Genomic DNA, 69458 nt, shown 5'->3' with positions numbered 1-69458 from the left:
ACACAGGAGGTTCTTATCTTCAGGGAGCTAGCAGTCTAGGGAAGCTCTCACAAACTCATGACCCAGGAGGCAAGAGAAATGAATGGAAGGGCTGGGTGGGCACCAGGGACACAGGGCAGCACATGCCCTACCACTGGGGGCAGTCACTCCTCAGCTCCCACCAGCGGCTGGTTGGCAAGTTTTCAAGAGAAGTTAGAAGTCTGGATATTTATGTAAAATCCCCTGATTTTAAATGTTAGCGACTAATTTTGTTTGTTTTTTTCAAAAAACATAGTGTGAGCCAAACCTCAAACAACTAACTGTGTGCTGGATTCAGCCTGCAGGCTGTGCAGGTTTTTGTTTCTGGCCTAGAGGTGGGAGTAGAGAGGGGACAGAGAGGGGGTTCAATTCATGTTGGTCGAATGAGTAAGAGACCGAATGCATCTTAACCACGTTAATTTTCCTTCCTTATGTAAAGAAAGATTACCAGGGTCATATAAACCAATGAATTTAATAATGTCCACTTGCTGAGCATCTGGTATAATTCCCCACTAGGGTCCATGCCTTGAAACATTTTCTCTACCAAACCAAGCATGCAAAGAAATAACTTCTAAGTGTCTTATCAGTCAAAGAAGACAAAAGAGACCACTCAGAGCTCCTGCTCAGCCTGAGGTGAACAGGGCTACCTGTTAAACTGTTATTCCAGCCAAAGTAAAGATGATGGAGTTTTATGGTTCCTTCCAGGCTTCCCAGGACGTGGGTGTTCCTGCGTGAGATCTATCCAGACCTGTCCCTTGGGTAGAACAACGGGAGGCTGGCCTGGTCACCAGGCGGGTGATAGATTGGGAGCTGCGTCTTCCTACTCATTTTTGAATGTTGTTAAAATTCAGTTTTGGTGTTTCAGTCCCTACGCAGGGTATCTGACGGCAACTAGCAAGTGACACACACTATACCATTTAGCTCAGCAATTCTACTTTTAGGGAACTATCCCAAAGATACACTGGTGGGCTTCCCTGGTCACGCAGCAGTTGAGAGTCCACCTGCTGATGCAGGGGACACAGGTTCTGTCCCGGTCCGGGAAGATCCCACATGCCGCGGAGCGGCTGGGCCCGTGAGCCACGGCCGCGGAGCCTACGTGTCTGGAGCCTGTGCTCCACAATGGGAGAGGCCACAGCAGTGAGAGGCCCGCGAACCGCAAAAAAAAAAAAAAAAAAAAAAAAAGATACACTGGCAAAAATACAAAAAGACATATGTACAAGCCATTCACTGCAACACTGTTTGTAAAATGAAAAGATTAGAAACTTACCTGTAGTGACCATCCACGAGGGAGTGTTCAATAAGGCACAGGGCATCCGAACAACTAGAGAGAGGCGTGAAATGCGTGAGGTCTTCAGGGTGTACTGTTTAGTTTTTAAAAAAGAGGGACCACAAAAGTGCTTGTAGTTCGTTACTTTTACATACACATATATGTCTGTTTTCAATAAAACTAAAAACACCTGTAATTTATGGGGGAGGGGCAGGGACGGAAGTGAGATTTTTCTTGTTTTATAATTTGACTTTGCAACCATGTAAATGTGTTCCAGAATTTAAAAATACATAAATAAACACATCTGTCGAAATTGAGAACTAAGACAAATGAGCCTAATTCTATCAAGTTGGTGACCCAGCCGCACACAACAAAACATTACTTAAGTGGCTTTAAAATGCAGAACTTTGACCTACATTCGGAGTGGGATATCTTCTAAGAACAAAGACAAACACACAAACACATCCTCCCTCCAAAACCAAACCCAAAACAAAAAACCAAAGAAATCTGAAACTATATCCGGCACCTTATTGTTGGTGATGTTGCTACTGTTATTTTGAGAGTATCTCATGTATGTTACAGGTTAACGCAAGTAAGTAACTAATGCTCATGTGGTCATGAAGCACGACTTCCAGTGGAAGAGAGAAAAGATGTTTACGTATGAAACAAAAAGCTTCAGTAAAACCCTGCGGTCTGAAAACTTGAATTGGAAGTATATGTTTGTACCAATTAATTATTTTCCTTTCTTTTTTTAAAGAAAATCTCGACTTTCTGGGTCTGACCACTGAAAAGCCTAGAAGCAATGGCAACTTGATAACAGGGACTTAGTGACTATCCTGAGGCCTAGCCTGTGGCCTCTGAACACCCTTTCCCACCAGAAGATACAGAGATTCTTGAAGAGATGGTTGATTTCAGGGCTGGGCCAAGAAATGCACAAGGTAAGCCTGGGAATCTTGAAGGACCAGAAAGTTGAGGGCCTTCAAAGACCACCAGGGGCCGGGCAAAAGTTTAGGAATCCATATGAAGAGGCCAAAAGTGGGATAATTTTAACATCACATCAAATTGATTGAAACAAATTAAATATATAAAAAGCCATGACTAGTGGCGCAGTGGATAAGACTCCGTGCTCCCAATGCAGGGGGCCTGGGTTTGATCCCTGGTCAGGGAACTGGAGCCCACATGCATGTCACAACTAAGGAGCCCACATGCCACAACTGAGGATCCTGCCTCACACAACTAAGACCCTGTGCCACCAAATAAATAATAATAAAGATTTAAAAAAAAATAGCCATGAGTTCCAAGTGGTAATATACAACACCTAATTTGTCACTGTGACAGATTGCCAATGCACCAACTCACTATTCTGAACACTGCAAGGGGGAAATAATCATCAATATGTATGCTATTTTTGTATGTAACTACAAATAGTCGATGAAGGACTATTCATTTTAATCGAAGAATTCCAGTAATTAAATTCAGAAGAAATGGTAGAACCGGGAAACCACTGTTTTGCAACATCCCAATGAAAAAATGGATCTAGGCAAAGATCATCAATGGATGCTAAAACCATAAGGTGAAAGGTCGAAGGGGAAGTTTATAACGGATGGATGAGTTTGGCAACATCAGGACCCACTGATCAATCTCAACGTCTATCAAAGTGGGGCAACTAGAAATTATGAGCCTCTTGATGTGATGCCATAAGAAATATATGGAATTACATAAGAAATATTCGAATAAAAAGTTTTGAACTCAAGTCTAGATTTAACTACCAGTTTTCAGGGAAATACATAGATAAAGGAACAGAGAAGCAATGCTCTAAACCCAATACTTGGGAATTCTATAGGACAAACAACCCCACTTCCTCCTGCTTTTTAAACAAATAAATGGCATAAAAATGGGGGGGAGAGACTGTTATTTATTAAAAGACTTAAAAGACAACAACCAAATGCAACATGTGTGTACATTCTCTAGATCCTGATTTGATAAATAAACTGTTAAAAGGCATTTTTTTGAGAGGATCGGGGAAATTTTAATATGGACTGATTATTAGACGTTACTTTTGTTTGGAACAAAATAGCATTGTGGTTATATATATTTTGTGACACGGTAATCTCTTCCTTAAAATACTTCAGCAAAAATGAATAAATAGTAAAAAAAAAAATGTTAAAGTGAAGGTTTAGATTAAAAAAAAAAGATTTGTGTAGTTGCTATGGATTGAATTGTGTCCACCCCCAAATTCATAAGTTGAATCCCTAACTCCCAATGTGATGGAATTAGAAGGTAGGGCCTTTGGGAGGTACTTAGGTTGAGATGGGGTCTTGAGGGTTCGGCCCTCGTGATGGGATTAGCGCTTTTATAAGAAGAACGTAAGGTAGATAGCTAGTGGGAAGCAGCCGCATAGCACAGGGAGATCATCTGGGTGCTTTGTGACCACCTAGAGGGGTGGGATAGGGAGGGTGGGAGGGAGGGAGATGCAACAGGGAAGAGATATGGGAACATATGTATATGTATAACTGATTCACTTTGTTATAAAGCAGAAACTAACACACCATTGTAAAGCAATTATACTCCAATAAAGATGTAAAAAAAAAAAAAAAAAAAAAGCTTCCTCTCTCTCTTTCTCTCTCTCATTCTTCCTCCCCCTCCCCTACCACATGTGAGGACACAGCAAGAAGAGAGCTGTCTGCTAGCCAAGAAGAGGGTCCTCACCAGGAACCCAACTGGCTGGCACCTTGATCTGGACTTCTAGCCTCCAGTCCATGACAGCCTGGGCCAACTAAGACAGTAATGTAATTCTTGATATCGAGGGATGAAACACAGGGCTCATGATGCTATTCTTTTTTATTTTTATGTTTGAAATCTTTTTGTAATAAGTTTAAAAAACTTCCATTTGGAAGTTTCTGTCTTTAGTGATACCCTGAGGGGCCCAAGAAAAGCAGACTTGGACAGGCCCCCAGTGGCTGAGCGGTGGAAGTCCCACCTGCTCATTACTCCAGCTCTTCTCGTGTGATCTGACCATCGCCAGCCCCCTGCCCCACACTCTGGGCTGCTTGGTCATCCAGCTGGACACTTTGATGAGCCAGGTCAGGACCTGGAGGTAGAAGGAATGAAGACATTTTTAGAAGAAATGGACTGGTCATCTCCCTCCCCGGGGCGGGGGCTGCCATCTGCAGGTGAAGGATAGGGCTTAGGTAAGGAGGGAGGCAAGGAGCGAGGCTGTGGGGTTATTTGGAAGGGAAGGAAGGAGGGATTCACAACCAAGTAACCAAGAGGAAGACAGCTTGCTTAGGACCCAGGAAGGAAGAAGCACTGAGAAAAGAATGGTACCTAGCAGAGGTCCAGATCCACCTGGGTCTTCCGGTAAAACTTGTTGGAGGTCACGATCTTCCTGCTGGAATTCCTGCTGTGGACATGGAGGTGATAGAGCCATACTCCCTGCTGGTGAGCCCCGGGAAGAGGGACAGCCACACCCAGGGGCCCTTTGATTACACTCTAGCTGTTGGCTGGACAGCAAAACGGAAGCTCATGCAAAGCGTTTAAAATGATGTCTAATTTATCTAACCTTCCTGGCGTGTCTTGTACCCAGAGTTCCTTTAGGAGAGGTGATTCACCAGCCTAACTTGGGTTTCTACTGAAGTCTACAACCTTCTCATCCCACAGAACCTGAGTGGCAGATGTTCCAGTGGGCCTGGCCCCTAAGGTCCTCCGGCTCACAGCAGCTGTGTGCCAACTGGTCTGCCACTCCCCGTTCTGAGTCCAGCATTGCCGGACATCGTCAGGCAATCACGGAACCCTGACTACCAGCTGTGGCCTCAGCATCCTCGGAAATGGGCACCTCTCAGTCACTCGTCCACTACTTGGCATTGACCTTCAGTCTGGGACAGCTGCTCTAGAGCAAGTCCAGTCTCCCCAATCCCAGAGAGGAGGAAACTGAAGCCAGGGGTGTATGACTTACCCAAAGGCTGCAGGCAAGTTAGTGAATCGCTGGGACCCAGGGCCTCTGGTTCTCAGGCTGGGAGAGCTCCGAGCAGGGAAAGATCAGAGACAGCTCAGCTGCAACCCACTGCTGGGAAGCTCTCAGAAGTCTGCAGGTGCCAGAGAGGAAGCCCTTTCCCCTGCTTCCTCAAGTCTGGCTCCGCTTCTATCACCAGACCTGCCATTGTAGCAGGAGGAAAGCAATGCTGGGAGCTGGCTCTGCTGGGTGCCAGGCAGAGTGGGGGCGCTCCCAGCTGGAGTGGCACCGGCAGGCAGTCGTACAAATAACGCCCAACTCACGCCCCGCTCAGCGGCCCTCGGGCTCCCGCTTCTCGTTCACACAACACAGACCCTCGTGAGATTGGATAACATTGAACTGCGTTCACAGCGAGGAGCATTTTCTGCTCAGCCCTTTGGCAACTTAGATGCAGTGTCTTACTCTTTCTTCAGGGAACACCTGGCTGAGCGAGGCTGGGCGTGCTCAGGCAAGCTTGGATTCAAGGGATTTGTTCCCTCTTTGATGCTCAGAAAGACCTTGGAGCTTCGAAGGCCTTGACAGGGGATGAAACCACTCCTGTTCTATGCGGACTTTGCTATATGGATCTGGTTGGAGAAAAAGGACAGATGCACGGGGCAAGGCTAGGCATCCCTGGGTACCAACTGACTGTGAGTTGAGTTCCAGCCACAAGGCTTCAGGGTCAGGTGCTGATTCTGGTCCCCGTGGCCACCTCTCGAGAAGGAATGGAGGAAACAGATTTTTCCCAGAGAGCAGTGTGGTCTGGGGACACCGTGATCACACAGGGGAAGGTTAGACAAGAGCGTTTACTTGCCTCTTGGCTCTCTCAGTGCCCTGGGGATTCCACCAAGGAGGACGAGCAAACAGAGGGGGTCAGAGTCACTGCTGGTACCCCTGGCATCTGATGCCCCTGGTGATAACCATCTCGTCTACACAGCCCCCAGCCCCAGAGCTGACTCAGCCCCACGACAGCTCTGGGGTTTCCCTTCTGGAGAGGAGGGAGAAGGCTTGCTGCTGGTAACTCACAAGTGAAGTGTGTGATGAGGTCATGGTTGGTGACCTGTGGCCTAGGTCCAACCGTGAAGGAAGATTGAAGGTGGAAAAGTAACCATTAATTGAGCTTGGTTACCTTGGGCCTTTGCAGTGACTATTTCCCCCATCTGGAATGTTCTTCTCCCAGCTCTTTTCATGGCTGGCTCCTTCTCAACATCTAGTGTCATTTCATATGTCCCCCCACCACCCCCTCCCGCAGAGAGGCCTTCCCTGGCCACTCCATTCTCCCAGGCACAGAGCCTGATCCGTTCGAGGAGCCCATAGACACTGACTGCATTTCCCGTGTGCTTTACGTGGGCACCTGAGAGCTTGATAGTGTCCCCAATTTACAGATGAGGAAACTGAGGTTGGGAGCGGTTAAGCATCTCCCTGGGGCACACAGGGCCTGTGAGGGGTAGAGTCAAGATTTGAATCCAGGTCTGTCTGACTGCAAATTCCAGCCGCTCTTTAGTCCTGGGCTTGGGGGACCAGGAAGCGATGCAGAGGAGACGAGAGTGTTGGGGATGGAGGGGGTAACTGGGAAAGGATCTCATCTATTGGGAAATATTCATTCTTTCAGTGAACCCTTCTTCACAGTGCTCTGAGCCAAATCCAGAAAATCCTCGCTGCGTAGGTGCAGCCTGGAGGGCAGGGACAGCGTGTGGACTGTGCCGAGAACACAGATGCTGGGCCCAGGGGGAAGGTAGCCTGAAGCCTAGTTCGTGATCTTTTGCCACGAGCCAGTCCCCTTGGGAGCCCCTCCATCTGGAGGGCCAGCTTTTTCTGAATGGGCTCGCAGGGGCCTTGTGGTTTAGGAAACAAAACTTCAGAAAAGAAATGTGACCAGGCTGTAACGGAGACATGCTCCTGGCGTCCTGGGAAGCGGATGCCTAATGTTGCCTTGGGTGGAAAGTTAGGAAGGCTTCCTGGTGGAGGTGGCAACTGAGCTGTGTCTCGATGGATAAAAGGACTTTGCTGAGTGGGTGTGGGGAGGAGGGAATGCCCATCAAAGAGGGCGGCACTGGCATTGTACTGGACTCCAGGGATTGTCAGTCACCTGGCAAGCTTAGCCCTATGGGATACATTATATTAGTCTGGGCAATATGGGCAGTAACAAGCAATGCCCAATTTAAAAATAATAACTTTTTTTCTCTTACTCTCTCTGTCTGTCCATCATAAGTTGTCTGGGGCTCTGATTGGAGACATCTTCTCTCGGGGATGCAGACCGATGGAGACGTCACCGTCTGCCAGGTCACTGTTTGCTGTGGCAGGAGGAAGGGCGTGTGCCAATTCATGTGCTGACTATCACGAATGAAAAGTGTTGCCTGCCATATCAGCAAACAAAGGATGCTGCAGCCATCCAGCCATCACATTCCAGCTGCCCCCAGTGGTGAGTCTTGAGGGAACTCAGGATGGAAATAGGTTGCCACCATAGAGCCCTCAGCTACTGCAGCCAGCCCCCAGTGGTGCACCTAGAGGGGACTCAGGAGGTGAAAAAACAGCATACTTGCCCTAGATAGCTAAGACGCAGATCAAAGGAATGAATTCAATGAGTCCAGACTCTTGCATCTTCCCGGACATCAAAAAGCACAAAATTCCTTAACTTGAGATGTTTGGCTTCCTTTCATTAACAGTAATCCTTTGATGTTCCAACTACCTGGCTTTTGTTGCAAAAACTCCTGTATGTCCTGGCTCCTCCCGTACCTCTCCAGAGTGGTCCCCCTGAGCCATCTGAGAGGCTGCCTCCTGGGTGTGAAGTCCTCAGAAAGTCTGCCAAATAAAACAGAATTCTCAACTTTTAGGCTGTGCTTTTTTTTTTCAGTTGACATAAGCAAAGCATTTGCCAGGAGTGACCTGTGTCACTGCTACCTACATTTCACCGGTGTGAACAAGCCACATGGCCACACTGAATTTTGAGGGAGTATGGAAGTGTAATCCAGCATGAGTTTAGGACAAAGACTTGGAAATCTGGACACCGGCACTAATAATGCACTAATAATGCCCAGAAAAGGAGAACAAAGAGCAGGTCCCAGGGTCGGGTGGGGGCTTGGATACCATTGTCGAGAGCATGGGATTTATCCTGTGGACGACGGGGACCTTTGAGTAGGTGGGTGAAATGTTAGACTGCGGAGAATGGAGGAGAAAAAAGGAAAGAGAGGCTAAAACATCAGAAGGATACAAGAGATGAAAGACGTTAAGAGGAAGAAAGTACATTTAAAAAAAACCCCAGAAGCTGTAGAAATGGGGTAGGAGGAGCATTTGGACACTGAGTGAAGGTCATGGCTGCTAGCTTCCAACCCTCCATTTTGGTGGGAAGAAGGGGCGTAGACAGATACTTTGGAGGGTTGTTTGTGCTGGAGAGTCAAGACTTTGGTGGGGGCAGAAGGAACCACCTCAAGACACTTTAGTGTTTCATGAAAACAAAGGACTAGACTCACTCTATGGTGAACTTTCAGAGTAGAACAAGGACAGAGGTTAAATGGGAAGAAGGCAGATTTAACTTCAATTTGATAACAACTTCTGTCTTTAAGTTACCATTGTTATTCCAACGGTTTGCCAAGCACCTTGCAGAGATAGGTGTGTGTGTGTGTGTGTGTGTGTGTGTGTGTGTGTGTGTGTGATGTTTGGAAATGTTAATTTCCTTCCTGTTCTCACAGGGCAGGAAAGAAGGAATGGAAAGGTAATACTCTAGGCCAGGAGGAGGGTGCTGGTTAAAAGCTTTGTGGTGTTCTAGAACTACACTGAAGGAAGTTCCCACCCCTGCTGGTGTTTGGAAGGCGAAGTTAAATGAAGTTAAAAGGGGAGATAGGCAGAAAGAGTAAGTAGCAGGGTGGAAGGGAGGAGGAAGCTCTCTCTGGGGAAAGAGGGGTGGTCCACCCTGAGGCTCGTTCTCCTCCTGTCACGTCTGCAGGATGGGGCAGAACTTCTGACCAGAGGTCGGTGGGTACTGTAGTCTGATCACTGAGCATGTGGCCTTCAGAGGAGCTGGTGTGATCCCCTAGGACTGGTCCTTGCTCCGGCCCAGGCCTTGGGAGGGGCACCTCTGTGACCTGCCCAGAGACAGAGGGCACTGGTGTGTCATCTTGCGGCTGGGGGATCTGATGGTGACACCACAGTGCCTGCACAAACACGCACCCCCTTCATTTTTTCTTCTGACACCACAATAGTCTGGAAATCTCAAAGGATTCTATGGAGGAGTGAAAAGAGTGGGATATAAGTTCTCTCTGGCCTGGAGGGGAGAGAAAATTGAACTTGAGTTAAAGATAAAGGTATATGACATGGCTTACAAAATGAAAATGAGCAGAACATAGCACTTAAGAATGCAGTGCTGGAGCCCGATGGCCTGGGTTTAAGCCCCAGCTTGGCCATCTACTAGCTGTGTGACCTTGACAAGTTACTTACTCTGTCTGTGCCTTACTTTCCCCATATTTAAATAGGGGATAATAACAGAACCAAATGAGTTAATATGTGTAGGGTGCTTCGGTTCATGGTAAGTGCTATATGAGTTTTATATAAAGTTGTCGACTGAAGAAAAGCACGATGTGAGAGCTGTGAGTTAAGTTTTATTGGGGGCGAAGTGAGGGCTACAGCCTGGGAGACAGCCTCTCAGAGAGCTCTGAGGAATTTTGCCGAAGAGGCGTGTGGGGGGAGGAGGTCAACATATACGTGATTTTGGTGAAGGGGGTACGTGCAGTCAAGCACCCATTTTGGCAGAGACTTGCTGCTTGTCACGAGGAGCAGGTGTCTCCGTGAATGATTTTAGTGCTTTTCTAGACATGAGAAGATGCAAGAAATAGGGCTCATAAAATCTTTCCCGAAAAATATTTATCTGAAGGCTTGTTCTGTCAATTTTCCCAGAGCACAGAGTGCCTCATTCCTGAGCTCCACCCTGAACTCCTTTCAGGGTGTGTTGAAGGTCAGCGACTTCAGTGGCTAGTGACGCCATCCTTGTAGTGCCAGATGGCGAGTGACAGTCTTTAGTTGGCAAAGGTAAGCATGTATTTTGGACTCAAATTCATACCTGTTACACCTGCTTTATGTGGGGAGCTTGTCCGGGAGTTAGCAGCTGCCTCAGTGTCATGTAATGATTTCATGTAATGATTTGGAACATCTGGTTCCATCTCTGGCTTTGCAGATGAGGAATCAAGGCCTAGAGAGCAGAAGGAACTTGGCCAAAGTCACTCTGGGCCAAGGAATGTAGTGACAAAACAGGGACTGGAACTCAGGCAAGTTGGAGTCGTGAGTCAGCCTCTTGCCGGCTGTGGGATCGCTGTGCGGGGCTGTCCAGCTATGGGATGAATGGGCTGCTCTGTGGGCCTCCAGGCCTGAGTGGGAGCCGGCGGAGGCTGTCTGACCTCCATCTGGTCTGGAGGCTGCTTGGAGGAAAGGCCGTTTTTTCCTTCTGACGTCTAGCTGGCCTGAGGGGTTGGGGAGCTTTGTCTGTCCTCCTGGAGGCTTATCACAGCTGATGCCAAGGTCAGTGGGGATGAAAGTGGGGGGCAGCTGTGGTGTGGCACGAAAGGGGACCCAAACTAGAGATGGAGCCTGGCCTGTCTTGACTCAGCGCTTTATCAACGATCACACCAGTTCCTGCATCTCGCTCTTAAAAACCTTGTGCGCGTGTGTGTGTTGGGATGGGGTGGGGCGGGCAGGGATTTAAATGCCATGGTGAGATGCTCTCCACTGGGGTGAAATGCACCACTGCTCCAGCTGGTGGCTCACCCTGGTTCATCAGAAATGGTTTCCTCGAAACAGAAACAGGTTCACAGTCTTCGAAAACAAATTTATGGTTACCAAAGAGGAAAGGTGGTGGCGGGGGGGGGGGGGATAAATTGAGAGTTTGGGATTAACATATACACACGACTATATATAAAATAGATAATCAACAATGACCTACTGTATAGCACAGGGAACTCTACTCAATATTCTGTAATAACCTATACAGGAAAAGAATCTAAAAAAGAATGGGTACATGTATTTGTATAACTGAATCACTTTGCTGTACATCTGAAACTAACACAATATTGTAACTCAACTATACTCCAATATAAAATAAAAATTCAATTTAAGAAAAAGAAAAGGCTTCCCTGGTGGCGCAGTGGTTAAGAATCCGCCTGCCAATGCAGGGGACACGGGTTCAAGCCCTGGTCCGGGAAGATCCCCCATGCCGCGGAGCAACTAACCCCGTGTGCCACAACTACTGAGCCTGCGCTCTAGAGCCCGCGAGCCACAACTACTGAGCCCGTGTGCCACAACTACTGAAGCCCACACGCCCTAGAGCCCGTGCTGTACAGCAAGAGAAGCCACCGCAATGAGAAGCCCACGCACTGCAACGAAGAGTAGCCCCCGCTCACTGCAACTAGAGAAAGCCCGCACGCAGCAACGAAGACCCAACGCAGCCAAAAATAAATAAAATTAATTAATTAATTAAAGAAATAAAAAAGTAAAGATTTCCTCTAGCGACCAGAAGGGGCTCTTTCCCCTCGAGGGATTCCTGATGTGATGCTGGAGAGGGCAGAGCGGGTGCAGAACACCTTGACATTATCTGAGATTGCGTTTTCCCCAGCTTTGGTGTGCTTTTGCTTCTAGTGGCCCCTTTGACTTGTCTTTGGAGGATCTAATACAAGGGCCGCTAGACACTGCGTGGCCATTAGTTGAAGGCTGAGAGGTAGGGGCCTGTGGGAGTGGGAGAGCCTTGGGTTAGGGCATTTTGAAGGCACAACTTACATTCTAGAGTTTGCTGGGGGAGCAGGCTGGAGCTTCCCTCTCCAAGACTTGCATGAAATCATATCCAGGCTTGGTTTCATCCCTTTTCCTATTCTTGCCTCCTCTGCGCCCTCACTGGTTTCTCTGGGAGCAACTTTGAAATAAATCACTTGTACGTGAAACCTCGCATCATGCGCTACTTCTGGGGAGGCTGACCTAAGATGGTCCCTTCTTCAGGCAACCCACTGAGACCCCAACTGATATAGGTTCCCCGCCCAACTGTTCCTAGAGCATCTTGAAGCTGTCCCTACCATGTGGCTTTGCCCTTGCTTGATTTTGAAACCCACACTGGACCACGTGTTTCAGAGGGCAGGAATCTCACTTGACTCACTTGTAAGTCCATGTAAGTAGATCTTGTCTCTATCCACCAGACTCCAATTGTCAAAACAAGGCTAACACACAGGGTAGTTATTAGGTTATGGGTGTTAGGTTACAGGTTCAACTGCTGTAATCAAAGTCTAAATAACACTGTCTTAAATATAATTTCATTTCTCCTTCATGTAATAATAGTACAGGTAGCTCCACAGTGATGGGGACCTGGTTCTTTCCTGTTGCTTTGCCATCTTCAACATGTGATGTTCACCTCTGGTCTAATATGGCTGCTCCAACTCCTGTCATTACATCTGCATTCCAGCTAGCAGGACAGAGAAGGGGAAGCAGGATGTGCCCCTTTCCTTAAACGGCATAACCAGAGGTTATAAAATTACTTCCGCTCATTTGTCTTTGGCTACAATGAAGTCACAGTGGCACTTTTAGGTGAAAGAGAGGCTAGTAAATGGACTTTTTAGCTGGGTGGCCCTAGACTAGGGGTTTAATTACCAAATGAAGAAGGAGACAATTAGGAGTGCCTGTTATACCCTCCCGTTTCAGTGAAGATAAGCTGAGTTACACTATGAAGACATAAAACCCCCAAATCTCAATGGCTCAACATAACTAAGGTTTGTTTCTCACTCACATCTCGGGTGGGTGGGCAGAGAATCCTGCTCATCGCAGTCTCTTGGGGAGGAAAGCAGATGGAGACTCCCTCTGGATGCAGGGGAAGGGAGTGTGTGGCAAATTGGACTCTGGTTCTTAAAGGCTTCCACTTGGAAGTGACATATCACCTCTACTCACATTCCATTGGCCAAAGTAAATTCCATGGTCATGGTAAAGCTGGGGGTGGTGGGTACATAGAAGGGCAGGGGCAGTGTGATCAGAATATTTATGATAAGTAACAATGGCCACCACCCTTCATTCTTGTGCCTATATTTTGTTCTTCTTTGCTTCTCCCCACCCTGCTCCTCAGCCTCTTTTGGTCTGTAGATACGGATTTGGATGAGATTATATGAGAGGACATATACTAGGCTGTTAATTAGTGGGAAAACCAAGCCAAGAAAGAAAGAAAGAAAAAGGTCCAAAAACTATAAGAAAGCATGTTTGTAATCACAATTCTGCATTTATACAAGATTAGATGTATGTGTGGTTTATGCATAAATTTAATAAAATAATAAAGGAAAGAAAAATTTAAAATATAAATTCATTTATCAAACCCAACAAAATAATAATAATAAAACTGTACCAGAGTAACCACATAGTAGTATCAGGTTTAAGTTTGGATGCACGTTACAAAAAACCTAAAAGAACCATAACTTTAACAAGATAAAACTTGATTTTTTTTTCTCCCACTTAAACAAATCTGGAGGTGGGCCATCCAGAACTTGACTGGTTTCCACCTCCAAGGTCACTTCATGGTCCAACACAACTGCAGGGGTTCCAGCCATCGCATCTGAAATCCAGACAGCTGTTTAAGAAGAAGGCGGGGAAGTCAAAGAGACTCATCTCCCAGCTGAATCAGCTCCTTTAAAGCAGCCTTCCAAGAAATCCCTCTTATACATCTGCTAATATCACAAAGTCACTAGTCATGACTAACAGCAAAGGAGATTGGGAAGTGCAGTCTTTAAGCTACTGGACACATTGCTATATAACAAAATACATTCGACTCTTGAGGAAAACCAAAAAATGGCTAATTCTGTAAGCAGCTACCAGCCTCTGCCTCAGAGACACAAAACCTTTCTGGATTGATCAGGCCAAACTACTGGGCATAGTGTGGGAGCCAGGAGGAAGGAGTAGGAGTGAGAAGCCAGCCAGATGGATCTGACTTGTGGTCAAAAAAAAAAAAAAAAAAAGAAAGTCTTCACTGGAGATCTCCTGAAGACTGAATTGGGGGTTATACATACCACATGGCCAAACTTCTTTCGAAAACTGCTTTTCCAACTCAGTTCCCAAATCTCTCTCAATATCTTAGCTTCTTAAATATCTTGTTTTTGTTACCTCACATTCTGACCTACCTGTCTGCCATCTTTACTTTTGTTCACATCACTTCTCCATCCAGTCCACCAGCATAACAAAATCCAGTACTGTGGAGCTAAACAAACACTTTTTAGAAGTGGGTAGAAACACAATGACCATTTCTACTTTAACATTTTTTGTTCCTGATCAAGGTCATCTGAAGGACTGAGATGCCTTGGAATAGTGAGATCCCTTGTTTCCTCTAAAATCCCAACCAAGAATGTAACTTCCTTGATGCTGGAGGTGGTGTGTTTACTTTTGTATCCACAGGTCTTAGCAGTACAGGTATTCAGTGAATGTATGTGGAATGAATGAACAAGAGAAGAGAGTAAGGAGCTGCCTTCTCTTTCTCTCTCTCTCGTTTATTGCATGTATGAGGGCCACTCTGAATTATGAATGACATTGGGTATAATCGAGGCATGGTATATGGGGACATAGGTGCAAGTGATAGGGGACCAGGATCAAAGGGGGTGGGGCTAGAGCCATGGGAAGCTGAAAAGAGCCAGAAGTGGAAAATAGGAAGAAACAAGGTAGGAAAAGCAACTTTTTCTAATGCCACCTGCCTCAGATGACTTGAATCTCCTGGCACATTCCCCCCATCCCCCTCCTTTGCCCTAATTCTCTATCTTTAGTTATTCAGAAGGGCCAGCAACACCCTCCCCCTGCCCCACCCTAAGATGACTTGGCAGTGACCCAGTTGATTCAGAGAGCAGTTTGTCATTTCCTCTCAACACCCTCAGTGGAATCACTGTGTCTATCACATTCACAAGTTATTATTGTCATTGTTTTAGGAGTTTCTAGGATCTGCATAAAGAGGTGTATAAAATAGTCTTTGCCTGTCCTTATAGAAGTTGCTATCTAGAGGGAGTGAATGTTCAATTACAGAAAAATGTAGTAAATACTAAGAGAGGAAAAAAATGTTGGGTGTTTGAAGAACATACAAGGGCGGACACTTACCCAGTCTCGGGGGTACAAGAGAGGCTTTCCAAAAGTGGAGTCTAAGACCTAAAGGATGTGAGTGATAGGAAACCTAAAACAACAGTGGCTTACAAAGGTGGTTTATTTCCCTTTCCTATACAAATCCAGAGGTGGGCATCCAGCAGTGTCATGGGGCATGGGTTTCCATGGTGTCAGGACTCAAGCTCCTTCTATTTTGTTGTGTGGTCAGGTATGGCCTCTCGTCTCATGGTTGCCTCATGGTTCAAGATGACTACTCTAGCTCCAGCCATTGCACCCACATTCCATGGTCCAACATAGTACCAGTAAGTGAAAGGACTGCTGAATATAAACTCAAGCTAATCCATCAGCAGGGTCTTCTAATTTTTTACCCACAAAGTAATACAAATACAGGATTAAAAATTATATAGCACAAAAGGGTTTATAACAAAAGGTTAAGGTCATCTGCCCTGGCCCTCCCCATCCTCTAGAAACAGTTTCAGCCCAGCTTTCTGGCAGCTGCTCTCAATGGGAGCTACTCTGACATTATGTTCAAAGTGAAATGTTTGTAAAACCAGCCATGGCATCCCTCAAAAGAGTTATTGGTGTCTCAGAAGGGTTAGTACCTTGAGACTGCTTTCCCCACTGATCCCTTCCGTGGTCTAACAGGTGACCTCTCGTTGGAGAAGGGTGATCACCTGACCCAATGGCCGTTAATTCTTAGCAGGCCTGGCAGCCTATGAAGAGGCAAGAAAGAGTAAACTCTGCCCAATAGGGGCAACGGTGATTATCTTAGCCAATCAGATCCACTCTCTCTAGAATTTGAAATAGAAATTTGAGACTACTGAAAGAGTGTTAACACAAAGAATAAAGAACAGAGTCAAGTAAGAAGAATGAGACCTAGAATATTGCTGTTCCTGGCACTATCACCACCCGTGGATTTTATTGTTATGTGACCCAGTAATTTTCATTTTGCAGAAGCTGTTTGAGTTGGGTTTCTGTTACTAGAGACGATGGTCTTAATTCAACATCCAAATAAGGTTTTGAATTTGGGTGGCACGGTTTCCTTGGTCTAAGAAGCTCTCGTTCTGGGGTCCCATTTTTACAAAGCTGCAATTTATGGACGCTGCTGAGAGGCAAACAGGGAATGGGCTTCATCTCTAGGCCTGGTTGTCCAGTACAAACTGCCTAGAGAAGAGAGCGCTGGCATCAGGGCCTTGCTTCAAGGCGCCACCCTCATGATTCTGCGCAAGTGAGGATGTTTAAGGCCATCTGTTATTTTTAAGGCACTACCCGTACAGAATGGACTAAATGTAACCTAGGGCCTCGGGAAACGGCTTACTTTTCGGGAAGCTACTCAAGTGTTGTTTTGAGGAGCCCACCAGTCAGTTCCAGACTGACAGCCACTGCTGTTTGCCAGGGGACACTTAGGACTGTGATCACTCCAGTCCCGGCGTGGGGGTTCCGCAGTCTGAGCTCAGACCATGTAGGGAGTCCCTCGGTGCTGAGATTCCATTTGTTTCCTTTCGGCTCTCCTTTGGGTCACTTTGAGCAGACCCCCACAAGGCCGAGCTCTGTTAAGAAAGGTGACCCTCTCCCGCCTTCCAGAGGATCAGCAGACGCTTGCGCAGGCGCACTCGCACAGGACGGCTTGGGTTCCGCCCAATGGGCGGTGTCCCTTCTGGGGGCGGGGCAATGGCCTGCGGGGGGCGGGCGTCCACCATGAGCTAGAGGGATCTCGTGGGCCTTCCCGTGGGTGTGGTCCCGGGTGGCAGCTAGGGTGTGTGTGGCGGGGACGGGAGGACGGTGTCGGGGTGAATCAGAGGCCCCCGGCGCGCACAACGTGCTGCGGGACGAGTGGCGTGGGCCCCAGCTCCCAGCGCCCGGACGTTGAAGGGGGGGGGTCACATCCGGCGGGAGGGGGCGGGCCTCGTGGACCCCGGAAGTGTGGGCTCCGGCTCCGATTTAACCCGCGACAGCTGTGGCGGCGACTGCGGCGGCAGGGGTAGGTGAGAGGGGCCCGGGGAGGGGCAAGGACGGGGATGGGGGCGGCGCTGGCAGTTGCTCCCGGCGCGCCTCCGCCTGCCCGCCTCACCTTGGCAGAGGCTGGTGATTGGGCGCGAGGGGCGCGTGACTCCGGCGGAGGGCCGGCGCCCCTGCCCCTCGCAGTGGGAGGGCGGGAAGGAGGGAGGCATCGCCGGGGCTCCCTGCGCAGGTCGCGCCTCCAGCACCCCACCCCCTCACCGCCACCTTTCACCCTCCACCCCCTACTTGAGCGTCCTGCTGGTCACACATTTGGTGACGTTAGAGCCAGTTTGCCCATTGTATAGGCGGGGAAAAGAAGCCTAAGAATGGGGTTTGACTTGCCAGAGGAAGTCCAGCGGCAGAACGGGGTGTGAGGGACGCTCTCAGGGCTATGCCCTTTCTCCAGGGCAGTGAGGTTGTGGCTTTTCAGCCTAGATTCTGTTCTTATCCTTTATTCCGGACCCGGACTTGGGCTGCCCAGCATCACTGACCACTCCCTATTTATGGGCCTGCTGGGTACAAAGGTCATTGGTGTTTGTGAATCTCCAGTGTGTGCCTGGTTCCTCCTGAATTTAGAGAGCAGTGGTGTGTGTGTGTGTGTGTGTGAGTGTGACTGGCAGAGTTGACTCCACACCTCAGGGTTTCAGTCCCTGAGACTAGTCAGTGCTCTCTCAGCCACACAATGTCTGGGCTCACTCACCCTTGGGAATGTCCACTCTTAGCTCTGGAAACTTCAAAAACTCACTTCCCTTCACTTCAGCAATATCCCAGTAGTACTGTTGCTGACTCAGGCCTTTTCCACCCTCTTCATGGGCTCCCTGCCTCTTACCCAGGAGTCCCATTTCCTACTGCTGTACCCAAGATGCTGCCACCTGACTGTCAGGCTGTGACTGGCAGCCCTAGAGCTGGAAGTGGTGGTGACCAAGGGATTTGGAAAGGAAAGACTTTCTTTGGCTATTGTCCAAAGCTGCGACCCTGGACAGGCCTGAACTCTGGTTCTGGATGGGAGTGAGGACTTGGAGTGAAATACTGGACCCTGAAGTGAGAGTTCTTGGCAGTCATAATGTCCAGAAAAGCTTTTTTCCTAGATATCTGAGAAATCTGGCTTGGTGCCTTTGTAGTTTCCGTTAGGTAGAAATTTTTCTTTGTAGATTTCATCTGGGCAGCTTCTGATGGCTGTGTTTTGTTGTTGTTTGTTTGTTTGTTTGTTTTTAAGGTAGCAAAAGCTCTGATTTCTTGCTTGGCTGCCATGTGCTATTGGCAGTGTTCTGGGGGCTTTGTGAACATACTGGATTCTGGGAACACTCAAGGTAGGTGATGAGCCCATTTTGCAGATGAAGTAAGTGGATAGTAGAGATGTTAGGTAGGGTGCTACAGCCAGTAAATGGCCAAGTTGGGATTTAACCCATCAGTCTTATTTCCAAGCTAATGTATTTGCTGGATGTTAAGAATCATCTGTGATGCTTGTTAGAGATACAGAGCCTCAACTCTGGATATTCTTGCTTAGATTCTGGAGAGAGACCCAGGAGTTTGTGTGTTTTTTTTGTTTGTTTTTTTTTCGGTACGCGGGCCTCTCACCGCTGTGGCCTCTCCCGCCGCGGAGCACAGGCTTCGGACGCACAGGCCCAGCGGCCATGGCCCACGGGCCCAGCTGCTCCGCGGCACGTGAGATCCTCCCGGACCGGGGCACGAACCCGCGTCCCCTGCATCGGCAGGCGGACTCCCAACCATTGCGCCACCAGGGAAGCCCAGGAGTTTGTATTTTTAACACTTGCACTGGGTGATTCTTACTGTAAGGCAAGTTTGGGAAGCACTGCCTTAAGGAGTTTGTAGATTTGCTGAGCTTGGAAGTGAAATTATTTCTAAGGCTTCTTGTTATTTTTTTGCTTATTGCTGTGTAATTTGCTAATCTGCCGTTAAAAGGGCATTGGGGTAGCTAGCTGTATGAATCATCTCTTGAACACTGTTGGCCAGTCCTAGTAGGGTTTTTCCAGACTGACCTAATCAGATCAGCAAAGACCTTGTTTTAATCCGATTGGATCTCTGTTCGGAAATTCTTTTAGTTTCTCCTCAGAGTCTGGAGTTTTCAGAAGGTTCCAGTTCATTCCTGGATAGTTGCTCCTTGACAGAGAGATCTCTGTAAAGGCAAAGGTCTGTGAGCTTTTGGGAGCTTTAAAGGCATGTTTATTTAGCAGGTGTTTCCTCCACTGCATTTCTCTCCCCTTCACTGGTTTATGTCAAAGGCTTGAGCAAATACCAAACAGCTTTGTTTATTGTGATTTAGCTGGGGCTGACAAGTGGAGTCCCTGGGGCTTAGGATGGGCCAGACAGGGGAGGAGAGGGGACACTGAACCATGGAAGTCAAACGGATAACCCAGGTCAGTTATGACTAGCCTTGAAGACATGTTAAGTACTGCTAATTTATCTGCTCCCTCCTGGGCAGAATTAGAAGTAGTGAAAGAGGCAAAGTCAGCATTATGCTGTTACTTTATTCTTCCTCTGTCCAGTGAACACTGATTTCTAATTTAATTTCTTTGTAAACAGAGGATGTACTTTGTATGCTTTGAACCGTTTTAATTTACTGTTCCATATATAAACATTTTGGGGTGTTATGTTCTTTTGATGAATTGGCCTCCTTTATCATGAAATGACCCTTTTAATCCCTGATAGTGTTCTTTGCTCTGAAATCTACTTTGTCTTGTTTTAATATAGCCAATCCAACTTAAAAAAAATTTAGTGCTAATGGATTGATATCCAGAATATTTGAAGAATTCCTACAACAGTGAAAATACAAACAACCTGATTAAAGTGGGCAAAGGACTTGAATAGACATTTCTCCAAAGAAGGTATACAGATGGCCAGTAAGCACATGAAGATACTCAACATCACTAGTCATTAGGGAAATGTGAGCCAAAATGACAATGAAATACCACTTCACACCCATTAGAATAACTCTTGTTAAAAAAACCCAAAAAACACCAGAGGTATTGGCAAAGATGTGGAGAAATTGGAACCCTTATTTATATTACTGGTGGGAATGTAAAGTGTGCAGCTGCTGTGGAAAACAGTATGGCAATTCCTCAAAAAATTAAAGATAGAATTACCGTATGATCTAGCAATTCCAGTTCTGGGTGTATACCCTAAAGAAGTATAAGCAGAGACTCAAACATATATTTGTGCACCAATGTTTCTGGCAGCATTATTCACGATAACCAAAAGGTAGAAGCAACCCAAGGGTCCACTGACAGATGAATGGATAAACAAAATGTGATACATGCATACAATAGAATATTATTCAGCTTTAAAAAGGAAGGAAATTTTTGACAACATGGATGAAAATTGAAGAAATAATGCTAAGTGAAACAAGTCAGTCACAAAAGCATAAATATTGCATGATTCCTCTTATATAAGGTTCCTAGAGTAGTTAAATTTATAGAGACAGGAAGAGTGATGGTTGCCCAGGGCTGGTGGAAGGGAGGAACGGAAGTTAATGTTTAATGGGTACAAAGTTTCAGTCTGGGATAATGAAAAAGTTCTGGAGGTGGATGGCGGTGATGGTTGTACAACAGTGTGAAAGTATTTAATGTCACAAAACTGTACACTTAAAATGTTTAAAATGGTAAATTTTATGTATGTTTTACCACAATTAAATTGATAGGGATTTAAAAAAATTAGTGCGGTGTATCTCTTTACATCTATTTACTTTTGGACTATTTGTGTCTTTATTTTTAAAGTGGGTTTCTTGTAGGCAGCATATAGATGAGTTTTGCATTTTGTGAAATCCAGTCTTAAAAATTCTGCCTTTTAATTGGGATGTTTAGACCATTTACATTTAATGTGATTATTAGTGTAGTTGGGTTTAACTCTCAAGGTCCTTCTACTCCACCGTCTTGCTCCAGGTAATATGTTTTAATTTAACATGAGCGTGTCACTTGGGCTGTTTCCTTTACAATTCCCTCTGACAGCTGTGCTCTGAGTCCAAGATGTGCTCTGAGTCTACTTGTTGGGTAGACATCCTGTCAGAGGTTCCTCGGTGGGGTGCAGTGCCTGAGGGGCAGGCCTTGAATCTGAGACACATGGGATGCTGGGCGCTGGGCCCTGGTGGGCTCCATCTCTGCTCTAGAGCGCAGTGTGTGGGGGATCTGCTTGCATCCGGGGCCCAGGTTACGTCTCCTACCCAGGTTTGCATCTGAAGGGTTAACGACTCTAGCTGGGTTTAACTTTATCATCTTGCTGCTTGTTTTCAATCTGTTCCATGTTCTTTCTTCCCATGTCCCTTTTTTCCTGACCTCCCTGGGACTGAGCTGTTTTTATGATTCCATTTTATTTCCTTTGTTAGTTTATTAGCTGTAACTGTAACTGTTTTTTTTTTTTTTTTTAAGTGGTTGCTTGGGAATTCCCTGGCGGTCCAGTGGTTAGGACTCGGCACTTTCACTGCTGTGACTCGGGTTCAATCCCTGGACGGGGAACTAAGATCTGGCAAGCTGTGTGGTGCAGCCAAAAAAATAAATAAATAAAAAGAAAAGAAAAAGAAAAAGAGTGGTTGCTTTAAGATTTGTAGTGCACATCTTTTTTTTCCTTCACTTTATTGCGCTTCACTTTATTGCGCTTTGCAGATACTGTGTTGTTTTTTTTTTTCCCTATAAATTAGAGGTCTGTGGCAATCCCACATCAAACAAATCTGTTGGCACCACTTTTCCAACAGCGTTTGCTCACTCATTTCATGTCTCTGTGTCACATTTCGGTAGTTCTCGCAATATTTCAAAGTTTTCCATTTTTATTATATTTGTCATGGTGATCTGTGGTCAGTGATTTTTGATGTTACTACTGCAAAAGATTATGACTCACTGAAGGCTCAGATGATGGTTAGCATTTTTTTAGCAATAAAGCATTTTTAATTAAAATTATCTATTTGTTATATAATATCGGCCGCTATTCTTGATCACTTCAGGCAGGAGAGGAATTCTTTTTCTTTTAACGTCTTTATTGGAGTATAATTGCTTTACAATGGTGTGTTAGTTTCTGCTGTATAACAAAGTGAATCTGCTATATGTGTACATATATCCCCATATCTCTTCCCTCTTGCATCTCCCTCCCACATAGTATGCATCTTTAACCTGTCACAGTCTATCCTCAAGTGATCTTGTACAGCACTTTACACTAACAATAGTATACTCTCATTTCCTCCCTCCTGGCCTTTATGCTGTTGTTGTCACACGTTTCACTTCTATGTGTGTTATAAATCCTGCAATACATTATTACTGTTTTTGCTTTAAACAGTGAATTATTTTGTAAAGAGATTAAAAAGAAAGGAAAAGCTCTTTTATATTTACTTTTTAATATATATTACAGTTTATCATTTCCAGTGCTCTTTATTCCTCTATGTAGATCCAGATTTCCACTTTGTTTTACATTCCTTCTGAATTGAGGACTTTTAAAAAACATTTCTTATTCTGCTGGTCTGATGGTAATGAATTCTTTTAGCTTTTGGATGTCTGAGAAAGTCTTTATTTTGTCTTTATTTTTGAAAGATATTTTTCCTGAATATAGAATTCTAAGTCAGTTATTTTTCTTTCAGCATTCTAAGATGTGGTTCCAGTGTCTTCTGTCTTACATTGTTCTATGAGTAATCTGCTGTTGTTCTTATTTTTTTTTTCTTCTATTCTTATGTGTCTTTTTTCCTTATGGCTACTTTTCTTTTATTACTGGTTTTAAACAATTTAATTATGATGTGCCCTGGTGTAGTTTTCATATTTCTTGTGCTTGGGTTAATTGAGTTTTTGGATCTGTGGGTTTAAAACTTTCATCAAATTTGGAAACTTTTCAGCTAGTAATTTGTCAGGTATTTTCTCTATTCTCCTCTCTCTCTTCTTTGGGGACTCCAGTTACATGTATTTTAGGATGCTTAAAGTTGCTCCACAGCTCTCTGATTCTCAATTTATTTTTTCCCCCGTCTTTTTTTTTTTTTTTTAATTTGTGGTTTGTTTTGCGTAGTTTCTATTGCTCTGTATTTAAGTTCAATGATCTTTTCTTCTTTAGTGTCTAATCTGTGGTTATTTCCATCTGGTATACTTTTTATCTCAGACATTTGTAGTTTCCATTTCTAGAAGTTTGATTTGGGTCTTTTTTATATTTTCTATGTCTCAACTTAACATTCTCAATCTTCTTTAGCATCTTGAATATATGGAATATGGTTGTAGTAACCATTTTAGTGTCCTTGTCTCCTAATTTTCTTATCTGTATTTTTGAGTTTGTTTTACTGATTGATTTTTTTCCTCATTATGGATCATATTTTCTTGCTTCTTCGTATGTCTGGTAATTTTTGATTGGATGTCAGATGTTGCGAATTTTACCCTGTTGGGTGCTGAATATTTTTGCCTTTTTATAAATATTCTTGGCATTGTTTTGGGACACTGTTAAGTTACTTGGAAACAGTTTGATCCTTTGATGCCTCACTGTTAAGCTTTGTTAGCTGGGACCAGACCAGCCTTTAGACCAGGGTTAATTTTACCCACTACCAAGGCACTACCCTTTTCAGTGCTCTACTGATGTCCTGTGAGTTAGGAAGTATTTCCACTCTGGTGAGTGGGGACACAGATTAGTCTTGGCTCAGTTTGAGGCCCAAGGATTGTTCCCTCTAATCCTGACCAGTACTGTAAACACTCAGAAGAAAACTGGAGGGGGACTCCCTGCAGATTTCCAGAGTTCACGGTGTAGCTCTCTCCTCTCTGGTATTTGACCCTGTGAACTCTGGCTACCTTGGCCTCCCTAGATTCCCAACTCTCTCTTCCCAACTTGGGGAGACTGTCAGGCTCTGCCTTGGGTACCCCCTCCTTGTGCCATGGCCTGAAAACTCTCTCTAGACAGTAAGTTGGGGCAATTGTAGAGCTCACCTCATTTGCTCCCTGCTCCCGTCCCCCGCTCCCACCCAGGAATCCATCCTCTGCTGCTAGATATCCAATGTCTGAAAACTGTTGTTTCATTTATCTTTTCTCGTTTGTAGTTGTTTGAGGCAGGAGAGTAAATCTGGTCCCTGTTGCTCTAAGTTTGCCAAAAAGTGGAGGTTCCCGTGCAGTCAGCACTTGCTGAGCACCTTGTGTGTGCTAGGCATTGACCTCGGTGCTGGGATGCAGACATGAGTGAGACGTGCACTGGGCCCTTGGGGAGCTCCCAGTCTTGCTGGAGAAACATGCTGATTCCTAGGTAGTAATTGCTGTGTGGTACTTACAGGGCACAATGGGAGGGCAGGACGAAGTCTTTGGGAGAAGGAGCAAGGAATGCTTCCCAGAGAGCTGATGGTGAAGGATCAGCAGGCATTTTCAAATTAGAGAAGGTGTAGGAAAGAAATTTTAGGCAGAGGGAATTGTAAGAGCAAAGGCAGGGCAGCAGAGCTGGGAACTCCCAGAGGGCAGGATCCTTGTTGTATTGATCTTTATAGATGTGGAATACTTGTCAGGTGATTGGAAGCATGTTGTTCGTTCTGGGAATAGGTAGAACAGAGAGTCAGGATGAAGTCTGCAGCCTGTGGGGGAGAGGAGGGAGGTCTAGCTGGAAGGAGAGGCTCGGGGTCTGCTGGTGCAGGGCCTTGTAGGCCAAGCCAAGGAGCACAAGATTTTGAACATGATCCTAAACACTGGTTTTTTTTTGTTTGTTTGTTTTTTGGCTTCACCAGGTCTTAGTTGCAGCACGCGGGATCTTTCGTTGCGGCATGGGCTCTTCGTTGGGGCGCGCGGGCTCCTCTTTGGTTGTGGTGCGTGGGCTCCAGAGCACATAGGCTCTGTAGTTGAGGCATGTGAGCTCAGTTGCGGTGCGTGGGCTTGTTTGCCCAGTGGCATGTGGGATCTTAGTTCCCTGACCAGGAATTGGACCCATGTCCCCTGCATTGGAAGGTGGATTCTTAACCACTGGACCGCCAGTGAAGTCCCAAACACTGGGTTTTTTTTAAAAAAAGTTTTCAGCAGGGTGCAAGAGCTCTGATCGACTGCATTCTCTGGAGGTTACTGGGGGATGTGGAAGAGGGCTGGAGAGGGCTGAGTCTGCTAGAACCAGGCAGGCAGCTGCTGGGGAGGCTGGCTTGTGGTGGACGTTCTGCACCAGGATGGAAACGAGTCCAGAGCTGAGTGCGGCCGCTGGTACGGCATTGCCACCTCTAGCCTGTTTGACGATAGCCTTTGTATAGATTCCTGCCTGAGTCCAGAGTAGATCTGAGGAGGCTCAGGCCTGGTTTCTCTTTTTCTGTGGCTACACTGTTGCCCCCAACACACCTGCCTGCCTCTGCTGGAGCCAGAAGTTCGTAGGGTCAGGCATCGCTGGCAGGGGTAGGGTCCGGAGCTGCCCCACTTTATACTAGCCTAGGATGGCCCCAGATCAGCAAGAAAACAGAGTCTCATCATCTCGGACTTTGAACAGACACGCTTGAGTGACCCCGTACAGACTCCTGTTATTTGTCCTGAGTGTGTCTTTGGCTTGACCTTAATCTTGATCCTTCCTTAAGGATGGTTGAACCTATGTGGTCAGCTTGATCTGCAGATTAGAAAGCGTGGGGTGGGGTGGAGGACTGACAGCTGCAGTGTGAGATCCCTTCTGAGTCACCTCAACAGTTGGGATGGAGGAGAAACAGATGGAAGTTCAGTGGGAAGAAGCTGAGGATGGTTTTCTTCTCAAGTCAGAGCCAGGGACCAGACAACGAGGACGCTTCTCTGCGTGGCCGGGTTGTGCTTTACTGTCAGGAAGTTTCAGGAACAGGCTGCTTGTTAGATGACCTGTTTCTTGGCCATCGTCTTGATTGAAGCTGAATGCTGTTGATCAGAGTTACATCCAGCCATCTGAGTTCCGTCGCTCTGTTGACTGATGTGGTCTCTGGAGGAATCTTAAGTTTTCTGTCCTTAGTGTCCACGTGGGAGGGGCTTGAGTTGCAGAGGTAGGAATGGGCTGAGTGTGTGAGCTTAGCCATGGTGATGAGAATCATGACCCTTTATTGAGCCCAGCCTGAGAGCCGGGCATTAGACTTCCTGGGCACTAACTCATTTCATCCTTATAAAAGTCCTCTGTTACTGACGAGACCGACGTATGGAGAGATTAAGTAAGCTGCCTTTGCCCTTTCTTGCTTGTCTCCCAAAGACTCGTCCTGCCCTGTGCTCTGTGAGTCCACGTAGCATTTACTACGCAGAGCCCTCCTTCCCTCCCCCTTCGCCCTGCTGGTGAGGCATCACTGCTGGAGGAGGGGGGCTTGGGGAGGGTGTGGGGCGGGGAGTGTTGGGATTAGCAGGGGTGAGGGGTTAGGGCAGTGATTTTCCAGCTGCCTTCTGGCAAGGTGCCTCGGGGGCCCCCTTGAGGTCAAGGGGAAGACTGAGCTGGGAGAGTAGGGCACTCCCCCTGCCCCTTCGCCCAGAGCATGGTCTCTGTGATCTGTTCCGTGCGCTGGGGGTTTGAAAAAGTTTCGGAAAACAACAGGAGTGGGCACACCAGGCAAGTGGGAAAAGAGGATGGCGGTGGCACGTCCTGACAGCATGGCAGGCTGTGCTTAGATGGCTCCCAGCTGGAGGGTCAGGGTGGGGGGAGATAAGCAGAAGAGGGAGGGAGGGAAGGAGGGAAGAGATGGCTAGCTTCAGGGAAGGTTGGAGGGAGGTGGAAGCAGTGTTTTAAAAACAATGAATCCAGAGGTGCCTGGCATATTAGAGGTGGGGAGACCCACTTGGAGTTTGTGGAAGGGCCGGGATGGAGGCACCTAAAAGACATTGGAACAGCGACTAGATAAAACCTGGTGGTGGACGTCAGAGGTGAGGAAGACGGCCTGGAGAGTTAGAAGTTAGGGTGAGAAGCTGGAGGATGCTGATGGAAGTGGAGGTTGGGAGGGGAGTCTAGTTTGAGGAGAAAAAAGTGCCCCCTGCACTTGGCCCAGTAAACAGCTCATCATTCCTGGGTCTTCTCACTTGGGGGCCTGCCTCTGGGAAAAGAGGTGTCAGATGGAGTTATTCAGTGAACGCAAGGAGGATTCGCTCATGTAAATATCAATGTAAAGATGATACTGTCCTTCCAAAAACCTTGTCCTGAGAGATCGTACATCCCTCCTGTAGATGGGCCCCCTTTATATTCGTGGACCTTCGTTCAGATTGGTGTGGAGCCCGTTTCAGAAAGCCACACCCTCTGCTTCCCTCTGGGACCTGTTCTTTCAGAGTCCTCCCCCACGAGCCTAACTGGGTGCCTGGCAGGGTTGTCAGGCAGCATTTTACAACAATAAGTTTTGTAAAGGTGTGAGAATGTATGAATTGATGCTACCTAGCGCTTGCTTGGTGGTTTTCCTAGCACCTCCAGAAGGTTTCATGTTTATTTCTTGTTAAGTCCTCATAACCAGCCCATGAGGTTGGTAGAGATAGTCCCATTCTACCAATCAGAAGCAGAATTAGGAGGCTGAATAACTTGCCCAAGGTCACGTATCTAGTAAAAGGTCAAGCTGGGGTTTGAATCCAGAATATTGGACTCTCAAGCCCTGAACTCTTTCCACTGCTTTTCACACTGTCTTAACTGTTCAGCATTGGGGGCTATGGAGGGAGCTCTGACTCCCAACCCCAGAAATTCCTTAGAAAGAATGAAAACTAAAGAAGTCTCCCTCCTGGAGCATACACACCAACTTTTCAGATTGTTGCGGCAGGTTAATTCGACGGTGCTTTGGGCCAGGTGAGAAGCGCATGCTGGTTGGTTTGCTTTTATCAACTCCTGTGGGAAGTTAGGTGACTGAAGGCCTGGTTACTTGATCGCGTGGCTGGAATCATCCTGGGAAAAGAAAAATAGATCAGGTCAACACGTATTTCCTCATTACGCAGCAGGCTTAGAAAGGTTTCTGAGGCACCCACAGGTGTTTCTGACGAGAGGGGTGGGATGGGGCCAGTTCCCTATAACATGTGCAGATTGAACTGTGCAGGTTGCTATGGTAACAGCTTCTTATGCTACCATAGGGAGACGTGGGAAACTTACAAGAAACCAAAGGCCTTTGCAACTCTCCTTGCAGTGTGATTCCAGGCTTGAAGTAGCCGGCAAGGAGAGGTTGGCTGGTGACTGAGAGGAAGGGAGTAATTGGAGCCAGTGCTTTAGCTCCTGGTGGAGTCAGGAAAATGGAAGCGCCTGGCTCAGTCACAGTTCTGTGTCATGGTTCAGAGGTAGCGGTCATTTTGCTTGACTCAATATTGAGCCCCGGGGGTGTCAGGAGTCGCCTCTAATCATCGGATTGCCCCCCCTCCAGGAGGCAGAATAATTAATACTTGTTTAGGGCGCAGGAGCTTGCAAAGCTCTCTCAGGGCCGTTTGCTCGTCCCAGGCACACACGCGATCCCCAAGGTGGGATTATCATCATGGTGCCCATTTTCCCGATGAGGAAACTGAAGTTAAGGGACTTGATCAAGGTCACACAGCTAAAAAGCTGAGGAGCCAAAACGCAAACCCAGGGCATCAGTCCTCAAATTCTGTGCGTTTCTACTCTGCACCCAGCCAGGAGAGAGCTGGCACTAATTGTTTAGGCAGAAGCAAGGGACAAGGGGCGCTGCAAGGCATCTCTAGGACTGGCACACCTTAACTCTGATCTGAGCACCCTCACACTTAGAAAATGCTGCGTTTTGCTTTCAGTCTTTACTTTCTTTCTTTTTTTTTTTTTTCTGAGTTTATCCTTGCATAGGATCTGATATCAGTTGAAACTATTTGTTGTTGAGCTGAACAGTCTGGGATAGATCCCTGTTGAGCAAGAGCCGTCAGTACCTTGCTTTCTTTTCCACCTGTTGAGGTCAGATCTGGGGGGCTGTCCTGAGGTGAGCGCTCGCCAGCATCCTCTCCCCACCGGGACATTGTGCAGCCTCCCCCTCGGGGAGTGGTGAGGAATGGCACGGCTCTGGCCTGGATCCACTAGGGGTAGTGTAGTCGCCTCTGGGCCTCACTATCTTCCACTAGATCGTGTTCGCCGTGTCCGAGGTATGTGGAGCTCGATTTCGTCAAGATAGGGTAGTGGAAAGAAGTCGAGGCCAAGAGACGCGAGCAGCAGGGGCCGGTGGCTGGAGACTTCGCGTCCCCTCCCAGCGGCGTGTGGCTTCCCAAGGCCCAGGGGCTGCACCTGGAAGCTGCCTCCTTGGTTCTGGCTGGCGCTGCTCTAGCTATGTCAGGCCCTGCACAGTGCTCTGTGACAGAAGGTGGGCTCCAGGACACCTGCGAAATGTCTGTCACCTCCCCCCACCCCTCCTGTAGAATCTCTCCTCCTCGCATGTGTCTCTCATGGAGGGTATGGTGTTGATTTCAGGTGACAAACCACAGCCCACCCTGTGTTTGTTACAACTTTGAATTGGTGACTGAAATTTAAAGGTGGGGCGATGTCGCAGTGATCTGGATTTCTAGCCTCCCTTGGAGACCCGGCAGGTCTGGCAACGCTGGACCCCCCCTCCTACCTGCAGGAGGTGCCCGTGCTTTCAGGAGACACGGTGTCTGACATGCCTCCCTGGCCTGTGTGGGCATCTGGGTTTGTGACCTCTGTGGAGGTGAAAGCTGCAGAGGAGACAAAAGAAAGGTAGGAAGGAAGGAAGAAAAGAAAGAGGAAGAGAAAGAAGGAAAGAAAGAAGGAAAGGAAAAGAAAAAGAAATGGGAAGGAAATCTCAAAAAGAGGGGATATGTGTCTACGTATAACTGATTCGCTTTGCTGTACAGCAGAAACTAACAACATTGTAAAGCAACTGTACGCCAGTAAAAATTAATAAATAAAAAAAAAGAAAAGCAAGTTTTTTTCCCAGGGGTTGTTAGGAAACGGTGATGCATTTTCTCTTCTTGGTGGAGGGAATGCAGATTAACACCTGCTCGTTTCCCACCTCGTCCCGGTCTCATCTCCTTAGAGTGGGTGGTGTCGCCCCGCAAAGAGCTGTCGTCGCTATACCTGTGCATGCCGTGCAGCTGCCTCCCCTTCTCAGCTGTCCTCACCCCGTCTCCGGCCTTGAGCATCTGCAGTAGCTCCCACGACGGCCCGGCTGTCACCTGCCCCCGACCTTCTGATTCCTGTCCCAGCACGAATGGCTCCAGCGATGAGGACCTGTGGGCTTCTCACGCCCCCAGCCCTCCGAGCTGACCCCCTTCCCACTTCTCACTCTGCTCTCACCTGGATTCACCATGATTTGTTGTGAAGTGTTTCATTTTTTGAAACCAAACTGAGTTCGTAGAGAGCTAGCATCAGTTTTTACATAAGGCTGTGTCTGGCACATAGTCAGAAGTCAGTAAATATTTATTTCCATCCCTCTGCTCCTATTTACCCTTCCTCCCTTTATCTGGGGCCTTGTCCTGTTCTTGGTATATAGTAATTGCTCATTAAATGTTTATTCAGTGAAGCAGGAAGAAATGAATGAAGACTGAAACAGTAGAAGCAGCCCTGTCCTCAAGTCCCTGTGTCTTGCCCACCAGCTGACTGCCTCGTTCTCTCCCTGCCTCTGGCTGTTTTTCTGTAAGCATTTCCCTGCGCTGTCTGTGTGCCGGTCTCTGCCGGGCCCTGGAAATACAAAGGTGAACGAGAATTCTCCTTGCCTTCAAGGGGCTTGCCTCTCCTCACTTCAACTCTTCTCCCCTGGGACAGACCTCGGGTACCACCCGAGAAGTACCCATCATCCTCCTGGGCACCGTGGTAACTGGGAAGGGATCTAGCTCAGGGCCTGAGTGCCCAGGGCTGAGGTCGTTGGACTTGTCAGGCCTCCAGAAACAAAAGTGTATGGACCCTGCGTCCCTAAATAGCTTCGCAGTAACCCCCCAGTTCTCTATACTTGGTGGCATCCCTGGTGGTCGTGGCCACTTTTAGAAGCTCTGGTTTGGATTTTTTCTGCCACCTTGGATGATCCAGAAGCAGAACACTGATGGCAACAGATGCCCAGACTTTGGGGGCACCTCCTTTATGGGCCTTGGGCAGAATATTGTCCTGTTCTCACCGCCCCCAGCCCCCCAACCTGTTTTTCAAATTATGAGAAGTGCTTGTTGCTCTCAGCCTCGGGCCTCATCCTTGGGTGACGCAGGATCAGGTGATGTCTGTGAACTTCTGAAAGAAAGGCACCGGTAACGTCCAGGGGTGGACAGTGCTGTGATAAATCTTGTAAGATGGAACTTGCCCGCTCCTCGGGCCTGAGATGTTGTCAGCGGGCACAGATGTGAGCCACCTCCACCCGGGAGGCAGGCGCCGAGGAGGGCCCAGGCGATCCGTGACTTGCACGGGTTTGTAATCTCTGCATCTTGGATGACCTTATAACGAAATTCTACCCTCATCGCTCCCCTGTGTCATTTGTGAAATCAAAATACCGGAGATGGGAAGGGACGCTGGCCTCCGGTCGTTCGACCCCAGCAGTTTGTAGGACCTTGGGCAATACAGCCGTTTATAGGACCTTGGGCAATACCCTTACTGTTTCTCTCTGGCTTTCATTTCATCGCTGAAGTAGGGGTGATTATGCCCTGTGTTCACTTTACTTACTAGGCTGATTATATAAATTAATGGGAGAGTTTGCAAAGAGGGCTTTGAGCTGTGGGACCATCAGGGTCCCATTTGACAAGTAAGGAAAATTGAGTGGGGCCCATTTGGGTGCGGGATCCTGAGCACACCTATTCCAGAAGAAATGGGGACGGGTGGCTCTTCCACATGCCAGCAGCCTCTCGTGGAGCGGTGTGAGTGGAGGTGGCTGGGTGGGCAGAGCCTGGCGGAAGGAGCAGTGGCCGGGTCAGGGCTCCTAGCTCTGGTGTTCCCTCTCTTGTCTCCATAGGCAAGTTACATGCCACTCTACCTTAATTTCACCAACTGTGAAATGGGCATCGTAGAATTGAGAGGGATGTTGAGTTAGAAACCAGAAAAGGTGGAATAAGAAGAAAAGCACTACAGCCCACAGCCCACTATGGCCGAGTACATTTCACCTGAAAACTCGCTATATGGAAAGAGGTCCGCTTCCAGTAGTATCGAGGACTTCGGAATATGCAGGCTGACCTCGAGAGTTCATTCTAATGACCTGCATGAAATGAAGGTATTTCATACCTGAAGTTCTTGAGGCATTTCAAACATGCATGGCCTGCTTTGAAGTCTGCAATGAAAGGGAATTGACACAGGAGAGAGGCTTTTTATGACCACAGGGCTGAGATGGTCTTTCTTCTTTCTGTATTTGAGAGTAGCGCTCTTTCCCAATCAGGGAATGGCAGAGATAGTCATCCCCGAAGGGTGAGGAATGCCAGGTTCAAGGCTTTGGCGCATACCAGCAGAATGGAATCCTCTTCCCTGGCCAGGGGGCCTGATCCAGGGAGATCGTGGTCTAATTAGGGGAGCTGTGGGTTTCATTCCTTGCCCTTTTGGGGTGAGTTCTTGCTGTCTAAAAGACACATGATTGTCCAGATCACCAGGTAGATAGATGTTTCAGGGATTTTTGCCGCGAGGAGTTTATTTTTTTCTAAGCAACAGTTTGTTTCTTTTCTTTCTTTTTTAAAAAAAAATATTTATGTATTTATTTATTTTTTGGCTGTGTCTGGTCTTCGTTGCGGCTTGTGGGATCTTTCATTGTGGTGCACGGGCTTAGTTGCCCCGCAGCATGTGGGATCTTAGTTTCCGGACCAGGGATCAAACTGTCATCCCCTGCATTGCAAGACCGATTCTTAACCACTGGACCACCAGGGAAGTCCCACCACGAGAAGTTTAAAGCCATCAAACAGAACCAGGTGTGGGGCTTCAGCTGGCAGAGGAACGTTATCATTTGGGCCGGTGGTTGGAGGGGAAGGCATCTCAGGGGGCCGTGTGTAGTGGTACAGGGGGTCACACACTTCAGGACACCCTGGAATCACCTGGGGTGCTCCCTTGCTTATTTATTTCTTGATTGGCCACCATTCTTTATTGAACACAGGAAAGTCTCCTTTCTTGCTAAATATCTACAGTGACTTATTACCAGACTTTGATGAGTTACATCCTTGCCTCTGCTCCTGTCCTTGTGGAAGCAGCAGCCTCACACAGGTTTCAGCAACATCAGGGACTTTGTGTGACCTGGGACTCTCAGGCCCAGGGGGAAGGCTGGGCGGCTTTGTCTTCTCAGACTCACCTGCGGACGCCCACGTGCACTACAAGTTCAAGAAGGATGGACGTGCACACGGGACACATAGAGGCATCAGTACTACCCTTTGGTCAGCCCCATTAGTACAATTCAGTATGTTGTAAAATACTTGAAAGTTTTATAAAGATTTTTTTTTGGTGACTTTAATCAAAACATTTCCCTTTTGCGGGGGCGGGGGGGAAGTGGCTAGTGAAGGCAAGCCCGTCTGGAAGCCAGACCCCTCGGGGCTGCAGGGTGGGTCCTACATGAGCACCTCCTGTGCAGTCAGATGAGCTCCCTGGGCCTTCTGGGCTGAGAGGCCCAGCGTAGACCCCCTCGGCCTCTCCCTGCCTCGGCCTCTCCCTGCCACGGCCGGCGTGCAGCGCGGCTCTCCTGGTCTGCTCGGAGCCTGACGTGGCGGGTGTGCTCGTCGTACGGATCTCCCTGTGCAGGGGGCAGAGCTTGGGCTGTCCTCTCCAGACCGTAGCCCCCACGTTCTGCTGGTCAGTCTGGACACTGTGGTGGCCTCACGTGGTGGCGCTCAATGTCAGGGCGTAGGCATCTGAACGGTAGTGCATGTGGGGTCCTGGCGGAGACTTGGTAGAAACGGCACAGGGGGATTGAGCCCCCGATTCTCATCCTGCCTCTGCAGGGACTCGTTGACAAATCCCTTCCTCTCTGGGGTCTCTGCTTTTCCTCTGTCAGATGAGGCTACACCCGCCTGAGTGCCCTCAGAGAGGAAGGGGCAAGAGGACAACAGATGCTAAGCTAGCTGGACACAGGTAGCTCAGTAAAAAGGAAAACTTCATTAAAAATTAAATTAGTTAAATTATTATGCGGAGTGAAATAAGTCAGGCAGAGAAAGACAAATACTGTATGATTTCACTTACGTGTGGAATCTAAAAAACAAATGAACAGGCATAGCAAAACAGAAACAGAGATATAGATACGGAGAACAAACAGGTGGTTACCAGAGGCGGGGGTGTGTTGTGGGGAGGAGAGAAATAGGTGAGGGAGACTAAGAGGTACAGACTTGCAGTTGCAAAATAAATGAGTCAACGAGTATCAGATGTACAGTGTGGGGAATATAGTCAATAACTAAGTAATATCTTTGTATGGTGACTGAGTGTAACTAGACTTACCCTGTTGATCTTTTTGAAATGCACGGAAATGAATTACTATGTTGTGTAATAGGACTAACAGTGTTGTAGGTCAGTTATATTCAAAAACAAACAAACATACAAATAAACTCATAGAAAAAGAGATTCGTGGTTACTAGAGGCAGGGGGTGGGGGAGGGGGAATTGAATGAAGGCAGACACAAAGCACAGACTTCCCATTGTAAGATAAGTAAGTACTAGGGATGATAAATAGATCATGATAAATATAATTTATAACAATTTTATAGATTTTCACTTATAAAAATGTAATTTATAATAGAGGCAACATAAGTATAATTAGCACTGTATGTTATATATGAAAGTTGTTGAGAGAAAATCCTAAGAGTTCTCATCACACACACAAATTTTTTTCCTATTTTTAAAATTTTATATCTGTAGGAGGTAATGGATGGTCATCGTTTCATGATGTATGCAAGTCAAATCATTATGCTGTACACCTTAAACTCATACAGTGCCGTGTGTCAATTATATCTCAATAAAACTGGAAAGGAAGGAAGGAAGGAAGGAAGCTGAGAAGCTTCCTGGACTAGTTAAGGCACTGCCAATTCCTGGCCTGGTGACTTTGGGCACCTCTCAGGGCCTCATCTGTGAGGTTGGATAATAGCGAGACTCACTGTGTAACGTGGGTTTGAGGGTCCTGGTAATGGCAAAGACCTACGTAGTGCTCACTGCGTTCCAGGTACTGCCATTTTACAGGTGGAGAAACTGAGGCACAAACAGATTAAATAACACAGCTAGTAAGTGGCAGAACCAGGCTTCAAATCCAGGCAGTCTGGCTCCAGAGTCCATTCTCCTAACATCTAGGCCAGTGGTTCTCAAAGTGTGTTCCAGGGACCCCTGGGGGTGTATCTCTGAGACCCTGTCTGGCCACCTATGAGGTCAGAACAGTTTCCACAACCTAAGATGTTATTTTCCTTTTTACTCTCTTTCTCAAATGAGTACAAGGGGAGTTTTCAGAGGGTTCACGACACGACATCCTTCTGATGGCTGGTGTGTGTGCTTTCATACTGTGTTTTAAAAATCTCTCACTTTTAATTTCGATACATATATCAATAGCTAAAATCCACAGAAATGAAAACTCTTTGGGGTCCTCCGTAATGTTAGGAATGACAGGTGTCCTAAGACCAAAAGGTGTGCCTTTGGCTCTCGAGGTTGCGCTGCCTTAAAGGTGGTCTCATCCAGCATGGATGTGGTAAATGGTTGGGGAGAGTTGGGGCCCGTCCTGGGGAACTGCGGCTCTATGTGGGGCTCTCCCACTGGGTGTGTGGTGGGCACGTCTGGACCTCCTGGGGCCCTCGCGGATGGCACTGCTGATGGTGCCGTTTGTGTGCGGCCAGCCAGCTGCCCACCCTGGAGCTTCCATCCTCAGTCCAGGGGTGTCTCTGTGCTCAGCCCTGACTGTGGGAAGGAGCAGACACCCTTCTGTGGCAGATCCCGCTCTGGGTGGAGCCAGGATGGGTGCCGTTGAGGCCCAGCAAGTTTGGGCTGTGTTGGAGGCCTCAGTAACAAATCAGTGACTTCTGTGGTGTTGGATCCTTTTGCCAGCATTGTTCTAGGCCAGGCCTCACGCTGGCCAGAGCTTTGCCTGTGTCGACTGTGGCACGAACCCATTTTACAGATGAGGAGGCTGAGGCTCAGGGTGGGTCCACCGTGCAGGGCCCCACAATGGCAAGTGGCAGGGCCCAGGACTCAGATGAGGTGAGTCTGATCGAGTCCAGGCCCCTGATGTTCCAGGTCTTCAGAATGTTTCTCCGTTCCTCCTGTGTGTCCAACTCGTGGTGGACTCACTGGGTTTGCAGTGTAATAGGGTGGGCCTCCCCATTTCTGCTCCTTCCCCAGGCCCCTGCAGTCTGCCGTGCCTCTGACCCAACCTTTAGCCCAAGGGTTTTGGGAGCAGCAGAGTGAGGTGTAGACAGAGTGCAGAATTTTGACTCTGCCATTTGTAACCTTTCTGATCCCCACCTGCCAGTGGGACGGTGCTGCCCCCTCGCAGGAGTAGGAGAGACAGCACGTGTAAAACTCACGCTGCGATGCTCAGTAACCAGTGGCCTCCGTTTCACATGACTAGCAGCGAGCTGTCGTCTTTCTCAGAATCTGGCCCCGGATCAGCTGCATCGGCGTCTCTGGGAGAGCTTCTGGATTTCTGGGCCCAACTCTGGCCTACAACACAGGGCTCTGAGGGTGGGGCTGGGGCACCTGCATTCTCAGCAAGTGTCCCCCCAGGTTTAGGTGCCCATCGAAGCTTGGCATTCCTTGTCTTGGAGGTTGGGGGGCGACATTCAGCCCTCAGTAGGTAAAAGAAAGTGGGGGTGACCCTGTTTGGGTAGCTCTTTATCAGTAGGGTGACCATGGAATTTGTGTCTAAACCGGGACACTTTTTATTTTATTTTTTTTGGCCATGCCGTGCGGTAGGTGGGATCTTTGTTCCCCAACCAGAGATTGAACTCACACCCCCAGCAGTGGAAGCGAGGAGTCTTAACCACTGGACCACCAGGGAAGTCCTGGGACACTTTTGAGCGTGAAAAGGGGCACCTTTTATAGCTACACCGGGACATGAGGGGTAAACCCGGACCCTCCTGACAAATGGGGTCGTGTGGTCTCTGTTTATTGGTTTCTCCTTTATCTTTCTGCCGCCCTGGGAGATGCCTTCCCTTACTAGTCCAGACGAGGAAGCAGGCCTGGAGCTCACCTCTGGCTGCACAGTCATAACCCTGGGCCTCGATTCCACGGTGGCCCCTCGGCCCAGTCGTCACTCCCGCTGAGCCCTGGCGCCAGGGGTGGGGGCTCCAGGTTTCTGTAGTGTTGGCATCTTCGGAAGATTGACAGAGCCTCTGTGATGAGAAATGAGGACTATAAGACACACATCTAGAAAAGATAAAAGCATGAAAGGAGAAGATCCTGTCAGTAGAAGGGAAACGAGTCCTGGTGCTTCCTCTTCTCGCTGGGGCTCCATCCTGGGGCCTGCTTGTGACCCCTGTGTCACACAGACATCAATCGATGTTCCTCTGGGCAGAGCGACAGGGAGAGGACTGCTGAAACCAGGTCTTCTGTCAAAGCAGGCGTCCCATTCAGGTCGGTCGATTTCTTTTCCTTCTGGTGGCTGTAGGGCCAACTTGGTGGTGATTTTTTTGTCCTTCTCTGACAAGGGCACGCATGTGACAGTCTGGTTTTTTAAAAATAAATTTATTTATTTATTTTTGGCTGCATCGGGTCTTCATTGCTGCGCACGGGCCTTTCTCTAGTTGTGGCGAGCGAGGGCTACTCTTTGTTGCGGTGCACGGGCTTCTCATTGCCGTGGCTTCTCTTGTCATGGAGCACGGGCTCTAGGTGCGCAGGCTCAGTAGTTGTGGCGCGCAGGCTTAGTTGCTCTGTGGCATGTGGGATCTTCCTGGACCAGGGTTCGAACCCGTGTCCCCTGCGTTGGCAGGCGGATTCTTAACCACTGCGCCACCAGGGAAGTTTTGACAGTCTGTTTTTGTGGCACGTGGAGTGGATGGCTGTTGCAGAGAATGCTTGAGGGAAACCCAAGGTGGTTGGTGCACGCTAAACATAACCGGCAGGGAGGCTCCTGAGCCTGTGGTGTTAAAGCCAGCAAAGCCCCCATGTGGAGGGTGGGTGTATTTAGGGTTCAGGCAGGAGTGGACACCTCCCAGAGTGTGTGCTGGCCTCAGGGCTCACAGGCGGCCTTGGGCCAAGTTTAGTCTCTGCCCCTGGCTGTCAGCCTCCCTCCTCCTGCCTCTCCTGTCTGCTCCTTGGGGAGCTTCATCTGGCACTGCCAGGAATCATGGTTTTGCCTCTGACCGCCCAGTGCCTCCTTGTAGCCTGCTGTTCGTGGTCTGGGTGGAGGAGCAGCTTCTCGGTCTCCCTGGGGACGGGGGTGGTTGGGGGGCCGGACTCTGACCCTCCTTGGTCCTCCCTGTGGACTGGAGGCATCATTGGGAAACTCCAGTTGGTCCTTTGACAGACGATGAATATGGGCTTGGGGGTCCCTTCCCCCTGAGCAGTCCCTTCCTCACTTCAGTGTCGTTCTCTGCTCCCAGGGAAAGATGGAGACCCTGAAAGACAAGACCCTGGAGGAGCTGGAGGAGATGCAGAATGACCCGGCGGCCATCGAGCGGCTGGCCCAAGACTTCCCTGAGGTAGAGGAGGGCTGTCACGGGGCCAAGGATACAGATGGGACTGAGGCCCTTCTTTTTTAATTTAATTTTATTAATTTTTATTGGAGTATAGTTTTTACAATGCTTTACAATGTTGTGTTAGTTTCTGCTATACAGCAAAGTGAATCAGCTATACATAGACATATATCCCATCTTTTTTGGATTTCCTTCCCGTTTAGGTCACCACAAAGCATTGAGTAGAATTCCCTGTGATATACAGTAGGTTCTCATTAGTTATCTTTTTTTTTTTTTTGCGGTACGCGGGCCTCTCACCGTTGCAGCCTCTCCCGTTGCGGAGCACAGGCTCCGGACGCGCAGGCTCAGCGGCCATGGCTCACGGGCCCAGCCGCTCCACGGCATGTGGGATCTTCCCGGACCGGGGCACGAACCCATGTCCCCTGCATCGGCAGGCGGACTCTCAACCACTGCGCCACCAGGAAAGCCCCTAGTTATCTATTTTATACATAGTGGTGTGTATACGTCAGTCCCAGTCTCCCAATTCGTCCCAGCCCTGAGGCCCTTCTTAAGGACACTGGCTTGTTGGGGGTTTGGGCCAAGTTTATCTGCCTGTTCTGTGGCCTTCACCCTGGCCAGGCAGAGGAGCCCCTGGGGTCTCAGTCTAGTTCCTGGGCCCTCTGGGAGTTGCGGGGGTGCAGTGCCAGGAAGTCCAGGGCCCCCGCGCCAACTCTGGCACCTGGTGCCTTCCGGGACCCGCGTGCCCCAGGAGCCCCCACACTGTGGCTCCAGCCTGGATTTGGAGGTGGTTCTAAAAGCACTGGTACCGTTTTGTAACCGCCTTTCCCCAACCGCCTGGCCGGGCCCTGCGTCTGCAGGAGGAGCCGTTCTGGGGCTGGGATTAGGCTCATCTCCTGTTTAATCCCTTCCCTATCATAACAGACACCAAACCGTCTCACTTCCTAATCGTGGTCCTCACGGGAATAAAACAACCCTTCTGAACGTGCAGAGGTTTACACTTTATAAAGGGCTCTCCCCGCCTTTTCCGGCGCCTTGACCCCGTGACTCCCCTGCGAGGTCGGAAAGGTCAGGTGACCAGACGTGGCCACAGAGCTGGACGTGCCCACGGTCCAGCCTGTCCGCGGCTCTGCACGCTGCCGCCTCCGCCCCCGATGCTTGGGAGACACGGACACAAATAATGCCAAGCTCGTTGGTTGGCCTTTGGAATGTGTTTCCATTTTTGCTGATGACAAGGGAAAAATGAAGGAGGGCAAGCTCCCTAGACTTTCAAAACCCCTTGGACTAGGTTCCTAGCACGGGCTATAAGATGGTAATTGAGTCACCATGGGATTGTGAGGGGAGATGGGAGCTCTTTGAGTTTGGGATGTGGACTTTGCTGAGAGAAAAGAGTAGGGGACCTCTCTCCGTGTGGAAGAGTGTGACTATCAGGGTCTTCTGATGGGGTGCTTGAACTGTCTTATTGACCGATCAGGGGCTTCCTAGGGAACCCCTAATGGAGAAAGATTTGGGGGAGGCTCTGGGGAAAGGGGGCAGAAACGGGTAGGACCAGGTTTAGGGGAAGATGACACGGCATAGATTTACTGGTTAAGATCCAGGGAAAAGGCAGTGGAGGTATACAGAGGACATGTCCACTGAGGATCTGGGGCCCCGTAAGGGGCAGCTGAGCAGAGGGCTTCAGGCCCCCCGCTCTGTGTCAGACACATAAGAAAAGAAAAGCTCTCCCGGCTGATGAAAGTGAGACTGGAACTCCGCAGTGCGGGCGTCCCTGAGTCAGGGTGCTTGCTCAGTGGTTCCAGAGGGTATTGGTGGCAGCAAGGCAGACAGCCCAGGAGTGGGGGCAGACCTGAGAGGCCGTGGCCAGGCCCCATGACTTCTGGTAGCCGTGGCGTCTCTCTTTCCAGTCTGGAGCAGGGGAGCAGGCTCCAGGCCCACCACAGAGCGCAGCGCTCAAGGCCCTGTGGCTGGGGACCAGCAGGATGGCAGCCCCCGGAAGCCCCCTCCTCCAGGACGCCCATGGCCTTCCTGCGTCTGACTGGGGACGAGCCAGTCAGGCTTGGCTCGCCATGTGCCGACCGTGGTGGAGAAGCTGCCCAGTGGCTCCCGCGTGGAAGCTGGTCTTGCCAAGCTGTGCCCTGAGCCCTGCTGTAGGTGCCGGTGCCACTGGTGCTGCTGGCGTCCCCGTTCCCTCAGGGGTGTGGGTCTGACTCTCTGCCCTCCTGTCAGTAAAGAGGACCCCCTGACAAATGGACAGGGCTTCAGGTGAGAGCAGGTCTGGGAAGGGTTCCCGAGGCTGCCGCCTCACCGGCTGGTGACAGCAAAAGACCTGGACGAGGAGAGAGTGCTGCTCAGCTTGGGGGCGTGCTTTCAGTGGGGCACATCCAGGTGCAAAGGTTGGCATCAGAGCCTCGGGGGCCACGGGTCGCCTGTGCTGGTGGGAGTCCTCAGCTGGTCCTGGGGACTCCCCTGCGGTTCTTGGGGGCCTCTGTGTTAGCTCATCTGAGCAGCTTCTCTGTAGGACACACCTGTGGAGGAGGCAGGGACAGGTCCCTCTGGAGTCGGTGTCACGGGCTGGCCCTGGCGTTCTCACTCCTCACACTAACTTTATTTGGGGGCTTCGTTGCGTGTCTGGCCTGTGGTCAGGTCTGGGCCACATCAGTGCACCTCAGAGGTCTCTTGACTCTGAATCCCGGGGGCAGGTGGTTGGGACTTGGTCCCTTCCCTCCTAGGAAGGCTCTGACTTTCTCCGCCCCCCTCCCTGGAGCTCTGCACAGCCTACGGGGGAGTCTCCTCCCGCTCGTCTTGTGGCCCTTCGCATGCATCCACCACGTAGGCTGTGGGGTTAAGGATTCGGTGAGGTGTCTGGTTTGGAGTGCTTTGCTCAGAGTCGGAACCTGGGTCTGTCTGACTCTAGTTGGGGGCTGAGTGTTGCCCGGCCCCGCCATGGTGAGTGACGGGTCCAGCCCCCTGCGAGCTGAGTGGTGGTGTGGTGGGTCTCACGGTCAAGTGTCCTGCTCTGTAGATCCAGGACCTGCAGCTGGAGCGGGAAATGGCACTGGCCACCAACCGGAGCCTGGCCGAGCAGAACCTGGAGTTCCAGGGTCCGCTGGAGATCAGCCGCTCGAACCTCTCGGACAAGTACCAGGAGCTCCGGAAGCTGGTGGAGCGGTGCCAGGAGCAGAGGGCAAAGCTGGGTGAGCGACCGGCCCCGGGGGTGTGCACCGGGGGCGCCTCTGTCCACTCAGGGTCCCCGTTCCTGGTGGGGCTGGGGCAGCTGCTGGAGTCACGTGGAAGGACAGAGTCCCTCTCCCTCCCCAGGACAGGAAGGGGCCAGCAGTCACTGTGGGTCACCATGTCCCCAGCCCTGGCTAAGTGCTTTAACAGCCATCTGAGGGTAGGTACTGTCATCATTCTCGTGTCATAGATGAGAGGAGTGAGGCTCAGGGAGATGCAGGAACGTGGCTAGGGCTCCACAGCTACGTAGAGGCGGAGTTGGGATTTGAATCCAGAGAGCATGCGTCCTGGGCTGCTGCTGGCCACTCAGCCAGCCCCGCTCTGGTGATTTGTGGAGCTGGTCCGGGCTCTCTGTGTCCCAACCTGCCGTCTGTGAAGGTGAGGGGCTGTCCTGGTCCTGAAGGTGGGGGACTTCACGCTCAGGCAGATGAAGTAACTCCCTGAGAGGAAGAACAGGATTGGGGGGTGGGGAGGGTGGGCTCCAAAGCCTGAGGTCTCTTGCTTCCTGGGCTGGCGTGGAGGGGCTCAGCTGAGCTCCTCTCTGCTCAGGAAGGGAACCGACCGAAAGTGGCTCTGCCGCGGACCCCAGGGCGTTGGCTGGGCCCCCAGCACGCAGGACCCTCAGAGAGCCTTGCAGAAACCTTGGCCGCCACCACGGAATCCAGAGGCACTTTTGAAATGTCAACCTTTCTGCCCTTCCTTCCAGAGAAATTTTCTTCAGCACTGCAGCTAGGGGCCTTGCTGGACCTTCTGCAGGTAGAAAGCATGAAGATTGAAGAAGAGTCTGAGGTGAGCTGGCCGTTGACACCCCCTCTTCCTTGAACAGTTGCCCCTGCAGCAGGAGCCCTCGTCCTGAGCACCAGTGTCCGCAGGGCGTGGGGCCAGGGCTTTAGTCACGGCAGCGGTGCATGGCCCCTCCACCGGAGTCCCAGTGGAGGCCCTTTTGGGTGCAGAGAACAGGAACCCAACATCACTGGCTGAAGCAGAAATGGGCGACAGACAGCACAGCCGCGGGGCAGCTGGCAGGCCTGGGTGGGAGGGCAGTGCAGTAGGAGCCCTCCAGGGCTGAAGCCAGGCCCCCAGCCCCTCCCCACTCCTGGGGCTGCCGGGTCTCTCTCCTCTGCTTCCCTCTGGGCCTCTCTTCACTCTCTGTGGGCAGACTGGCTCTCTCCACATGTCCATGCTCTGGGTGGAAGATGCTCCCCGGTCCCACAGCCCCTGGGCTGGGCTGTGCTAGTGACCAGGGGGCCAGTGTCCATGTGGCCAGTCGACACCGTGTAGCAGCTGCTGTGAGCCTGGCACGATGCCGGGGTGGGGACGGCGGTGGCCATGACAGGTGGTCCCCGCCCTCTGGGGGCTGATGGTGAGGGAGACAGAATAAATAAACACACGCTTGTATAATATATCAGCAGTGAGAAGGGCCATAGAGAGAAATTCCCAAAGCGGGGGGCGGGCCAGAGAAGACAGGCAGCTCCTGAGCCTGGCTGGGGTGGGAGGGTCGCAGCTGACCTCTGACCCGGGGGTATTCAGGTGGCCTCGATCCCGGCAGACCCCTGTTGCCACTGGAGCTTATGTCTTCCAGGCCATGGCTGAGAAGTTCCTGGAGGGCGAGGTGCCCTTGGACACGTTTCTGGAGGACTTCTCCTCCATGAGGATGCTGTCCCATCTGCGTCGGGTTCGCGTGGAGAAGCTCCAGGATGTGATGAGGAAGCCCAGGGCCTCCCCGGAGCTGGCTGGGGACGCCCCTCCTCCCCGCCCACCTCCCCCGTCTCTCCCGGGCCCCCAGGCGACGCCCCCTGTCGCTGAAGATCAGCAGGCTCCGGAGGCCCCTCCCTACCCGTTGCCCTACAGCCCCTCTCCAGGCTTGCCCGTGGGCCCCACCGCCCAAGGGGCGCTCCCGCCGGCCCCGTTCCCTGTGGTGTCCCAGCCCTCTTTTTCCTACAGCAGGCCTTTGGGTCCCCCGTACCCATCAGCCCAGCCAGGACCCAGGGCTGCCGCGGGCTACTCCTGGTCCCCACAGAGGAGCACGCCGCCCCGGCCGGCCTATCCCGTGGCCCCCACTTGTGCCTCCGGCCCTGGGTACCCCGTGGCGGGGGGCCGGGTCCCCGGTCCTGGTTATCCTCAACAGCCCCCCTACCTCTCAACAGGAGGAAAACCTCCGTACCCCACGCAGCCCCAGCCCTCAGGCCCCCTTCAGTCGCCCTATCCCCCTGGGCCTGCCCCTCCCTATGGGTTTCCACTGCCTCAGGGTCCTGCCTGGCCTGGGTATTAGGCGCGGTCCTGGCCCTTGGCCCTTCCCTACTTCCACCTGTACCACAACCTTTGGCCGCCCCCCGCCGAGATTCGAGGGTCAACTGGAAGTGGAGTTGGCTCCCCGTGGACTTGTGTCATGCGTGGGGGCCTGGAGGGACGTGGCTGGGAGCACACAGGCCTGGCAAGGCCCCGGGCAGTGTGACTGGCTTGGCTGTGCCGGACGGCCCCAGTGCTTGCTGGCCTCCTGGGGGAAGGGCGCGCCTGCTTTCGGTGGCTGCCTTTGGCTTTCCTGGTTCTCACCAGGCAGGGCGTTCGGTCCTCTCTGTGGGCTGCTCACCCCCTCCCTCTCCTCTGGGATTTGGCACGTTCGACCGAGGTACCCACGCTAAGGGATGCAGCTCTCTGTGCGTCTTGGGTCCATTCAAGGATGGCCTGCCCCACGCACCATGGCAGGGTTGGATCAGGGAGAGAGAACAGAGTTAGGAAAAACACTTAATGATTTCTAAGTCACGCAAAACCATAATTGAACTCCGACAGGCTGATGTCAGTTGAGCCTGTCCTGTGTGCTGGTTTGAACGACAGCAGCAGAGCCAGTGCAGTGAGCGGGCCGGGGATTGTGGAGGCGGACCCCAGCCCTTGCTCTCCCTGGTTGGAGGATCCGGGGGCTGCCTCGGACCGTCTGGCTGGAGGAGGCCCAGGAGACTGCAGCCACTTCGGGAGCTCATTTAGGAGTGGAGGGCCGAGTCACCTCCCCGGCCACCTCTCTTGTCTGGCGTCCCCTGCTTCCGGTTGACTTCTGAGGCCCACCCCGTCCGTCTGCTCCCTTAGTGCCTTGAGTCTCGTTCACAGCAGCCCTCACTTCATCCCCTTCCTTTGGCTGCCTGATGTAACTCTTCCCCACCCCCAAAAGCCCTCCTGAGAGAGACATCAAAAGATACCCTAACAGTTTCTTCCCACGTGGTGCTTTGTAAAACTCCATCACTGCATCAGAGTCGTTTCTTTGCATCTCCCTCGTCTTCAGAACCTATAGGGCAGGGATTGTGACTCTGAGCCACATGCAGCCCCCAGCACGTTGGGGATTTTCAGTGCATTGAGTAATAAAAACGACAGTAGACCAAAGGGGGGTGTGATGAGCAAAGCATTACCTTGGTTGCTGCAGACATGAACCAGGTCTCAAGGGCGGACTCTGGAGCTGCTATCTGTTAGGAAGTCATATGTGCCTTGACTTGTCCACTACTCAAGTACCCAGCATCTGGTGGGCCTGGGGTGCTGGGGGCCAACGAGGAAACTCGACCTTCTGGTGCCTGCCCCCCTCCCCGGCCTGCGTGCCATCAGTGGGTGCGTGTGACGAGATGCTCGATTAGCCCTGTCGGTCCCTGACCAGCTGTGCTTGCTTCTCATAAATTATTTATACAGAGAAATCACTAAGGGACTCTGTTGGTTCGAGTGCTTCTGAACTGGATGAACGATCGCTGGTATGTTTGTATTATATAATTAGTTGCCATAATAAACTTTGATGAGTTAAAAGTGTTGTGGTTCCAGTGAATTTGAGAAGTGAAGACGTGGCTGCCAGTGGGGGGCATTGATTTTGTCAACTGAAAGAAAAATGCACAACGTAAGCCTCGTGGATTTCAGTTTTATTTGGAGACCTTACTGCAGACTACCGCCTGGGGAACAACCTCTCGGTAGCTCTGAGAAACTGCTCCAAGGAGTTAGGGGGAGAAGCCAGTACATACATGATTTCGGCTAAGGAATAGGTGCAATCCGGCACCTCTAGGTGTCACCCTAGAGTCGTTTCAGCTCTTCTATGTGTCCCCGTTTCTCCCTCTGGCAGTCTAAAACCACTGTGGGCACACAGAGAGCCCTGGATGGCCAATCCCTATGTGTGGGTCCCTGGATGAGCTAGTTTTTAAAATTAATGAGTGGGTTTCCCTATGGGACTGCTGCACGGTATGAGGATTCGCTTTCATCGCTTCCGTAAATTTCTCAGTTGCCTGAGAAAGTCGTAACTGGCCGGTAAGAGCCGTGTCCGTTTTTGGAGCCGAAAGCTCTCATCTGGTATCTTCGCTTTTGTCCTGACAAACCCTGTTAAATTGCCAATTTGATGAAAGACGTCAGGCTGGCCTCCTACCTAATCACCCAGTCAGAGCCTTCCCGGTGTCTTTCAACCGGATAGTTATTCTGAGTGTCTTTCAACCGAGCACTTTCTCTGTATCTTTCAACTGAGAAGTTAGGTACCTTTTTTATCTACTACCGAATGGAGCTCAGGATTGCCAACCAAGATGGGAGCTCTGAGACTCAGGAGGGACTCACCCAGTCGTCCGGACTCACTGAGGAGGCAGAAGGCACAAGGGGCCTTCGTTGGTACCAGGGCTCCAGAGGATTGGAGAGTTCAGGTGGAGAGAAGTCTGCTCTGGGTCCCTCTGTGGTCACCAAAACTGTCAACTGAAAGAAAAACGCACAGTGCAAGAGCTGTGGGTTTCAGTTTTATTGAGGGGCCTTACTATATATGGACTATTGCCCAGGAAACAGCCACTCAGCAGCTCTGAGAAGCCAGCATAGATATGATTTTGGCTGGGGAGTGTATGCAGTCAGGCACACATCTTGGTTAAAAATGACTCTGCTAGTCGCGAGGATCAGACATCTCGGTTAATGATTTTAGTGCTTTTCTGTGTATGCATGGGAAGGTGCAAGAATCTGGGTGCATTAAACTTTTTTCCGGAGGTATCTCTATCTCAGGAGCTTGTTTTTCCAAAGCACAAGTGCCTTTTTGTTTTTTCATCCTGACTGCATTTCAGGGTGCACTGTCGGTCAGCGACTGCACTGGCTAATGACTTAATCCTCGTAGAACTGGGTGGTGGGCAGCGTTCTTTGTTTTGCGATTTCTTCTGTAGCCTTCAGACCTCTTTGGTTCATGTTCACAAAGCCCCATCTTTCTGAATATTGTTTCTGGAGCTGCTGCCCTCACCTGCCCCTTCACCCCCAGGGCGTGGCTCTTACAGCATTTCCCTTTCCACTTTTGCCCCGTTTTTTTTTTCCATCTGAGGCATTTTCGCGCTGGAGCCTGCACATTTGCCTTGTCCTGGGTGGAGAGCTTGGGCGGTGCGAGGCCACAGCGCCCCACTAGCGGGCATGCGAGCCTCAGCGGAGCACAGATGGGGCCCCATTCTTGCCACCTGCTGGGCTGACCGGGACTGTCAGCTTGTCCACGAAGGACCCCCAGCTTGGGTTCGAATCTTCGTATCCGGTTTCTAAAGGCGGATGGAGGGGCAGCAGGCTGCTAAACTGGCTGTGCAAGCGGTTTTCTGCCTTACCCAGCCTGCCTCCCTCTCCAGCTCCCCCTGAGCTCAGCTGCTCATCGTGAGGCCTGGGAGGGCGTCTTGTTCTTTCAGCAGGAAGGGCAGCTTCAGGGGAGTCAGGAGACCAGGTTTCTAATGGACCCGTGAGTCAGCCCTTCTGTTTCCTTCCCAGCAAGGTGACGAGGGCAGGCTGCCTGTGGAGGATGCCCAGAGATGCTGAGAATCTCCAGCGTTGAATACTCAGCGGGGCTGCACTTTGTATTAACCTTCGATGTGCATCCTCTCAGCAGCCCTTCAACCCCCAAGTTTAAACAAGGGGAGGAGACTGCAGGTGGGTAGTTCAGCGGGTCACTCAGCCTGGGGAGGGGGGGACAACCCTCGCACCTGCTGTGATCTGGCTGCAGGGGATCCTCTGAGATGCCACTGTGGTACCAGAAATCACCAGGCTTCAGGAGGCCACAGTCCTGAGAAAAGCTTGGGTAATCTGTGCTGCGAATCCCCCTGGACTCCGGTCAAAGGGTTACTGCCCTTTGCCCCCTCCTGAACTCTGACCTTGCCTTGCAAGCGTATCAGGGACTGAGAACGCAGGACACCAGGGACAGCTAGGAGACCCCTGGGCTTTGTAGGAAGAAGCTGAAAATCTCAGGGCTGGGGGAGGGGGCACAATCAAGTCAGTGCTTTGCGTTGGTCCCAGAGTGGTGGCCGGGGGTACCAGGGGCCGAAGAGAGGAAGCAGCCCTTTCTAAGCAGCTCGGCGGAGAGCTGCTCTAGCTGGTCACTCAGGGCGTGCCACCCCTGCTGCTCTGGCCTCTCTCTCCCCAGGCCCTCCCCACCCCTTCCTCCCTGTCCTGCACCCGCCACATGAAATCACTGGGCGTCCTCTGCCGGATCGCAGTGGGCTACTACTTTTTTATTTTTTTTTGCGGTTCGCGGGCCTCTCGCCGCCGTGGCCTCTCCCGCCGCGGAGCACAGGCTCCGGACGTGCAGGCTCAGCGGCCATGGCTCACGGGCCCAGCCGCTCCGCGGCATGTGGGATCTTCCCAGACCGGGGCACGAACCCGCGTCCCCTGCATCGGCAGGCGGACCATCAACCACTGCGCCACCAGAGAAGCCCCCGCGGTGGGCTTCTTGCTGCCGTGGGGGCTGCACGGGGACAGACCCTAAGTGTCAAGTTCAGAGCCTCACAGAGATTCCTAGCGCGGTGAGAAGGGCACTTAGCTGCGGCGAGGCCGTTTGAAATGCCCTTTCAATGCCATTCGGTACTCCCAGACCCTAGCGGCGTGACAGGTTTGAAGCTAGACCCGGTCCTTGGTAGTGCGAGTGAGCTTTCCTCTTGGGGTCCCCAGTTTCCTTAACATGCGGAGAACGTGCTAGAATCAGGTTGCCCGTGAGGGTCAGGTAGGCAACGATTTAGGGGAGTGGGCCGGGGCAGATGAGTGCTGCCCTCTCTGGCTGAGGTAGAGGGTGTATCCTCCGCTCTGCTCTGGGCTGGGGGTGGAGGGGTTGGGGGCCGCAGGCTGGCACGTGGCCCCAGGGGTGAGCCCAGGCCACAGTAGGGCATCCTCTGCGGCTGAGCGAGACTGGGCAGTTGCTCATCAGAGGAGCGGCGCCGACCAGTGGCCTGTGGGCTGTGTCTGCCCACCGAGGCTGGAACTTGGCAAAGGTGCTTCCGAGGCTGAGGTAGTTCCTATTCAGTTGCTTAACCAAACATCTTTTTGGAAATGCATCACCCAAGCCCACCACCACTTGCAAAACAGTTTTGTAGAGAGACTTTCTGCTCAACGCAGCTCTTTTTTTGGGGTGGTGTGTTTTTAAGTAGGTCATGGTGGCTGTGAGGCCACTGAATGGTGGCCAGACTAGAGATTAAAGAGCTTTTATCCGGAAAGGGGCTGGTGAGAGACATTTGGTGCCTCGGGCCCTTTGCGCCTCCCTGAGAGCCGCCTCCCAGTTCCCTTTTGAGGAGCCCCTTCAGTATAGGAATCTCTGCCAGGTGACTCCTGGTACCCAGGTGACTAGGTGTCCCTGTTTCCGGATTCCCTGCGTGGTCAGGGGCAGAGCCACACCCTGGGCTCTCTCGGGACAGAGTCCTGAGCAGGGGGTGGGTGAGAGTTCGGTTGGAGGGTGTCAGTGGGGCCAGAGGGCTGGCCAGGCTCTTCTGGCATGCTTGTGCCACTCCAGCTCCCCGATTCTGTGAGCAGCCCCCCTCATCCCCACCATATCCTTCTAGGAACTTCCTTTTGCTCTTCCAGAGTTGCTTCTGTGGCTTGGACCATTGATATCTCCTGGTGGATATGGGGCCAAATCGAGTGGAGCAAGGCCCCAGCCCCGAGATGTCTTCTCAGGGCCCAGCGAGGCCCGGCCAGTCCTCTCCCTTCACTAGACCCTTAAGTTCCGAGTCAGATGCCCTCCTCTGGCTCGTCGTTCAGGAAACCCAGGCACTGCAGGACTAGGTATGTGTCTAGGCTTGCCGGGGAGTCGAGGGGACTATTTCAGTTAAGGGAATTACTTAACCCACAGGAATGTTCAGTCCTGGTCTCTTACTCTCAGGTTAGGAGGTTAACTGATTGGCTGAAATGACTTGAACTTTGGACTTTTAACAGCTGTGTGAACCCAAATCCCAAATCGGCTAGGATTTACTAGGTACCCACTTTGTGCAGGGCCCTGAGGTGGCACTGGTGCCCTTTGGACTTGACAGCCAGTGGTCCCTGCTCTCGGTCAAGTGAGGGGCTGCGAGGGGAGGGGGCACAGGTCGAGGGCTGGTGATGGGGCTCTGGGTCAGGCAGCCACGCGTGCTGGCTGGTGGCTGCTGTGCTGTGTTAGGTCCTGTGTCAGTGTTGCACCCTCTGACCATGAGGCTGCAGAGCCCTCGCCCCCTGGTAGGTGCCCCTTCCCACTGGCACCCCCAGAGGGATCCACAGGGGTGGACCCTGGATTGAGGAGGCCGGGCACTCTAGTTCTCAGGAAGCAGAAAAATCATTATTTACAAAGAACATATTAAAAATGCACGAGAGAAATCAGCCCTTGCCTCCCACCACCCGCAAGGTGTGAGCATCCTCGTGGAGCCTCATGGGTCAGAGCTGGAGAAGAGAACTGAGTCCCCCAGACGGGGGAGGGCGCTGCCCGGGTCCGGACCCCGTGTGTCTCTGCTTGGGAGGGATGCCTGCTTCCAGGCTCTGCCCTTTCGCAGCTTCCACACCTGGAGGGCGGCCAGCTGAGCTGCGTTGGGGTCTTCGCCTGGGCTGGTGAAGATGTGGAGAGATGTGTGAGCTGGCCTGCCTCTGCTGGGCAGTAGGACGTGTTGGAAAGTCACGTCCATGGTCCTGCCGGGCAAGGACCTGGACACTGTTTTCCAAGCAGTGACTGCAGAGTATTCTCAGGACAGAAGGTCTGGCTCTTGATGTTTGTTCCTGGGTCCCGGTTCTGTGTGGTGAGAAGGAAGTGTGTCGGCGGAGGAAGCCTCATACTCTGGAGATGGTTCAGGGAGGTGGGGGACAGGCCCAAAGCCCCCAGCCCAACGTCAGGGATAGCAGCTTCTCCTTCCTGCTGGTGTAAGTCCATCAGGATACTCTCAGGGGTGCTTTTTTAAAAAAAGTCGAGGTATAGTTGATTTACAATATTATGTTCGTTTCAGGTGTACAACATAGTGATTCAAAAAGCTTATAGATTATACTCCATTTATAGTTATTATAAAATACTGGCTATCTTCCCTGTGCTGTACAATACATCCTCCTAGCTTATTTCTTTTATACATAGTAGTTTGTACCTCTTAAACTTCCCCTACCCTTAGGGGCTCTTTTATGTAGTCTTCTGAGATGGAGTTTTTTTTTTTTTTTCTTTTTTTTTTTGCGGTACGCGGGCCTCTCACCGCTGTGGCCGCTCCCGCCACAGAGCACGGGCTCCGGACGCGCAGGCCCAGCGGCCATGGCTCACGGGCCCAGCCGCTCCGCGGCATGTGGGATCCTCCCAGACCGGGGCACGAACCCGCGTCCCCTGCATCGGCAGGCAGACTCTCAACCACGGCGCCACCTGGGAAGCCCTGAGATGGAGTTTAAGGTCCATGACCCCTCTGCTCAAATGGCCAGAGCGGCTCCCGTCACCGAAATTGCTGACGCTTACTCTTTTCCTTTATAAGGGTCCAGGTGCTCGTCCCCCAGCCCCCCACCAGGTCATGGCCGGGCAGGGCGAGCAGAGATGAGGAACCAGGTGGCTGGTTCTTATTTATCCCCAGGGCTCTGCGGGGGCCGGGCTCACCTTTTACAGCCTCTGAGCCCCGTGCAGATCATAGTCACTGTCAGAGGAGTTATCGGGCTGGGTGGAGACACGACGCAGGGCCCCTTCCAGAGCTGTGGACAGAAAGGAGGCCATTTGAGCAGGGTTATCCCTCCAGGCTACACAGAGAGAGCCCTTCAGAGCCAAGAGCCCTGCGGGGGCTGGAAGATCACAGAGACTTTCTGAGCTGCTGGCTCAACAGCCCTGAAACTTGTTGTGATCAAATCAGCTAGTGTCCTCTAACGATGCTGAACGCCAGGCTCCCCGCGGCTTAATTGTCAGTGCCAGTCAGGGAGCACTCGATACAGGGCTCTGCGGGCCACTGACGGATGCTCTGTTCTGCCTCCAAGGGATCCGAGGGGCCTCATTTATTGAGAAACAGGTCCTTCAGGTCACAGCGGTGCTGGGGTTAATGACATCCCGGCACATTCTCTCTAGCTGTATCCCTTCCATACCCTGCCGTGACCGGCTGTCAAAGGGGGGCCGTTTGATCCTTCTGCCCCCTGCTCGGCCTCCCTTCTTTCTCCAGGCGATCATGTGACCCTCTGCTCGGCCCTGCCGTCATTCCTAGGAGCGCCAGCTGGTGCTTACCTGGAAAAGCTGAGATTTGGGAGTTCCTGGGAGGCTGACTGTATTCGTTCTCCAGGTGGGAGGCCGTGGGGTTCTCAGCCTGGGACCGGACAGTCACCGTGTGGTTGCGATGGAAAGACACTGAGCGGATGTGGGAGATAGTAACATTAGACATGATGCTCTGTCCTCCTCCCCAACAGGGGCCCAACTCGAATTTCCTGTTCCCACTGTGTAACGTGGGGGTGGTGGTGCAAGGGCCCCCTGAGCTCCTTCAGTGCAACCCTTTTTCCCTTTCTTCCCCGGGAGGCTCATTGTAGCAGCGCTCAGGCTTTTAGAGCAGCTTTGGGTCGGCTGGCAAGCTGACGGGCGGGCAGGCCATCAGTCAGACAGTCAGTCAGTCATCAAACATTTATCAAGCCTAGAACTGGAACACGAGTGATAGGGCAGATATGGTCTCTGCCCTCCTGGAACGGGGGGGCTTTATATTGTAAGAAAGACTTGACAACACAGCGCCTTCTTGAAGGAATTGGCCCTTGACACACAAAGTGGGGGAGAAGGTAGAGTAGAGGCAGGAGGAGGGCTCTGGTTCTACCCACAAAGGGGGCTCTGGCTGTGGCCAGAAGGAGAGAGGATGGAGACCAGGGGTGGGGACAGGGCCGGCTGCATCCAAATGTCTTAAAACTGGCCTTGTAAATTGTTCCACGATAAAGACGTTCCATGATGAATCTAGCTTGGACAACCCTTCTTAACATACGTCCACTTTGGAGATGAACCACGCAAAAATGCCCACGAAGGTTCTGACAAGTCCTGAAGTAAAGAACCGTGTCTGGCTTTGCTTAACTCACTGATTTCCGAGTCTCTTTGATCACGGGGCCCTCTTCTCTGAGTACCACCCATTAACACCTGTGGCTACAGTCACACCTTAGATGAGCACAGGGGAGCTCAGAGGCCTCAAGGAGCCACTGACTCTGTCCACGGTCGGCAGTGACCCGTGACCCTGCTTCACGGCCTCCTTCCTGAGTCTCGTGGCTACTGACCTGGGCCAAGGGAGGATCCTGCCTCCGGGGCTACTTACTGTTCTGGTTCAATCCCGTCGGGCCAATCCACTGGCGCTGCTTCTTCTGGCGGACTGAGTGACAGACAGGAAAGGCACATGGTGGGGGGGAGGGGGGTTGAGACAGGCGTGGGCAAGGGGGGCGGGAGCCAGGGAAGGAGGGAGGAGGTGGCAGGTGCATGCTGAGGGGCCGGTTCTCCAGGAGAAACCACCGCGGGGTGCTTAGAACCAGAATTAAGACCTGGGAGGGCAGCAGGGACCCAGCCATCACTGCCCACCTCTGGCAGTGGGCAGCCTCTCTAATCTCACACCCTTGTCTCCGAATGATTTCCTCCCGAGTTCTGCAAGGCCAGGATGATACCCCCTACCTTCACAAGGTCTGGGGTCGCCCATTTGTGGTATGAGGAAACCAGAGCTCAGGGAGGAAGTGGTTCGATTAGCTGCTAAGTGGTGGAGCCGGCCTGGGGCACGTGTCTTCTGGGGTCAGACCGTCTGGACCCACCACAGTCTAAAGAACGCCCATACCCTCCCTTTGGGCTGGAGTGGGTCCCAGCTGGGCCCCTGGATGTGGGCGAATCAGTGATTTTCCTGACTTTCTGTTTGTTACTTGGTGCGGAGAAAGGCCGGTGGGCAGGAGAGGGGCAGGGCTGGGTGGTGAAGCGGAGGTGCTCCCGGCCGGCTTTCTGGAGGCGGGAACCCTCCTCTGTGGGGCTCGTGGGCAACCCGTCCAGTCTCCCCACGCAGGGGCTTGAAAGGGAGGAGGTTCGGGGCACCTACACCTACATTTCTTCACCAGCTTCTTGTAGGCGAGAGGGCCACACACCACCAGCAGCACTACCACAAGCACGAGGGCCAGGATGACGCTTGCCACTGTGCCTGCACCCAGGCCCGCTGGGCGTTTGTTCTGGCCTGCAGGAGGCAGAGTTAGGTCAGCCCCAGCCTGGGAGGCATCAAAACTGTCCGTTCAGAGGGAAGCTCCTGGCTGGCTGGCTGGCTTCCCCCAGTAACTCACCAGCATGTGCGGAAGGCAGTTTTCTATCTGCTGTCTCTCCACCCGTCTCTGAAATTCTCTGCTACCCGTTCATTTATCCACCATTTACTATGTAACAGTTGATCATCGGCTATCATTTGCCCCTCCTGTGATCAACTCTTTAAGTTTCCACCCTTTTCCAGTTACTATGAGTGATCACCTTGCCATCACATACAAATAGCCAGCCAGCCATTCATCGCTCTCTTTTCTGTGTGAGTCAGTTACCATTAGTGCAGCAAATATGTACCCCCCCCCTTGCTTTTCTGCTTTCCATCTGGAAGAGCAGAAGACGGAAGGAGAGTTCTATCATTCATTAGCTGCCTGACAATGGCGGCCAGTCTCTTATTGACGGTCCGTGCTCACTGCTGCCTGAGCACTCTTGTCCCCTCTCCCCTCGTTTGTCATCCCTCCATCCTTCCCCAGGGCTCTCTCTTTAGTTCCTGGGGCCTGTTCTTCAGAAATGTGCTCATCGACTGGGTCTTAGAAGGAAAATCCAGAACTACCCTCCACCCACCACGGGCTGGGCCCAACTCACAGGTGACAAACACTCTCTTGCAGTGGGATTTTTTCTGCAGAAGCTGGTGGCACTGGGACAGCTTCCCCGGGGGACAGAAGAACCCCCCGGAGGTCTTCTCGCCGGTGTCCAGCAGCTGGTAGGAGCTGACGTTGCCGCACTGCTGCTCCCGGCACACGTCCTCCCACCTCGCCATGCCCTTGGCCGAGGAACTGTCGCACAGGGCGTCCCACTGCTTGCCCTGGCGCACCTCCACGGAGCCTTCACACGTGCCGCTGCCCCCCACCAGGCGGCTCTGCACCTTGGGCTGGAAATCTGGGGGAAGAGCAACGGGAGGTGAGGTGGCGGGCTCGGCGGGAGCTCCCTGGGCCCCGAGCTTGCATGCCTGGTCACTGGGACCCCGTGACACTGGCAGAGTGGGGGCCCTGGCAGGGCCCGGCGCTCGGGGGTCTGGGTACCACGTGGGACTGCCTTCCTTTCTGCCTTTCCCTTCTTCTGGCATCCTCTCTGGCATTTTCCCCGTCAAGCCCTGTCCCTGGCGCCTCTGGGCAGCTGCAGCAGCTCAGGCACGTTCGGTGAAGAGGCTGGCAGTGCCCGTCAGCAGCCACCAGCGGGGAGTCGTCCCCCACCCAGGTGGCAGTAAGAGAAGTGGGGAAATAGGCCCCACCTGGGTCCGCTTCCCTCTTTGAAACGTCCTCTCATTCTCTTGCTGCTCCTTGAGAGCTGGGAGGGCTTTTCAGAGAGGGGAAACTGAGGCCCAGGGATGGGAAATACCTCCTGCTCTGAGAACTGGAGATTCGCAGGTGGGATGGAATCCAGGAATCCTGCTGCCCAGGCCTCAAGCCTGGAGGGACCAGCTTTCATAACAGGGCCTGGTCCAGCAGAAACGGATTCATTTCTGCTTATCAGGGTTGGGCCTGGAGGCCCACATGTGCTCGAGTTAGAGCGAGTTGTGATCGCAGCAGCTTTGGCCAGTTTCTATAGCAACATCCATCTTCAAAGCTCTAGTAAATCTTCTATTTAGAAAAAAAAAATCCAAAGGCAAGCCTTCTGGGTGTGGTTTTGCAAGTTGTAGCCTACAGGAGGGCTCCTAGCAGAGGGGTGGGTGGGCCTGAGAGCCAGCCAGGTTTTTGCATCAGGCCAAGAGATCCTTGGGGGCTGCTTCTGCCTGGAGGGGGAAGCATCTTACTAATTCACACCATGTGTCCAGTGGTTTGGGGGCATCCCTGCCTGCAGGATAGCCCAGTGGTCCAGAGCAGATGCTTCCCAGATGGGTGCACATGGGTCCCTGAGACTTTGCTGAAAGGCAGATCCTGATTGGTAGGTGGAGGGTGGGGCCTGGGACTCTGTAGTTCTAACCAGCCAGGTGAAGCCAATGCTGCTGGTCTGGGACCACACCTGGAGTAGCCAAGGCTTACACAACAGGCTCTGGAGTGATGCTGCTTGAGGGGAAACCCCAGCTAGTGCTCCATGATACTGAGGAAGAAATTTAACCCCTCTGAGCCTCAGCTTCCTCATCTGCAAGGTGGGGATAATAATAGCACCCGCCTTCTAAGCTTCTTGTGAAAATGAAGGAATGCCCTGACTAGTCCCCAACGTGATGTAAGCACTCAGGAAGTATGACTTCTTAAAGTCTGGGCTTCACTAGACCATCTGGTGATAGGAGCCCACTACGTCCCGAGGCATGCTGTGATTATCCTTATTTTGACCTGTGGTCCCTTTCCCCACAGTTTCCCCATTGATCCTCGTTTTGGGATCCCCCAGACCGGCCTCTGGGCTCCTGGCCTCGACCACACCGGCATCGCCAGTCTCTTCTGGTTGGTGGCCTGTGACGCGGGAGCCTCTGCGGGAAGTCCCCTGGGGCCCTGCTCTGGTTTTTCTCTACCTACTGTGCCTCAGGGACCTCCTAGGTCTCACCATCACTCCAACATCATCTGTCCCCGGGATTTATAAACTCCCCTCCTGCAAGCCTGGTCCCCTCCAAGCACTCCATCCTGCTTGGGCCCTTGACACAAGCCACAGTCCACCAAACTCACCAGCGGACCGTGCCTCCTCCTGTAAGTCCTGCCACTTCCCCGTGTGGCAGCCGAGCCAGCGGTACATTTGGGCTTGTTCTGCGTTACTTTGCAGAGATGCCCGGGGCGTTGGGTGTGAGTGTGGCCTCCCCACCCCATGGCCGCCCTACCTCTTAGAGGCCAACGATCAGCCCTCCATGTCCCTTGTGTTCTCCGTAGCGCTAGTGCCCTGTGCTGCACGGAGGGCTTTCAGGAACGTGTGGTGACTGACCACATGGGGGCGCCCGTGAGTCTTGGCCCGGTCCCACTCACCAGAACAGATGAGGCCAAGAGCTTGGCCTCCCGCCTGGGGCTGAACTTTTCTGAAGCACTGCTCCAGGGTGGCACATCTCCTGTTCTGGATCCTCCACCGGATTGGCAAGGGACCGCTCTCTCCTGGCTCTAGTTTCCTGGCTGCCTCGGTCTCTGGCAGAGGCCTCAGGAAAGAGCCACACTGGAGGGCTGCACAGATGAGGTTCCCCAGGTCCTGGATCCCGTCCTGGGACTCGATGCCGACTGTGCCACCCAGGCTGCCGCTGTAGAACTCCACCAGGCCTGCACACCGCAGGCCCCCGGGTCGCGCCACCAGCTGCAGCCTGGGAGGAGCTGGGAGGTGGGGAGGGACCTGAGTGCTGACGACCAGCAGCAGGGCCTCTCTTGCTCTGTGGTTCTAACACACAGACGGGTGAATGACTGGCCGACGGCCCCAGGAGGTGGTGAGGTCCCAAATATTGCATGGAACATGCGCTACAACTTTTCATGCTTATCTGAAATTTAAATGTAACTGAATATCCTGTGTTCTTGTTTGCTAAATCCGACACCCTACCCCCAGGGCCCTCAGAATCCTTTTACCTGTGGGCTCCGGAGTGGTTATGGGCGGGGGGCTCGTGGGAAGAGGTGTTGTCCTCAGTGGCTCTGAAAAGAGATGCTCTGGTTAGGGAGGGGGCCGGGACCCTGGGAGGGAGGAGGGAAGAGTAGGGGGTGTGGGGAGAGTTGGGGTCAACAACCGGCCATGTTGAGAAAGACCTGGAACTCATGATGTAAGTACCACGGGCCCCATTAAGTCCACTTGACCCACACGTTGTGTCTAGGCCTCCTGCGAGGCAGGCAGTACCGGCCCGTTTTACAGTTGGGAAAACAGAGGTTAAGAGGAGACAATGAAGTTAACTGTTGGCAGAACCAGCTCTCGACCTTTTCCTTCCCCAGACAGGTGCCAGCACGCCCTCAGTACTCCTCCTCCAGTTCCCCAGCAGTGTATGTTTCTGAGAGGGTAGTTGTAAATCGGGGACCCCTTCCACCTGCCTGCTCAAGCCCCAGATCACAGGCGTGGGCAGCCTCCTCGGGGCTGGTGCCCAGGCCCAGGGAACCCACGGGGCCAGCTAGTTACCCACCTAAGCAGATCAGGGCCAGAGGGTCCCCCTGATTTGCCTTGCTGTCGCTGCAGTTGGAGAAGGACCCCAGTTGTCCATGGCAGGTGATCTGGCTCTGGGGTCGCTTCCCTTTGAAGTGACGGAAGTGGGAGAGGAGCAAGGGCTCCCTGCATCGCAGCTCCTGGCAGAGCTTCCAGGCCCGACCGGGGTCCTCCCGGTGGAACGGGCGCAGGCCCCAGCTCTGGCTGTGCACCGTGTACCACTCGTCCTTGTAGTTGACCTCCAGATGGCCCTGGCACCGTGAGCCGGAGCCGCTTAGTCTCACTGTGAACCCTAGGGGTCAAAGAGGTGGAGGGGGCAGTCGGGCTGGAAAGGGCCCTCCATGGGGGCCCCTCCCTGCACCTTCCCCATCTGGACCCCACCCCTAGCAAGGCTCCCGTTGCCCACGGGCTGCCTGCTTTGCTCCTCCTGTGAGCGTCGTCCTCTGGGACCTTGCAGGGACTTTCCAGAAACTCAGGCTGATGCTGCCTCTGATCTGGGCAGCCCCTTGAAACCAGGCCAGGAGGACGGGGCTTGAGACCTCAGAGCCCAGGGAACTCGGGGCAGTGAACGAGGGGCTCTCAGCGCCCACCGTCCTGCAGAATCGCCCCTTCCTGGAAATTCTGTTTCAATAGACCCCAGATAGGGCCCGGAGCCTGATCTTTTTCTCTCTCTCTAACTTTTATTCTATTTTTTTTCTGTTCATTTTTTTAATTGAAGTCTAGTTGACTTACCATTGCTGTGCCAATCTCAGCTGTACAGCAAAGTGACTCAGCTATACACACACAGACATCCTTTATTTAATATTCTTTTCCATGATGGTTTATCCCAGGAGACTGGATACAGTTCCCTGTGCTATACAGTAGGACCTTGTTCTTTATTCATTCTAAATGTAACAGTTTGCATCTACCAACCCTAAACTCCCAGTCCATCCCTCTCCCTCCCCCTTTGCCCCTTGTCTCTAACTTTTAAAATCAGTTTTATCGAGGTACAATTTACATACAGGGACATGCACTCATTTTAAGGACACTTGTTCAATGGAATTTGACAAATGTATGCACACCTATAGCCCCCGCCGTGCTCTAGAAGAGAACACGCCCATCACCTGGAAGCTGCCTCATGCCTCTTCACAGTCGATTTCCCTGAATCCAGCCTCAGGCAGCCAGTGATCTGCTTTCTGTCACTAGAGATGAGCTCTGCCTGTTCTCAAACGTTATATAAGTGGGACTGTACAGCAGGAACCATCTTGCTCGAGTTTGGAGCTAGGATGCCATTGCAGGCTTCCAGGTCCCGGCCCAGGGCCTACCAAGCCCTCTGTGGCCCCTTTTGGTTGCCAGGTAGCTTCATGAGATCCTCTCGCCACATTTGTCACCAAATACATTCAGCATGATGTTATCTCAGGAAATGTGAAAAAGAGAGGTCTGTGGTGAAGTGAGTCTGGGAACTGCTGAATCTGAAAATGCTTAACTGAGTTCCTCATTGCAGGACTTCTCGGAGCCTTTACTAGGCCAGTGTCCCCTGTCAGGAGTCTGCAGTGGGTGATGTAGTGTTGCCTACCCTTCATCCAACGAGTTCCGTGGAACCCTGTTCGGGAAACACTAGCCTCTAGGATTAAAGTCCAACCTCTAAGGCAAGACATTTCACACAGTTTACAATCCGGTGCAGCCTCTCTCTGCAGCCCCAGTGGCGAATGTCTCTGGCCAGGGAGCATCCGGCAGGACTGGGCAGGAAAAGGACTTTGCAAGGTGCAGTTATGGCCAGTATCTTTTCTGTGCCTGGTGAGTGGGTCATAATAATAATTAGCACGACACCCAGCATTTGTGGGGTGCTTTACAGCCATCCAGGGCATCTATCTGCAAATGGGCCTCACGTGTGCGTGCACGCATGTGTGCGTGGGTAGGGGGTGTGGGCTGCACTCTCTCTCTCTCTCTCTCTGTAAGGTGCGATTCGCTCCGATGGAGGGATGGCAGGTCCCCCTACAGCCTGGTGGGATTGTTCCCTGCCCCCCTCTCCACGTGGCTCTTCCTTACCTTGGTCCTCTAAGTTGAGCCCTCTGAGGCCTCTGAGGCAGGAAGTGACTGCAGAAAGGAGAGAAGAGGGTCAGGAAGGGAAGTCTCTCTCCTGCTTCGCCTCACCTCTAGTCACAGCCTGATCAATGGCATTTTTGCCTCCAGCCACTGTCGTGGGCTTCAGGGGCAGGGATTCTCATACTACAGATGGCAACCCTTAGGTGGGTCATGGAACCAGTTTAGCGGGTTGCAACCATCAATTTTCCTTCTTGTTTTAAAACTTTACTTTTTATTATTATTTTTTAATTAAAAAAATTTTTTTTGTGGTACGCGGACCTCTCACTGTTGTGGCCTCTCCCGTTGCGGAGCACAGGCTCCGGACGCGCAGGCTCAGCAGCCATGGCTCACGGGCCCAGCTGCTCTGCGGCATATGGGATCTTCCCGGACCGGGGCACGAACCCCTGTCCCCTGCATCGGCAGGCGGACTCTCAACCACTGCACCACCAGGGAAGCCCAAAACTTTACTTTTTAAAAGAACATGCAGTAAGTTCCATTTTCTTTTAGTGCACAATTCTATGAATATGAACACGTACACAGATCTCCATAATCACCGTAACCATCAAGGCCATACAACAGTCCCATCACTCCCCAAAATTTCCTCATGCTGTCTCTCTGTAGTAATATGCAGCATTGCAACCATCAATTTTTAAAAAATCATGTAGTAACACAACCATCGATTTTTAAAAAACTGAAACGGACTAGAATAGAAATGTCAGAGTGCATCGTGTTTTGTGAGGATACGGCTCACTTTGTGTGTGTTGGGTGGCAATATAAAAACATCCTGAGTGTTGCTTTCAGTCAAAAAATGTTTGAATGTCATAGTTCTAGAGAGCTGAGAACTGAGCCGGAACGGGAACCCAGAACATGTGTTACTTTCTAGAATTCCCAAGACAGGATAAGAATGATAGCAATTTCTCTTTAACAGCTCCCAGTTCTAGAGGAGGAAATCAGAGCTCAGAGAGGCAAAGGGGCTTGCCCAAGATCACATGGTCAGTTGGTGAAGGAGCCCAGTGGACTTGGGTCTGGGGGGAACTGGCATCCCCTCTGTCCTGGCTCCTGCCTGGGCCCCTTCAATAGGAATGTGGCCCATTGGGCAGTCCCTCCTCCTCGAGCCTCGTCTGACTGTGGAGCAGGGGTGTCAAAGTGGCTCGTTGTCCGTGGCCACGTGTCCGGCTCGCGTGTGGCTGGGGCGGAGGTTTGATCTGGGTGGGGACGGGTCGGGTGGCACGCCTGTATGGCCTCAGAGCCCACCCTCCACGTTGGCTGCCCGGCTTTATCAGTCGTGGAGCAAGTGTTTGGTTTCCATCTGCCCCGGGCTTGCTTCTCACTTGGGAGCTGGGCACAGCATCGGTCAGGGTGAGTACTTTATATAGTAAAGGGCTGTGTTTAAGTTTCTTCTGAGAAATTGTTGCTGGGTGTAAAAAGTCCCGTTTTTGCCTGAGTGTTCTGAAGCGGGTGGTAGAATTTTAAGGGGAGTCATGCCCCACCAGCCTGCCCTCTCCCTCCAACCAAGACTCCTTGTAATTAAGTTGTGGCCTATGGTAAGTTTCTTCCATCTTGGCAAGAGCCCGCCATGGTTGCCCCGGGAGTCCTGGGCCTTGGAAGGGGAAGGTATTTCTCACACAGAGGGCATGTCGGGTCCAGAGCAGAGGCCAGAGCTCTGGCCTGGGTTGGGAGGGGGCTGGCCAGCTGTCCATCATCTGATCTATTGCAATGGGCAGGGCAGCCTCAGGAGGACATGGTGGAGATGCCCGGCTAGCTTGGTGAGAGAGGAGGCAGGGGGCCTTTGTCCAGCCCTCGCCTCTCACCCCTGACCTTCCACTCCTACCTCCCTCCGTCCCAGTTCCCACCATGAATGGGGCTGTACACCTTTAGGGATTCATTTCTTTGGCTAAACCCTGAGGGCACTTATGGGGATAGGGGACCCAAAGATCCATTCTTTGGTGCTGAATGTTGCAGGATAGGTTTTCTGGCACTGATGCCTTTCTCTGGGTCTGAATACCAGCTCTGCCACTTCCTTAGCCCCTGTGAGCCTCAGTTTCATGGTCTGAGGCTCAGTATGGGAGCAAGAAAGGGACCAGCTTCATAGCAATGTTGTAAGGATGAGATGAAATAATCTATGCAAAAGACAGCCCGTGCCTTCCTGGCTGGCATTCAGTTCAACACCAGAGTTGGTGTTGCTGGTTGTGGAGCTGGCTGGGCCCGGGGCAGGGGTGGGCGGGACTGCAGGCCTGCTGGGGAGTTTTCCCGGGGGCAGGGGTCCTTGTCTGGACGCTTGGAGAGCCAGCTCACAGGGCTCGCCACCTCCCTTTCCCACCTGGGACCTCCGCAGTCCCAAAGTCACCACAGTCAACGTCCGTTAACAGCAGCTACCAATTATTGAACACCTACTGTATACTCAGCCCTGGGCGAGGGGTCCTTACGGGTATCGTTCATCTTCCGCACGGCCCCACGATTTGAGTTGAATATGTTCACAATATAGCTGTCGGGAGAGGCAAGTGCCCTGTCCCGGGTAACACCGCCAGCAACTGGCAGGACCTGGATTTGAACCACGAGCATGCCTTCCAAACCCATCTCTCTGCCTTCTGCCATCCAGCTGGGCCTCCAAAGTGTCAAGTTCAGAGAATGAACAAATGAGCAGAAATGAACATGACCTTGACCCTGACCCTGGTGCTGGAGTCCCCAGACCCTGAAGCCCCTGGGGACAGGGACTGGGCCTGACCATCCCTGCGGATCTCACACAGAACAGCCAGAGAACATTCTCAGGAAAGACTGAACAACCTGAGAACCAAGAAAAATTCTAAAAAAGAAAATGCTCTGTGGAGAAAAGGCATCTATGCATTCCAGGGCTTCGCCTCCCTCTGGGAGCCTGACTGGCCTCAGGTGAGCAGCATTTCTTGTCTTGTCCCTCCATCACCGTCACTGTCACCACCACCATCGCCATCACCACCATCACCATCACAACCATCAACACAGTCACTGTCACCATCACCACTACCACCATCATCACCATCACCATCACTGTCACATCATCACCATCAACACAGTCACTGTCACCACCACCATCATCAACACAGTCACCGTCACCATCATCAACACCATCACCAACACTGGTACTGTCACCATCACTGTCACCATCACCACCATCACCACAACCATCCTCAACGCTTTTTTTTTTTTTTGCGGTATGCGGGCTTCTCACTGTTGTGGCCTCTCCCGTTGCGGAGCACAGGCTCCGGACGCACAGGCTCAGCGGCCATGGCTCACGGGCCCAGCCGTTCCGCGGCATGTGGGATCCTCCCGGACCGGGGCATGAACCCGTGTCCCCTGCATCGGCAGGTGGACTCTCAACCACTGCGCCACCAGGGAAGCCCTCAACACTTTTATAGCTGTACTTTCTCCTAGACACTTTTATACATTAACTCTCTCAGACCTTACCACAGCTCTGTGGAGTTGGCACTATTATTTTGATCTCCATTTTACAGATGAGGGGACAGAGAGATTAACTAACTTGCTAAGCAACTGATGAAGAGCGGGCCCAGGACTCCAAGCCAGGCCATCTGGCACACAGTCTGTGCTTTTGACCGCTGGGCCTAGCTGCCTCCCTTCCCTTCAGAGGGAAGGCTGCCACGGCCTGCTCTGTGTTTCACCAATTCCTGCATGTCCCCGGCGTGCAAACCTGATGAAAGACAGTGAACTTGTGATTCCCTTCAGTCAGTGAAACATACTGTGGGAAGACTTTCCATGAACTTGCTGTGTGATCTTGGCAAGTCACTCAACCTCTCTGGGCTTGGTCTCCTCGTCTGTAAAGTCAGGAAGTTAGAGTCCACCCTCCCTCACCTTCCTTTCCATTCAAACTTCCATGATCTATAATCTTCAGTTCCTGATGTAGCTCAGCGGCAGGCAGGCAGGCAGGCGTGGGCAGGTGAGATGTGTGACTGACTGGGAGCCTTCCTGGGTGCTGCTTCTTCCTGTCTGTCCAGGGATCCGTTCAGGTTTTGATTGTCCACAACTTATTTTCATTCTTTCAGCTGCTTCTCACAGGGATCAGACCAACATCCTCCTTCCATCGAACCCTGCTGACTGTGCTCGGGGTCCCTTTGACCCCCTCCCTGGCTACAGCTTAACCCAGCCCCTGCGTGCAGCCCGAGGCCCAAGGCTTTGCTGCTGCAGAACCTGCAAACAGAAGCCTGGGGACCCATGATACCAAGAGGGACAGGAGGCACAGAAGCATCCTGCCATTCCCCAGGTTCTCATCCAACACCACACCCCGAGCAGCTGGGGCCAGGCCCCTTCCCTCCCCTGCCAACCTTTCCTTGGAGGCCCCACTATTTAGGGCTTAGACTGGCCAAGCCAGGGAACGATCAGGGCCAAAAATCCAGAGAGACAGTAGGAAGGCTTTTTCACTCTCCCCTCCCCCCTCCCATGTCTGCCTTTGCAGAGATTTAACCATTTTGACTCTGCCTGCCCTGATGAGGTCTCAGTGAGGAGTAAATGAATTCCTGAAAGAGGCTCTGAGACATTTACGAGCTCACCTCCTTCCTCCCCTCTCCTCTTGCATCCCCCCCATTCTGGATGGTTCTCTCTTTGGTTCCCTGTACAGCAATACTCTGGGCCACGTCAGGCCACAGATGAGTTTTATTTGCTCAGCACAGTGTTATAATTTTTTTTCTGGAGCCCATTGTTTTGAAAGGTTTCTTTCTCTTTTTCTTTTTCGGGCAGTACCATGCCGCATGCGGGATCTTAGTTCCCCGACCAGGGATCAAACCTGAGCCCCCCTGCAGTAGAAGCGCAGAGTCTTAACCACGGGACCTCCAGGGAAGTCCCTTACTTTTCTTTTTTGTAAAAAAAATCCCAAGGTCCAGATATTTTTCAAAAGCAACATGCTTTGGCCACGTGGGGCTGCATCCCCATGAGCCCCCAGGGCAGCCTGTTCTGTCCTGGTTTGCCAGCACCCTCGGGGCACCCTACTGTCACCCTGCATCTGGAGAGCCTCAGCTTCAAACACATGATGGCTTCTGCAGCAAAACATATGAATTTTCACAGTAAGTGGGATGTGTCAAGATTATAAGTAGTCTCCTATTCATTCAGGTCAGGATTTGCACTGTAAACGTTTGCCAGAAATTTGCAAATTTGGGGTGGGGTTGGAATTGCAAATGAACGTTGGTGGACCTGTATTATCAGTCCCACTTTACAGCAGAGCCAGAACTTGGCCCAGGCTGCTGGCTTCAGAGCTTGTACACTTGATGCCACCTCTGACCCACTCATGGGCCTGCCTGGACCCGTGAGCACCTATGCTTGCAGCCCTACACACTGAGAACTGGAGACAAGAGTGTGGCCTGCCGAGGGTCCCGGGGGCCCCGGGATCCCAGGGAGGAGCTGGGACTTTACAGATGATAATAATAGTCACAGCGACCTCTGACCCCGTGCAGACCCCAAGGGTTTTTCACGGGAGACCCCATTTCTTCCTGACTGCCTCAATCAGGGGGGGCTGTCATCACTCTGTTTTCCGGATAAGGAAACTGACAGACTGATTTAGTGCGGTTTGGAAGTCTGATGTTCCATTTCTTCCGTTAACAGTGATTCCCTTTAATAGTCCATAACATTCTCACCAATTTACAGCAAACACAATTTGTCAACTGCCTTTTGGGGGCATTCCGGATTTTCCTTCCCTCCTCCTCTGCTGAGAGGCTGACTCGGAAGGCCAGGAACTCCGCTTTTCTGAAACGACTGTCATCAGTGGGGCTGTGTTAACCTGAGTCTGTATCAGGGCTTCAGGGAAACAAAGATCTCAAAGGGCCGAAATTCTGTTTGTCGGGTTGAGCACCAGAAGAAGTGGTTGGTTTTTGATCAGGAGCCTTTTTATGTGCAAAACTTGTAGAAAATCACACTGGGCTTATGCCAGGAGGAGCCTGGGGGCTGGAGCCTGCAGAAGGAACAGCGGATTCAGGTCTCTAATCTCGCTCACCCAGGGTCTGCGCCGATGAGCGACGGTGCGCAGCTTGTGGGCACGGTGGCCTTCGTATCTGAATTGCAATTCCACGCTCTCCCTGGTGGCCTCGTGTGTTTGATTGAATTTGCATGAGTTTCACGCCACCGTATGTGACTCCACTGTCACAAGGACAAGGCCTCCTTTCTGTTCAGAGCTTCACATATCCCAAAGCCCGCACAGGGGCTCGTCCTTTCCATGCACAGCCCTGTGAAGAAGGGACCGAGCTCACCCCTATTTTCAGATCAAGAAACCGAGGTTCAGAGAGGCTCAGTGACTTGCCCAAGGTCACAGAGCTCGCTGTTGGTAGGGTCGGTGAAGAAACTCTGCCACCATCACTTGACAGGGCCCCATGGGACTCTACCACTGGGAGACCCCAGAGCCCGCTCGCCCATGGTACAGAAAGGGGAAACTGAGGCTGGGGAGAGGGAGGGGCTCACTCCGGAAGGGAGTCTGTGGCAGTACAGGGGACCCGTGCTGCCTCTGCCAGTTGCCACCAATCTCCTATCCTGTTTCTACCACATCTCTCCCAGCTGTGCCCCAGGGACAAGGGAGTATCAGGGTCCCTGTGGGAGCCGTATGGGTCAAGCCCCCCCAGGGGTACATACCAATGATGAGGGCAGGGGTGGTGACAGTAGTAGTTATAGAGGAAGTGATACAGGGCCACGATTCACTGTCTGCAATTCAAAGTCTAAAACCAGAAGTCTTTTCGGATGCATTTGGCAGGAAGGCATTTGTGCCTTCAGTGTGCGAATTCAGTTTCACTGCAGAAATGGGAATGTGTTTCATTATGGCATGTTGCCCAGTCTGGAAAATTCTGGGTTCCCAAATGCATCTGGCCGGAGGCTCCAGGTAACGGCTTGTGGACCTGGAGAGGCGAGAGTTCCAGTTTCTCTCCAGGGCACTCTGCCCCCTTTCTCCTCTGCTTGGCCCCTGGGTGCCTTGAGTTCATTGGAGAAAACGCTCTGTGCTCATGGAGGCTTCCACAGCTGCCTCGCCACCAGCCTGTGTGTGACGGCCCGTCTGCCTGCAGCCGTCGTCCCCGGGTCCACATAGCATGGTGCAATCGGTCATTTCCTACATGTATTTACTCAAATATTATCTTCTCGTGAGACCCACTGCAACTTCCTGGGATACAGCATGGCCCCCGAGCTCCCAATCCCCAACCTCACGTCACTTCGTGACCTCCTAACATCCGTATGATCATTGATTTAGCTTCTGTCTGTCTCCCCATCACACCCCAACTACGATGTCGGATGCACCTGGACAGGAATTTTGATTGTTCCTTGCTGTGTCCCCAGCACTTAGAACAGTACCTGGCACATAGTAGGTGCTCAGTAAATACTTGCTGTCTGAATGAATGAACCAGATTTAACGATAGCAATTATCCTTTGAGATGGGCAAGTGGTTATCCCCATTTTATAGATGAGAAGGCTGAGTCTCAGAGGGGTGTTCTTGTCATTTGTGAGTGGCCAAGCAGAAATCGAACCCGGATCTGCGTTGCTCCAAAGCCCCACAGGCCTTCACACATGTCTGCACGCAACACAGGCACACATATAGCAGGTACACACACAGCACACACACACATGCTCACCAGGCACCCACAGGCACCCACATGCATGCACACAGAACAGGTGCTCAATCAATTTTGTTGGGTGGAGTTGAAGTCCCTCCCTGGTCCCCTGGTCACTGCAGGGAAACCCCTCTGAACTGTAGGCAGGCGCTGGTCAGAGTGACCAGAGGGGACAGTGCCAGCCCCTGAGCCCCCAGGTCCCTCTGCTACCCGCTGGGGGTGGGGAGCTCGGGGTTGCTGGGGGCCTGATTCTTTGCACCCAGAGCCAGCAAGGGCCTCAGCTCTGCAGCTGGGGCCGCGGGCCGGATGGCGGGCTCACACTGGGCGTCCCCTCTCCTCTCCTCTACTGTAGATGCCCAGCCCCCCTCGGCCTGTCCTGCCCGTTGCCTTCACCCTTGATGTCCTCTCTGCCTGGGACACTCCTCCTACTTTTCTCTGCCTGGCTGGTTCCTTCCATCATTCGGGTCTCAGACGAGACATCATCTCCTCAGAGAGGAGCCCCTCAGACTGGGAGCCCCTTCGAACGTGAACTTGGTTAATGAGTCTCAAACATTGCGGTTTCCTTCGTTGCGATCACGATATTTAGAAATTTGTAAATATTTCGGGTGCGCCCTCCATGAGGGTGGACCCCTGTGTGGATCACGGCTGTATCCCCAGAGTTTTACACAGAGCTGGACACCTAGTAGATGCTCAATAAATGTATGTGGATGAATAAATGAATGAATAACTAGCCTGTGCAGGAGGACTGGGGGAGAGAAAGACTGATGGCTAGGCTCGAGGCCTCCCCACCAGGTCCTGACACCTTGTTTCTTGCTGACTCTGATAATAATAATAATAAATTTATATAATAAATAAATTTATATAATAAATGAATTTATTATTATTATTAATGCTTACTGAGCACTTACACAAACCGACATTCCTATTAAAGCTCTGTATTCATTGATTCACTTAATCCTTATAAATCGCTATGAGGCAGGTCCTATTATTATTCCAATTTTGCAGAAGAGGAAACTGAAGCTTACAGAACGGGTCCATGGTCACCCAGCTGGCAAGGGGGGACCAGAATTCAAACTACCAAGTCCGTGACTTTCCCAAGCCTTAGTGCCAGCTTCCGGAGTCCCGGTGGCCGGGCCTGAGCCTCTGGGCAGTGATCAGGGCTGCCTCCATGCCCCACCTTCAGCAGGTGAGCCCTGGGCAGGTTGGAGCTCAGGGCAGCTGCAGAGGGAAGGAGGCTGTGAGCATCTTCATGTACCAAAGGTCCCCCAGCCACGGGCACAAACTTGATGGCCAGCCAAGAGGCCGCAGTGTTCCCAGGGCTCTGGCGGTGAAGCATCTCTACTTGGAAGGTCTTGAAGGGCGCCTGTGCTGTTTGCCCCCAGCCACAGCCCTGACCCTCGGTGTCCCCAGCC

The 69458-nt window shown here is 51.6% G+C and overlaps 2 protein-coding genes across 3 annotated transcripts in view; one reads left to right on the top strand and one right to left on the bottom strand.

The window, feature by feature from the left end:
* Positions 1-17081: 17081 nt before the first annotated feature.
* On the top strand, positions 17082-45738 carry VPS37C (VPS37C subunit of ESCRT-I). Of its 2 annotated transcripts, XM_082659258.1 has the most exons (6): positions 17082-17347; positions 18584-18673; positions 38641-38739; positions 41753-41924; positions 42671-42753; positions 43547-45738. In XM_082659258.1, the coding sequence occupies exons 3-6, from the start codon at positions 38647-38649 to the stop codon at positions 44234-44236; spliced, it is 1038 nt and encodes a 345-aa protein (XP_082515384.1). In that variant the 5' UTR covers positions 17082-17347; positions 18584-18673; positions 38641-38646; the 3' UTR covers positions 44237-45738. The 2 variants fall into 2 exon arrangements, with proteins under 2 accessions (XP_082515384.1, XP_082515383.1); XM_082659257.1 differs by lacking the exon at positions 18584-18673 and having other exon boundaries at positions 17082-17343.
* Positions 45739-50538: 4800 nt separating this feature from the next.
* The window catches only part of CD5 (CD5 molecule), a 21268-nt gene continuing 2348 nt past the window's right edge, over positions 50539-69458 (bottom strand). Inside the window, exons 2-11 of the mRNA XM_082660269.1 lie at positions 60446-60493; positions 58398-58709; positions 57859-57921; positions 57280-57612; positions 54974-55267; positions 54192-54317; positions 53430-53483; positions 52376-52495; positions 51767-51858; positions 50539-51092 (exon numbers count right to left, since the gene is read on the bottom strand). Coding sequence (XP_082516395.1) covers positions 51770-51858; positions 52376-52495; positions 53430-53483; positions 54192-54317; positions 54974-55267; positions 57280-57612; positions 57859-57921; positions 58398-58709; positions 60446-60493 — 1439 coding nt within the window. The 3' untranslated portion in view covers positions 50539-51092; positions 51767-51769. The remainder of the gene's footprint in view (positions 51093-51766; positions 51859-52375; positions 52496-53429; positions 53484-54191; positions 54318-54973; positions 55268-57279; positions 57613-57858; positions 57922-58397; positions 58710-60445; positions 60494-69458) is intronic.

The sequence above is a fragment of the Grampus griseus genome (assembly GCF_964374135.1).
Source record: "Grampus griseus genome assembly, chromosome: 8".
NCBI classification, from domain to species: Eukaryota; Metazoa; Chordata; class Mammalia; order Artiodactyla; family Delphinidae; genus Grampus; species Grampus griseus.
The sequence above is the reverse complement of the archived record's forward strand: the minus strand, read 5'-3'. Positions and strand labels throughout refer to the sequence as shown.

Excerpts from the sequence above, each read along its gene's own strand:
- VPS37C (XM_082659257.1), top strand. The coding sequence starts at position 38,647 with ATGGAGACCCTGAAAGACAAGACCCTGGAGGAGCTGGAGGAGATGCAG. Across the intron at positions 38,740-41,752 it reads TGGCCCAAGACTTCCCTGAG|ATCCAGGACCTGCAGCTGGA; the intron begins GTAGAGGAGGGC and ends CCTGCTCTGTAG. Across the intron at positions 42,754-43,546 it reads AGATTGAAGAAGAGTCTGAG|GCCATGGCTGAGAAGTTCCT; the intron begins GTGAGCTGGCCG and ends TATGTCTTCCAG.